The 72,089-nt window shown below is 39.5% G+C and overlaps 1 protein-coding gene and 1 pseudogene across 1 annotated transcript; both read left to right on the top strand.

Moving 5' to 3' along the window:
• Nucleotides 1-12,877: 12,877 nt before the first annotated feature.
• Nucleotides 12,878-16,225, top strand: LOC143856110 (disease resistance protein RPS2-like; annotated as a pseudogene).
• A 12,282-nt stretch (nucleotides 16,226-28,507) lies between these two features.
• LOC143855830 (uncharacterized) lies at nucleotides 28,508-31,174 on the top strand. The gene is made up of 2 exons (XM_077365886.1): nucleotides 28,508-30,851; nucleotides 30,929-31,174. Exon 1 carries the CDS (start codon nucleotides 28,508-28,510, stop codon nucleotides 30,401-30,403), a length of 1,896 nt encoding a protein of 631 aa, XP_077222001.1. The 3' UTR covers nucleotides 30,404-30,851; nucleotides 30,929-31,174.
• The last annotated feature ends 40,915 nt before the right edge of the window (nucleotides 31,175-72,089 follow it).

The raw sequence follows: 72,089 nt of genomic DNA, 5'->3' as shown, positions 1-72,089 counted from the left end.
TTATAAGAAGTGAGCATGTTTGGAACTGCAAGTCTGTGTCTGTGACATTGAAGTTGTTGGTATCTTAGTGTCTTTTATAGATACCGATTATATTGAGTACTTTAGTGGGTCAGAAACCTTAGCAAGTGATGGAATAGATCTGCATAATTCAAGACTACAAAAGGCTAGACTATGTATCATTGAATGACAGGCTCACTAAACCCACATCTAAAAGATGCTTATGAATAGTGGGAGTTCAATGTTAGTATCACTCTAGTAGTAATGGTAGACCTCTATTTTTATGCAATTCGAGATATTTTTAAGACTCGAAAATGCAAAGGAGTTCTTGAATGTAGTTAGTGAATATTTTAGAGGATCATTGGAAGCACTTGTAAATACCCTTATGATGTGTTTTGATAACCTTAAAGTATATTCACCAAAGTTGTAGTTTTGAGCACACTTTGAAAGGCTTTAGATTTAGAACCTTGGTTGTGCTCACTTTTGACACACCTCTTGGTTATTTTAAATGGCAGCATTAGAGTCATGAAGATATAGACTAGTCTTAGCATTATCAATTAAAGAGAGTGAACTTTGTATCAAGTGCCATTATCTTGAATAATAAATGACACATACTTAAAGTATGGATCCCTTAAGTTTGATATGGCCTGGAATTAATACCATATCTTTGTATATTCTATTTCGTAAGTACTCCGGAAAAAGATTTGTACATTTAGAATTCTATGTGAGGTCTTGGTGCGAGTTAGGTGCTTAGTAGAGGAGAGTATATCATTATATCGGGAAATAGAATAAAGGTGGCTGTTGAATCCATTATTACTCGCCACTCTTTTCTGAAATTTTGGTTTCATATGAACTAGAAATCTTATTCTAGAAAAACTTGATTCCTTTGGCTATGAATCAAGGTTTGGAAGTATAATGGATTCTCTCTAGTTTTCCATTTCCCATTTAGTGATTTTGGTTCTCTTCAGGTCAATCCTTATTGACTTGGATTGCACTTCTCTCAAGGTCAGACTTGGCCTACCTTGCATTAGAATAAGATAATCAGTATTGTTATAAATAAATGAAATCGCGTGAACAAGAATTTATCCAATCAGTAGGTTAAGTTTTTTAACCACATATCTGAGGATAGTTGGGTAAAAGAAGAATTCTAGATTCACTTGATTTTATCGATTTAAACAATTATACGGGGTACATTGAAGGAGAAATATACAAAGATTAATCGGTTTAGGGTGTTACCAAGAGTATTGATCTACTAAAGGTCATTCACAATGACATCTTGGATCTTTGGACTCTGACAGTTGGTGGCGGAAGGTGTTACCCTTTTGGTTAAATTTTCTAGCCATATTTAAATGTGTCTCTCTAATCAGAAGTAGAGGCCCTATCTTTGTTTGTGATCTATAAGGTAAGAGTCGAGAATTAACTTGACATAAACGATCAAAACAATAAGGGTCATTTATGCAACTCTCTGTTGCCTAAGATTGTGGGTTAAAACTCTTAAAACACCCATGTATTTTGTGATCCATGTAAGGCTGTGCCTAAGACCCTTTAAGATTTATAGGTCATAAGGAAGCTGAAATTGGGAAACATGCAACTTTGGGTTGTTTACATGAGGCAAAAGTTTATAACCCACGAATATAGTGATTAAGCTCTATGACCATAAGTTGCAATTTCATAGATTATCTTAAAGTATTTAAGGGTTTTAGGTTCTGTTGATTGACCCATAGTACGTATATTGTCGGGATTAAATGTGCCAAGACTTCTAAAGGATGGTGACCTTAGTGGGAGTGTAGTGTCTTTAGTAAAATCACCTTTAAGGAGAACCAGATTGTAGTACCGGTACTGGTGATCCAAGATAAGGTTGTACCAATGCTCATTGGAACATTAAAAGACACATATAAGTTAACAACCCACATTATAGATGTTTTGGTGGTGACAACTACCGAACAATCCTTGAGGCTAAGGAAAGAGGCACATAGTCTGTAGACTTAGAGATTCTGCTTAAGGTTTAGAGCAGATTTCTCGACAATTGTACATAAAGTTTCATCAAGTATTCTCTATGTTAAGTTTTAAGGAATTGTCACAGGATAATGGATATATCTTAAGGTCGGAGGAGTAATATTATTTTCCTCGTGTTATGTATTGATGGTATACTACTTGCTAGTAGTACTTAGCCATGTTCAATAATATTCATACAAAAGAATTCAGGTGAAGCATCCTACATAATAGGAGTTTAGATTCACCTAGTTGGGACTCGAGGATTGCTGAGATTGCAGAAAGTCTATCTTGGTAAAGTCCTAAGTATTGAACATGGATAAATTACTCAATTTGTAGTGTTCCTATAGTTAAGGGTGATATATTCAGTCAGTTCCAAGGTCCCAGGATCGATTTATTATAGGAGTAGATAAAGAGGTTCCCTAATAGTTTCGCAATTGGGGTCTATTGAATATTTAAATCTGCACCTATCTGTGTATAACCTATATGGTGGGCAAATTTAGAAAGTACCAATGTTATTTATGTATGGATCATTGGAAATTTGCCAAAAGGTTATATATTGTCTGTAAGGGACTAAAGGTTTAATGCTCACATAAAGTAAATGAGATAACCCTAGTGTAATTGGTTAATCTAATTCCGACTGTTGTCGGAACACCTAGACTTCTGCTCTAATATATTTTGCAGAAAGTCCTAAATCGTGGAAGAATGTCAAATTGACACTCAGTTGCTTCCACCTTGGGTACGGAGTTTATTGTGTACTTCAAGGCCTTGTACTATGCCTTGAAGTCGCGGAATTTTAATTTAGGGTTTTATCTTGTTGATAGTCGACAAGTAACTGGGAATGTATTGTGATAATTCCGCTGCGGTTTTATAATTCCAAGAACGACAAATCAAGTAATGTGGTCAATGTATTGACATATTGTCGTGAGGAAGTTCAGAATCAGTGTGTATCTGAAGATTACATAAGCACCGCACTTATGTTGGCAGATCCTTTGAGTGAGGGCTTGTCACCAAAGCTCTTCAAAGAGCATGTAGCGCGCATAAAGTTGGTTGACACTTTTGATAGCCTATGACAGTGGGAGTCTGCATTAGGTACTGAGATACACTGTTGTGATCACATTTTATTTTATGATTCTGATATATATTATTTTCTACCGCTCCATTTTGTGCACATTACGTAAATGGATTGTGAGTAAGAGGTAGAATGTTTGTAGACTATTTTGGACCATGTTTACATCTTATGCATGTATGCTTTTACATTCATGTTAGTAAGAATTACTAATAATATAATCATGGGGTAGGCTATTGGGTAGAGTTGGTGACCCAATGGTTACATGGTTTATTGTTGGTAGTTTTTGCTAAATGGAATGTTGGGTTTATTATCTAACTAATTTAAAGTTATGATCCTTATGTTTGGCTCAAAGATCTTGCTAGCCAAGTGGGAAAATGTTAGGAAATAATCCTAACGGTGGATGTGGCTTTTGCAAGATCGACGGTCAAGATCATTTGGTTAGTTAATTACTTTTGTGAAAAGTCATTAATGAAAAGACTTTATGTGAAAAGGTATAAACGTAAAGAGACGTTTGGGGAGAGGGATCGGCGCGATGAGGAGTCGCATCTCTTCCCACAAACGCTTATAAAAAGTACTCTTGGGTCCTATTTGCAAACAACGAATTTGTTTCCAAACTTTGAGAATCCACGCTTGAAGAGAAAGGAAACCGGTCCCCATCACCGACTATTGTGTAGCAAAGAGAAACCTTAAGAGAAAGAAAAATAAGATTCATGGCTTCCGGTATGTCTTTTTCTCATTTCAATTTATTCCATATTGTTACATGTGATTTTCTCAATGTTGAATCGCTAAGATCCGTTGCCGGTGTTCATATTGTATCGAACACTTACATAGCATCCACCCTCTGTGTTTGTGTCCTCATCTACAACACCCCTAAAGTTCCTTTGCATTGGATTTTAATCCAACACAAAGTCGTTGTTACTATTTTTTCACCTCAACAGCCCTATATAACTCTAGTTTTCATTTCATCCACCTACTTTGTTTCACATCTCTCTACGTTAAAGAGGATCTTCTTGTTAATGCTAAGAATTTGCTTCAAAAATATGTAAACTGTCTTGAAGATAAGTGAATCCCTAGCCAAAGTGATTCAACCTTAATTTAAATGTCTCTTTTGGACGTTACGAAATGAATTGTAAAGGGTCACTCAAATTTTCATGTACGGAAGCCAAAGTGAATTAATTTCACTCCATAAGGCATTCGGCTAACCTTTGCGGAGTCATGGGATTCTGTCCAACCCCCGCAAAGTATAGATTCTGTCCAACCTTTGCGGGATATTAGAAGTTTGTCCTACCCTTATGATGATAGGAATCTGTCATCTTGAGTCAAAAACACCAAAAACACTTGAAAAACAACTGAAAATCCAAAAATATTTCTGAAAAGTCATAAGTCATTAGGAGTAGTTAAGAAAATCTGTTCCGAACTACGTTGGTTTAATCCCTTTCCACAGGGTACGTAGGCAGCTTGAGATTCTTATCCCAAGTTTAGTCAAACCTTAAAAAATAAACATTTCAAACCTTCAAAAAATACAAAAAATTCTTCAAACGAATCTTTTACAACTGTTTTTGAAAAGATCTTCCCCTAGAGTTAGGAGTCTGTCCTAGATTTTTGGGGTGTCTTAGAGTTAGGAATCTGTCCTGGTTATGTTGGTGCTTTGTGTGTCTTGTCGTGTGAGTGTCCCTAGAGTTAAGAGGCCTCGAATCGTGGTCGGTTAGACATTTATTTGAGTCGATGGCTAGACTAAGAAGCACTTAGTTAGCCCAGTGTTTTTCTTAGGACATACAGTCGAGTTACACATAGGATGTAGGGACCACCTGCATCAGACTAGGTTGATTTGCATTAGTTTAGAGCATATAGGCGTGTCTAAAATACTTAAACAATTTAAACACGACTCGAGTCATTTCGTGTTGAGTCTAGTGTGGTCTAGACACAGTTAGGCATCGTAGCTTAGAATAGGTTACCGAACTACGTCGACTCTGATTCTTCCCGATGCCGGGATACGTTAAGCAGCCGGGATGGATGGCCATCTTGGTCCGAATCAAATTTCACATTAGAGTCTAGGGTTTGTCATGTCGAGTCGTGTGTGGAGTCGAGTTGTGTTATGTGTTGTGTTGTGTTTTCTCACTTTCATGTACATGCCTTATTCCTTTAGCTGTAGCATGCATGTGTTTGCCCACCAGAACTTAGACACCAATTAGGCATGACACTCATAACCTAGCTACTCTTAGGTGACACTTCTTTCATTTATTTTACGTGTGCTTATTATTCATCTCCGAGACATGCATGATTAGGTAGACGTCTTCTCGGAGATATATGTTCCCATTTCACATGATTTTCGCCCAAAACTCTTCAAAATTAATAAATGAAGGGCATAAGAGAGGTTACAGCCTAGTAGGTTGTTCCACACTGTCAAAATTGAGCCCGTATTGCTTAAAAGAGAATACGAAGTTGGCAAAGAAGATAAATCATTAAATTGGTGGGGTTACTAAAACTACCTCGTTTAGCTTTGTCCGATTAGAAGTGAAGTGTGACAAAAGATTATAGAATGAAAAGAGGAAGTTTAATCAATTAATGGTCATTGGTAGGTATGGTTTTACCTCACATGTTAAGAGAAGAGGCCAAGGGCTTGAGAGAGGTATTAGCACCCAGAAAGATAAACTTATTAAATTTGTCGGGTTTCTAGGAAAAAAAAACCAGGCTCTGCCTGATAAGAAAAGATTAGAGAATGAAGAGGAAAATTAATCAATTAATGGTAATTGGTAGGTAGGGTTTTACCTCACATATTAAGAGAAGAGGCCAAGGGCTTGGGGGATGTTATAGCATGGTGGGCGTACTGATTAAAAGAGAATAGGAAGTTGGTAAAGAAGATAAATCATTAAATTTGTGGGGTTACTAAAAATACCCTGTTCAGCTTTGTCCGATTAGAAGTGAAGTGTGGGAGAAGATTATAGAATGAAAAGAAGAAGTTTAATCAATTAATGGTCGTTGGTAGGTATGGTTTTACCTCACATGTTAAGAGAAGAGGCCAAGGGCTGGAGGGAGGTATTAGCACCCAGTTCGGAGGGTTAGATCATACCACGAGGATGATTTATGAGGGACAGTCTATATACCCTCTGGCCCAACGAATGAAGAGTTTGGATCATCTTAACGAAGTGGGCTCTAGGATGTTTTGATCATACCATGAAGTCTATAAGCTGTGGCACCATAACTTCCATAAAGCTAACCGGTGCATATAGTCTAATAACTTGATGCGCCAAAATAAATCCTCGATCTGAAATAGATGGTTTTGGACGCAGGTGGTGTAGCCATAATGGTATTGCTGGCAGGCTGAAGTAGAATATCATCAAGAAAGAGTGTGAAAGAGTGTCAATTCAAAACTGCTGGTAGTGGTTGGATTATGGAGAGAAAACCCCCATTCATATGAAAATGCAAAGAAACATAATCACAATCAATGACCTTCGGGAAAACCTAATTAGCTTGTGCACTACATTTATTTATAAGATTATTATACTTATCTAGAATCCTCTCAAAATTTTCATATTTACCAATGGTACTGTTTTGTGCGTAAAATTGCTCTTTATTTTTTCTTTTAACCATTATACCCTTCATTATATTACCCTTAGAAACCCCTAAAATCTCTCCATCACTAACAATAAATCCTTTGAAAATCTCTCTCTCTCTCACACACACACACAAATAAAGGCAAGATGGTGTAAGTTCGAACTGACCATTATTATTCAAAAGGTACTGTACCGACCACATCTTTGGATGATCCAAACCCTTCATTCCATGGGCACACCATAGTATCATGCAACTGTCCAATTGATGGGCACACCGTTGTATGATCCAAACCATCCATTTGATGAGCCACAACGTAAATAGATTGCGGTGCAAAACTCACTTTAATAGGATGATCCCAACCGTCAGATCTATAGCAGTTTCCAAAATATGCAATACCTCTATAGATCAAAGGGTTGGGATTATATTATGGAAATGGTTTTTGGGCCTGTGCCCATCAAATGGATGGTTGGATCATACAACGGTGTGCCCATCAAATGGATGGTTCGTATCATCCTACAGCGTGGTACGTACAATACTTTTTGAAAAATAATGGACTATACCGGCTTACACCATATAAAATCTTACGGGACATGTTGTTTTCGTAAGAGAGAGATTTTAGTGAAGTGAGATTTAATGGATTTCTAAGTTATCTAGAACCATGGTTTTAAATTTCGACCGAAATTCAAAATTTCGGATTTCGGTGGAGACCGACACAGAAATCAATTAAAACCGAAACGGTATTTTATTTCGGCCGAAATTTCGGTTTTTTCGAAATTTGACCCAGAAAATCTGTTTTTTTAAATTAATTTAATATTTCACTGAAATTTCGTATTGAATAAAATAGTGGTTTCGGTTTTGTACCGAAATTTTGGAATTTCATGGGTCCGAAACCGGTATCGAAACCGAAATTTTAAACCTTGTCTAGAACTAAGAGGTAAAATGGATAAAAGAAAAAATATTAAAAGCAATTGATGTGCTATTGGTAATTAAGAAAATTTTGATGGGATTCTTGTAGATATGTTTTTATCTAGGGGATTTCTAGTAGTTTTCACACCTCGGGATTCCTTGTTTAGGCCCCACCACTCCATGTGAAGTACTACACCATGCCTTGCTATTGAATGTCTGTCCAAAGTAGGCCTCCAGTATTTTTGTAATTTGTGATGGCCTGCATCACGTCTTCAGCTCATTGCCTACTGTTGGTGTTTCAGCAGAGACTACCTGTTCTAAAAGATCATAACAAGTTTTTAAGGCCAACTTCGGGTCGAATCTGTGATATCAATGTTGCTATCCTACTGCCTGCTGGGGCATTATTGGGCCCAAAACACTATGTTTGCACAATTTAGATTGTTCATATGTGGCGCCACCATAAGGATGTCTGTATTTTGATCCAGAAGAACCCAACCATTCAAATAGTGATCGGGTGGTTAGGATTGTCTGATTTGGGTAACTTCTGGCCGGTATTACTACCATCAAGGTAGGATCCACGAGATGAACAGATTTAATTATATTCATTTCATGTGAACACTTTCTAAACTGCCTCTGCCACCTCCAGAATTTGTAACCATGTTTTGATATATGCACGATTTCATCTTGTCTTTTATTGTTTAAAGAGGTGTCAAAGGTTATTAAAGTTCCCAAAAACCTCTCACGAGCCAATAATAATAAGGGATTTGCTAGGGTCCCATCGCAAAAGGCATTTTGCGGCTGGTCTATCCATGTCAGACCAGCCACCTCGTGAATGGAGAACACAGCTTTTGTCCCATTCACGAGGTGGTTGGTCTGACATGCAACACACCAGCCGTGAAATGCCTTTTCCGATGGATGCTAGCAATTCCCTAATAATAAAAGAAAAGATTAGCCGGGTTTGTGCAATTATTAAAACATGGTTATGTGTTTTGATAAAAGTCGAAACAAGCATAAACCAAACACACACATGTATCGATTAAAAAGGACTTTTATCGAAACATTATGCTGATATCATTTCCCTTTTTTTTTAATAAAATCCATACTTCTTACTCCCAAGAAAAGAAAATGAACTATTATGGGGGCCTTGATCTGAGGAAAAATTCAAAGGGAAAAAAAAGTGCTGATATCATTTCAATTTTTTTAAATAAAATCCATACTTCTTACCCCCAAGAAAAAAAAAGAACTATTATGGTCCTTGATCCGAGGAAAAATTCAAGGGAAAAAACAAGTCATGATATCATTTCCTTTTTTTTTTTTTAAATCCGCACTTCTTATCCCAAAGAAAGAAAATAAACTATTATGGGCCTTGATTTGAGGAAAAAATCAAGGGAAAAAACAAGTCTGGGTCTAGTAGGGATGAAATTTTCTTAAAAAAAGGTAAGAAATTTTTGATTTTGAACAAAAGAAAATACATATAAAATGATTTAGCTGTAAACTGGAGAACTCATATTCTAGGAAACATTTTTCCTAAGAAACTTTTTTCCGCCATATAGATGGCAGCCAAGACTCCATCTGGAAAGTGACCGCCCTCAGATAAATCAGGGAGAACAGAAGGATTTCCCCATGCCACGTCCGACCCCCATAAACGGTGAGGGCAGTAGGGATAGTGACCACTGGGTGAGGAGTGTAAAAAAAAAAAGTTTCCCCTAGTCAAAATACAATTTATTTTGGGAAAAATTACCAATGGGTGACACAAAAATGAAGAAATTGTAAACATGACCCATGCTTTTCTAAAATTATCAACGAGGGACAAAAGAGGTGTTGTCAGTAAAAGCTGGACGAAAATGTCATTTTCTTAAGCAACACGTTTTACTTTTCCCTCTTTTCTCTTCTTCCCTCTTTTTTTTACTATTCCATTTTCAACTTTGTTTTTTTACCGTATCAGTCACCTTCCTTGTCATTCAGCCATCATTCTCGCGGGGAAGTCTCGAAAACTTGAAACATGAGTTCATTCCCATCTATCTCTATGTATCTAGGTTTTGATTTTAATTTGTTTTTGGGTTTTGCATTTCTCCTTCTCCCTTTCAATGGCGGATGAGGAAGATGAATCGTAGGGTAGAAAGAAAAAAACAGTGAAAATGAACGAGTGAAAAAACATGAAGTAAAAACGTGATCGTAAGGGACTAAATAAGCCCATTCAGAGATTGGTAACCCCATTTTGATACTAGATAACCCCAATCCCAAGTGCTTGACAACCCCCTTCTGAAACTCCAGTACCCTCGGCCAATTTTCAGGGACTTGATAAGCCCATTTAGAAATTGGTAACCCCATTTTTATACTAGATAACCCTAATCCCAGAGACTTGAAAACCCCCTTCCAAAACTCCAGTACCCTCGGCCAATTTTCAGGGACTTGATAAGCCCATTCGAAAATTGGTAATCCCATTTTTTATACTAGATAACCCCAATCCCAGATGCTTGAAAACCTGGCCCCTTTCAAAACTTTAGTACCATTGGCCAATTTTCAGGGACTTGATAAGCCCATTCGGAAATTGGTAACCCCATTTTTTTACTACTAGAAAACCCCAATCCCATAGACTTGAAAACCCCCTTCCAAAACTCTAGTACCCTCGGCCAATTTTTAGAGACTTGATAAGCCCATTCGAAAATTGGTAACCCCATTTTTTATACTAGATACTTGAAAACCTCCTTCCAAAACTTCAGTATCCTCAGCCAATTTTCAGGGACTTGATAAGCCCATTCGGAAATTGGTAACCCCATTTTTTATACTAGACAACCCCAATTACAAAGATTGGAAAACCTCCTTCCAAAACTCCAGTAACCTCGGCCAATTTTCAGGGACTTGATAAGCCCATTCGGAAATTGGTAACCCTACTTTTAAGAGTTGCTAACCCCCTTCCAGAGAGTTTATAAACCCCTTCTGCTACATAACCCTCTCCCTATAGCAACTCCTCTAATTGCATTACAATTCTGCTCATGATAGAAATAACAAAAGATATAGATGGTGTATTCATTAAATTTGTTTCATGTATTACATCCCAATTCGTGTATTACAAAAAAAACTAAGTACATCAAAAAATATGTAACCATCCATTCATGTATTACCTTAGATTTTTCTTATACAACCAATTGTCTTACAAAAAGTGAATGAAGCCATCCATGCATTATCTCCAGAACACAACCTAATATACAAACCGCTTAAACCGTAAACAAGATAAATAAAAAAACAGAGGAATGAAAAATAGTGGAAAACCCTAAAAAAAGAAAAGAAAAAAAAAAACCTAGATACAGAGAGATAGATGGTAAGAATTCAAATTTCAAGTTTTCAAGACTTGCCAGCAACAATGGTGGTGACGGAGGAGGAGGATGACTAGTAGGGTACAAAAGAAAAAGGTGAAATTGGAAAAGTAAAAGAAGAGGGAAGAAGGAAAAATACAAGGTGAAAACGTGTTGTAAATGCCAAAGGGCATTTTCGTCCAGCTAATACTGACAAGACCTCTCTCATCCCTCGTTGATAATTTCATAAAAGCATGGGTCCTGTTGACAATTATGTCATTTTTTTGTCCCTCATGGGTAATTGTTCCTTTATTTTGGCTACAGACATTGGCACTAACTTGTTTGAATAATTGCACAAAATCAACCTGTCTTTTCTTTTTACAGGGCTTCAAGAGCTTTTTGGGAACGGTAATATTTCTAGATGCAAGATTTGCGACCAATTAAAGCGGGAGATTCAAGATAGAGGCCTGTAGAGGCTTGCCTTTGACAGCTGTTTAAATAATAAAGACAAAGCGAGCTACTGCTGTATCAAAACATGGTAGTGCTGGACTCTATTTTCCCCTTTTTTTAGCCACTTCTCACCCTCTCCTCCTCTCATCACTCATACCCTCTCAACTCTCGCCACTTGATAAACTAATTTTTCCTTGAAAAGAAATTCATGGTTGCCAAAGAAATTCAACACTCCACATGAGATTCCTTTTCTTTTCCACTCTATTGACTTCTATTCTGTCTTGTTGTATCTAAAAAACTACCTCTCTTTTTTGGGTTGCGGGTGCATATGAATTTTTAATAGAAAGGAGTTGTTGGAGATAACACCTTCCTTGGAAGGCCGTGGAAGATAACACCAACGAGATAACTCCACTTGTTTGTCGTGTAGTATTTAAAGGGATGTCATAGGATATTACTGTTCTCAAAAAGCTCTTAAAATCCTTTAAATACTACACGACAAAAAGTAGAGTTCATGTTTATCAAAACACTTGAGCGATGAAATCATTTCCCTAAAAAACTTTCTTGGAAGATGAGGTACAAAAATAGAGGGCGCCAACCTTTGCATGGGTTTTGCAGAAGATGGTGGGACGGTGGGACCCGCCCATCAGCACACGAGGTTTGAAATGGTGGCCTAACTGCCAAAAAAAAGAATAAGGTGTGAACTAGTGGACCCTACCCTATAAATGATTTGAGTGGAGATGGTGGGCTCCACTGCATCAAAACATTTTTGCAAAATGGTTGACCCCACCCTAATGCATGGGTTAGGATGGAAATGGTGGGCCCCATCCATCAAATTATGAGGTGTAAATTGGGGGCCATCCCATAAAATGAGTTACACATCAAAGTATGAGGTTTAAAGTGAGGGTCACATCCACAAAATGATTTAAAACTAGTGGGCCCTACCCTATGCATGGTTTGGGTGACGATGGTGGTGGCATCCATAAAACGTGGGTCGTAAAAGCAAAAAGTAATTTATGCAAGAGAGAGAGAGAGAGAGAGAGAGAGAGATGAGAAATTGAGAATTGAGAAACATGAAACATCAAAACGGAAAAGATATTCTAATAAAAATATATAATAAGAAAAAAATGAATGACAATGAAAAGAAATGCTTAGTGTATATTATGCTACTTATATTAGCACCATCATATTTTTATAATTGCACAAACTCAACTTGTCTTTTTATTGGCCTTTGAGAGCTTTTGGGAACTGAAATAACATTTGAGAGTTGTTTAAATCATAAAAGACAAGCTGAGTTGGTGCAAATATTAATTAAAACATGGTAGTGCAAATATCAGTACAAATTATAAAAGACAAGCTGAGTTGGTACAATTATTAAAACATGGTACTTCCAATATCACTACCCTGTATAATAGATAGATAAATAGATAAATGGGATTTGCTAGGCATTTTGCCGGCTGAAAGAATGGTTCACTGCTTGAGGATAAATAATTAAAATGGAAGAGAAAGTAAAGAATTCTGTCATTTTCTGGATTTGCTTATTGTAACCTACGTTTCAATTTATAGAGAAAATAAAATCACAGCTTGAGATTCCTTGTTTGGGCCCCACCACTCCATGTGAAGTGCTGCACCAAAAGCGTGAGATGCTTTTTCTTTTTGACTCAATTCATACTTTCTGGAAAATTCAAGTTCCAAACCCGTTTGTTGGAGATCACAGCTTCTTCCTTGATCTCTGAATCTCTCTGGTTTCCCCATTTCATTTATAAGCTTGTTTTACGTTCAAAGAGGAGCTGCCCATTTCATCCACTCTACAATCCACAATGGAGGCTGTGGTTCAAGCTGCTGGCGAGACTGTAGCACAACTAGTCCGTACGTTCAGGGACCTCTCGGACCACGTTGAGAATCTCATTAGAGAAATGAAAGATTTAAAGACCAAGTGCCTTGACACCAAAGCACGGATACGGGAAGCTGAAAGACAAGTGTTGAGACCCAAGAATCAAGTATTGAATTGGGTCACAGAGTTCCATAAACTCAGAGTTCGACCAGATGTCGCACTTCAAGTTGAAGTCTCGCTACCAATTGGGTAAGAAGGTCATTAGAATGACCGAAATTGTTGTACACCTCAAAGGCAGGGGTGATTTCCATGAGGTTGCTGTGTGCCCTTCACCCCCGAGGGTGTTCGAGATGCCCACTACATTAACACATGGTCAGGAGTCATATGAAGAAACTTTATGGCATTGCTTACATGATGAGAACTACTCAATGGTTTGTGTGCACGGCATGGGGGGAGTTGGGAAAACGACTCTAATGAAAACCATCAACAATAAACTCCTTGGAACCCGAGACTTTGATGTGGTGATTTGGGTAACAGTATCCAAGGATCTGAATATAGAAAGGACCCAACTAGCCATTGGAAGCAAATTGGGTTTGCATTTTGGTGATGATAAAGGTCAAGAGTCGAGAGGAAGGAAAATCTTTTCAAGGTTGAAGAACTCGAGGTATGTGCTGATGTTGGACGATCTTTGGGAGGAAATTATCTTGGATGATGTCGGAATTCCAACGCCAGATAAGGAAAATAAATGCAAAATCGTGCTGAGTACTCGTTTCCTTCGAGTATCTAATGCCATGGACGCTGATATGCAGTTTAAAGTTAAAACACTTGGGGGCGAGGAAGCTTGGAATTTCTTCATGAAAAAAAAAAGAAAATGTGCTTTTGCCGGACATCCAAGCCTTGGCGGTCGAGGTTGTGAAAGAGTGTGGTGGTTTACCTCTACCAATTATCACTGTAGGGAGAGCTATACGAGGAAAGGAATGGGAAATGGTGTGGCGGGATGCTTTAAGGGCATTGAAGGAATCGGCGGTCCTAGAAATTGAAGGTATGGAGCCTAAAGTTTTTCGATCTTTGAAACTCAGTTATGACTGCTTAGAGGAAGATAAAATCAAACTCTGCTTCTTGTATTGTGCACTATTTCCAGAAGATACTGAGATAAATGTATCTAAGCTGGTAAAATATTGGACAATGGAAGGATTTGCAAATAATGTTGATAACTTGGAGGATGCATCAAATAAAGGGCACCGCATCATTGAAAGATTAAAGGACGCTTGTCTCTTGGAGGTGTTGCGTGAAAATTATGTCAAGATACACGACTTGATCCGTGACTTGGCAATATGGATCACATCATCGTCGATGAAAGAAGGCCCAAAATTCCTGGTAAAAGCTGGGATGGGACTAAAGGAGGCACCCAAAGAAAATATGTGGGAAGGGGTTGAGAGGGTTTCATTGATGAACAACCAAATAAAAAGGCTTCCAACTGGGCCAAATTGCCCTACTTTGCTGTCCTTATTCCTCGAACAAAACTATGCCTTAACGACCATCCCTAGTAGCTTCTTTGAACTTATGCCACAGCTTAGGGTTCTTGATCTTAGTCAATCCAGTATTACATCGCTTCCAATGTCCTTATCTTCATTAGTGAATCTACGTGCACTCATTTTAAAATTTTGTCGCAATTTGAGAGAGGTACCACCATTGGGACATCTAAAACAACTACAATTTCTAAATGTCAGAGCATGTGAAAGAATTAGAGGACTACCTCAAGGCATTGGAGAATTGGTTAACCTTAAGAGTTTGGTGTTATCATATTTGTTTCGTGTGACAACAATTCCATGCACAACGATATGTAGCTTATCTAGTCTAGAGAAGCTAAGCATGATCGGGACACCTATAAAATGGGCAAAGGAAGGAGGGCTAGAAGATGTGAATGAAGGCACTGGTTATAGCTTAGCAGAGCTAGCAACATTAACACACATGTACAAACTTTATATCACAATAAAGGATATTGATTGTCTTTCTCAAGATTCTTTCCATCGGCGACAACTGTCGAGTTTGAGGAAATTCAATTTTGAATTTGGCAACTTTTTTTCTGAAATTGTGCGTCTATGGATGTGAGTATTTCCCTCCTTGCTGTAAGATAATACAAGAGTATGCAGAAGGCATAGGTATTTATGCATGCAACGGTCTAAAACGAGGAATTTCTGAAATAGCAGGCCATTCTCTGACCTTAAGAAACCTTGTGATTGCCAATTGTCCTCAAGTGGATTGCATTATAGACAACGGAGACGTAGGACACAATATTGAGTGGATGAGACTCTCTGGGTTACCAAATTTTTTTAAATAGGTATCCTTATCAAATTGAACTTATGGCAACTTTTTTTCTTCTAATTAGTGTCATTATCAAAATTTATCTTATAACTAACTGCTTGGAATGGGTGTCGTTACCAACATTAGACTTACGATTAATTGCTTGGAATGGGTGTCGTTACCAACATTAGACTTAAGATTAATTGCTTGGAATGGGTGTCGTTACCAAAATCGAGTTTTGGGAATGGGTGTCCTTATCAAAATCGAGTTTAGGATTAATTGCTTGGAATGGGTGTCATTCCTAAAGTCGAGTTTAGGATTAATTGCTTGGAATGGGTGCCTTTGCCAAAACCCATGCTTTTAGAATAGGGTAGTTTTAAAAGTGTTATTTTCTGAGTTGGGTGCCATTATCAAAATCTTATATATATGATGTTTTGTTATTAGTAACTAAGTCTTCTAAGCAAAGGTCCTAAATAAAGTATTAATGAGATTTATGCTCTTTAGGGATTTCAATTTAGGTAACTAGTATTGTATTAGAAGTGTTTTAATTTGAAAAGGCCATGATAGCTCTTGGATTAGTAAGGCACTGTAGGTTTCTAATAGGAAATTCCTAAATGGTAGTGTAAAGAGAGATATTTCCCTATTAATCTTATTTAAAGGGGGAAAGTAGGAGAGATGGGCATAATTCGTTAGTGTCTCTTGTTTTGAATTTTTGGATTAGCATGATCTGTTGCCATAATTAAGGATGACCCAATCAATTGCTTAACTAAATAAAGTATGGTGGGAGAATTTCTACATAGTTTCCACAATTTTTTTCTTCTATCAGCTATTAGCTCTTTTATTTTGTTTAATTCCAATAGAATAGCTTACTAATTCCTATATATGTGTTTTTTTCTTGAATATGGCTTGCAGGGTGAAGTGAAATATAGAGGAGCCTTTCTTAGCTGGTTTTTATTTAGGTGAGAATAAGAAGGGAATTACCAATCAAAAAAAAAGAAGGGAATTAGATGATGTGGGTGCTCTTGTTTGAAGGGAATTAGCTTGTTTTTATTTAGATGATGTGGGTGCTCTTGTTTCTTAGCTTATATGTATGTCTTTATAAATAAAATGAATGGAGCTTTCTTCTCTCTCATAAAATGAATGGAGTTTTGCTCTCTCTCTCTCTCTCAAACAGTGGGTGTGAGAGCGGTTGGAACCCACAATCTTTTTAAGGATATGTTTATCATTTTTCAAATGAGGAATACTAAACTGAAGCGCGCCTTTTACATTTAGCACTGAAAAATGTAAAAGTAAATGCTCTTTGGTGATTTTTGCTAGGGTACCTTCCCCTTATCAAATACACAAGGGTATTTAAGTAGCTTATTAGGGATGGCTTTTTGGAAGCTCCCTGCTACTCTCACCACTTAATAAACTAATATTTTCCTTGAAAAGAAATTCATGGGAGCCAAACATGGCCTTGCTTGCAAATCACTCTCAACACTTGATAAACTAATATTCCTTGAAAAGAAAATCATGGTTGTCAAAGAAATTGACCACTACACATGGGATTCCTTTTCTTTTCCACTCTATTGACTTCTTTTTTGGGTATTTCATGTGAACACTTTATAAACTGCCTGTCACCTCTAGAATTTGTATGGTGCAGGATTTCTAACCATACAAAGTTACAAACCATGCCCTAAGTATTTGAAATTTGCATTCAGTCCCTGTTCCACGATAAGCGAGATCCATATTCCCACTATTCTAGTCACAAACCAAGCAACCCCTGAAGGAACAAGGAATACGTCCAGCCAACCTCAACGGTAATAGTACGATGAGGCAGGCCACTATTACATAGTGATTCCAACTTATGATCAATCAAAATCGTTCACCTAGCTGTTGGACCCCATACTTGATCTACAGTTGAAACATGAAAAACCAAAGAGATAAAATATAGATTAGGTGTAGAAATTAAGGAGAATATACCGCACATATCCTTTTGTGTACATGTACAAACCTGGGAAGTCTCAGATTTTCCATTCCCATATTGAATTTGCCCAGGGGTTGCATCTCCACTAACCCAGGTTAATCTCATCTGCAGTAATTCTATTAAACTGTGAAAAATTTTTGAAGTGAAGAAACTACAAGCTATAGCGTATGTCCTGTTGGAGCTGTTTGGCAGATAACTCCAGAATGAACCTAATTCATGTCTTCCACACTCATATGTTGGGTGGAGATGGTGGGGCCACCGCATCAAAACATTGGTGCAAAATGGTGGGCCCTACACTAATGCATTGGTTTGGATGGAGATGGTGGGCCCCACCCACCAAAGAATGAGGTGTAAAATGGGGGGCCATCCCGTAAAATGAGTTACACATTAAAGTATGAGGTTTAAAGTTGTTGGGGGGCCTCCCAATTATAATTGCTCCCGAACACAGGACTCTTCAACTTGTTTTTCTGTTGGAAGCAAAAAGGGAAAAGGGAAATGTTATCAGCACTACTGTATTTTGATGATCGCCCTCCTCAAGTTATTAAAAGTACGGTATGAGCCGCACCATAGGATGATCCAAACCGTCCATTAGATGGGCCAAAGTCTAAATAGGCTGTGCCCTAAAAATCATTTCCATAAGTTGATCTTAACCTTCCGATCTGAAAGTTAGTGGTTGGTCCTAACCCTCCATAGATCGGAGGGTTAGTATCAACCTATGCGAATGATTTTTGGGGCACAACCTATTTAGGCTGTGGCTCATCTAATGGACGGTTTGGATCATCCTGTGGTGCAGGCCATACCGTACTTTTAATAAAGGGAGAAGTGCGATCATCAAAATACAGTAGTGCTGATAACATTTCCCAAATAATGCTGATGATTTTCCATAAAATGGAAGAGAGATCTCAACTCAACTCAACTCAACTCAGCAAAGCCTTCCATAGTAGGGCTGCAACAGGGTCGGGTTGGGTCGGATTTGTCAAAACTCTAGCCCAACCCTGGATCCCATCTCTCGGCCCTAACCCGCCCTGACCCTGAGTCAGGGCCGAAAAACCTCAACCCATTGCCCGCCCTACAGGGCTCAGTGCTGGCCCTGGCCCACCCTGATTGGCGAGGGCCGAAAAACCTCAACCCATTGCCTACCCTACAGAGCTTAGTGCTGGCCCTGGCCTGCCCTGATTGGCCCTGATTGGGCAGGGCCGGCCCTAATTGACCCTAGTGCAAATACCTGTTAAGAGTGCCAAAAATAAAGCAACCACTTATCATATAGAACAAAATGATCAATAAACAGAGAAAGCGAACAAAATAAGACAATATGAATTCAACAACATGACGGGCAACAGAGACAATTAATAATAATAATCTAAAGAAACATCAATCAAAGATAATAGAAAACATTAGCAAAAGAAAGATGCACAGATGGTTCAATTCTATAATAGAAAACTTAGGGTCGGGCCGGGTCAGGGTACTCGAGGCATTAACCCTGAACCCGACCCGACCTGAGTTAGGGTCTAAAAAAATGAACCCTGACCCACCCTCAGGGTTGGAAAATCCAGCCCTGCCCCTATTCGGGCTCAGGGCGGGTTGGGGCTGACAGGACCAAACTTGCACCCCTATTCCATAGGATAGTGGGGAAATGATGGAAGAGAGAGTGGAGAAATAATGTTTGTGACTTGGTGAGATGTCACTTTCTGGATTTGCTTTCGTAACCATAGTTTTAAATTTCGGTTTCGCTACCAGTTTCGGACCCCACGGGTCGAACTTTCAAAATTTCGGCCCAAATCCGGAGAAACAAAGAAAACACTATTTTATTTTATACAAAATTTTTGTAATTTCGGTCGAAATTTCGGTAAAATATTACAAGTTTAAAACCCACTTTCTCTTCTATAATTGGGATTTTTACTGATTAGTCCCTACATGGCAAAATAATTGCTTATTAGTCCCTGAGAAAAGCATATTAGCTGAACAATCCTACTTTTAGAAAATATTTGCTAAAAGGTCCCTAAAACTCACGAATTTAAATTTTTTCGGTTAAAAATTTTAAAATGGCAAATTTACCCCCAAACCCATTTAATCAGTTTTAGCGTTTTTTTTATTTCCCTTCCAATATTTTTGAAAAAAAAACTAGGAGATAAGCAACAATATTATGTCTTCTAATATTCTCGTCAAAAAACCGTCAACAAAAAAATCATTTTAGGAATTAAATAAATTGAAAATCCCTCTATAATAAATTAAATAGGGTCGGTTTGAGTTATCTTTTCTTCATAGATAAATAAAGTAAGAAAATTTAGGAATATTTTTCGTTTCCAACTTTTCTAAGAAATTCCTATCTTGGTTGGATTGCAAGAAAATATCTCTAATGGAAAATTATTTCTATGGAAATTTTTTTCATTGAGGAATTATGTTTGATTAATTTAGAGGGATAACAACATAAATCAGAGGTCCCTAACAATAAATTTAATAGGGTTGGTTTACCTTATCGTTTTTTTTATGTGTAAGAAATAAGAAATTTTAGATTTTTTCCTTTCCGAACTTTTGTTGTGGGAATAAGAACTAGGGTATGGCTTCTAATCTTAGGGGAAGAAGGGAGAATGTCAAAGGGAAAGTCAACAATTGGAAGAGATAATATTGTTGCTTTTCTCCTAGTTTTTTCCCGAAAATATTGGAAGGGAAATAAAAAAATGCTAAAACCGATTAAATGGGTTGGGGGGTAAATTTGCCATTTTAAAATTTTTAACAGAGAAAAAAGAAGTTCGTTAGTTTTAGGGACCTTTTAGCAAATATTTTTTAAAAGTAGGACTGTTAAGCTAATATGCTTTTCTTAAGGACTAATTAGCAATTATTTTGCCATGTAGGGATTAATCAGCAAAAATTCCTTTATAATTTGATTGATTGTGACACCTCAAGACTTACGTGTACAACACTGAACCAACTCTCTCTTTTATAAATTATTATAATTATAATTTGATTGTGACACCTCAAGAGTCGAGACTTACGTGTACAACACTCAACCAACTCTGTCTTTTATAACTTGATTGTGGCACCTCAAGAGTAAAGACTTACGTGTACAATACAAAATGCCTCTTTCTCAAGCTTCATGGGCAACGACACTGGATAAGCATAGAAAACAGCGGAATCCAAGATAAGATTGGATTTGCCGGAAAAAATGGAGGAAGCAACCGGCGAGGATAATATGCCATGGGGTTCAACCAATAGTCTATTAAAAAAAACAGGTTTTTTGGGTGAAATTTGGAAAAAACAAAATTTCAGACAAAATAAAATACCATTTCAGGGGTTTATGTAATTTCGGTGTCGGTCTCCACCGAAATTTCTGACAAATCAAATCTGTATGTTCCCATTTATTGAGAGAATAAAATCACAGCCTAGGATTCCTTGTTTGGGCCCCACCACTACATGTGAAGTGTTGCACCAAAAATGAGAGATGTGGATCAAAACTCCCAACATTCTGAGTGGGCAGATGCTTTTCTTTTCCACACTTCTTTTTTGTTTTGTTATATTTGTCGAACTACCAGTTACTTCACAAACTTTAGCTGTTAGAGTTTGTGTTATTTGATCATTGATACTTCAACACTCCCCCTCACGTGTGGGGCCTCTTTTTTTGGATCGGCCATACACATGGATTTTTAATATAAGGAGTAGACGCCCCATTTTGACCGGACCATTTTTTCCAAAATCGAATAAATTTATGAAATCGAGTAAATTTTCGAATGAAGTTCCGAGATCCCAACCCCGAAATTCCTGAAGAGGTGGGCCCCAAGTGCAGAGAAAACTCAAAATGGTACCCACCCACTGCAGTGCAAAATCCCTAAGAGGTTGCTAATATCTTTAGAAGTGCATTTATCAAAGCGTGCATGTGTTAAATCACTTTCCCATGTTAAGCAGGAGGGGAGTGAATTAGCCAGCTTGGGGTTGCTTGGAGAAGAGAGAGGGAATAATATACGATTCCCTTTAAGAGAAGAAAAGCCAAATAGGGTATAGTGGCAAGAGGGTAAAATTGCCTTCTCGTTGGGATATTTAGTAAAATGGACATTACTTTCTTTGCAAGCAACAGGCATGGGCCATTGGATTAAAGAGATGAGGTGTAGAGCTTAGATCAACTAGACACTCTAGGTTTTAGGGTTTCTAAGATAGAATTAGGGCAAGAGGGATAAGGAATCAAGGGCTGACAGCAACCAAGAAAATGAATCTGATAAATGGATGGCTGAGATTAGTATGAGGGCTTCAACCCTAGCTATAAAATCTCAAGGAGTCTCGTGGGTATAGGAGGGAGCCCCATTTTTCTTAGAAAAAGAAAAAGAAAACAGAGAAGAGAGAGGAGAGAAGGAGAGAACGAGAGTGCAAGGAGGGAGAGGAAGGAGAAGGAGGACCGACCAACACCTCCATCGATCTCCGGCCAAGCTACCACCTTCGACCATCTTCTTCTACCTCCATCCACCATCTCCGGCCAACCCCTTCACCGACCCCATTCCACTAGTTCCTACCACCCAACCCTTCCACCACCAAACCCTCTTCCCTCAGCCACCGTACTCCAACTTCGGCCAGTCATTCCACCTTCACTTCCAACACCAAAACCCACCATCATCTCCAACAGCAACGCCCAACCCCCATCTCTTCTCCTCCATCCAACCACCATCAAGCCGATTTTTTTTGTTTTATTTTTTTCCCATTTGCAGCCACCTCCTATCTCCACCACCGACCACCATCCTCCACCATCACCATCACTCTCTCCACCTCCTACCTCCCCTCATGGCCACCATCAACTATCCCATCAAACCCCTCTTCCAACCTCAGCCACCGGAGTCCGACCACCGGAATCTGGCACCGCCACCACTAAACCCTCTTCTATCTCACCATCTCTACCCTCATTCCCGTCGGCCGGCCGGCCATCTTCTTCTACCATTACCACAGCCACCCCCTACCTCCTCCATTTTCAGCACCAAAACCCATTTCAAATTCACCCCCAACCTCCATTGATTCCGGTGGCCTTGCCAGAATCCGATCGCCTCCTATTGCTACCACCGCCGAGCCACCCTCCGACCACATTCGCGGAGCCCCGATTCTGGCCCCGACCTTCTTCTACCTCCAAACCCTTGTTCTTTTAACCTCCATTGAAACCCCCACCTTCTTTTATCACCCACCTCCATCGCCTCAATCAGAGAGAAGGTTTGAAAGAGAGTTCGACCCCCTTATCCCTCTTCCCCGACATCATTTCCGGCTGGAATCCGACCGGATCTATCGTCTCCACCTTCCTTCTACCCCATTCTTCACAGCCACATTTCCCATTTCTCCACTTCAAAACCCATACCTAACCCACCTAAATCTAAACCCTATTCCATTTAAACCCTCTCTAATCTTGGAAACCTCCTTCCCCGGCCACCCTTTTTCGTTGTCCGACCACCTCCTTGCTTTCATCTGTGTTTTAGAGCTTGGTGGCATGCAAATGGTAGGAGAAGAGGGTTCGGGTGCCTAGCTCACAGCCGTAATTTCTGCCATCGGGTCTATGACCACCGCCAATTTCACTGATATGGGTGAAAATTGAGACTGAAGAGATCAATTGGGTTTAACTTACAGTAGAGAAAAGGAAGGATTCGCGAACCTCAGCACGATTTCCGAGCCCCATTTGCTAGCGCCCCAGATTTTTGGGAGGAATTTGCGGTGTTTTCGTGGATCTCAGGAGGTGCGGAAGCGACCCCCGCTCAGCTCTTGATCCATGCAATTAGGTAACATATCTCACTTCTATTCATTCTATGTGATTGCAAATTGTCTTTCTTGGTTTTGTGTTTTCCATCTAATGCCTTGATCCTCTGTTCTTCCTGTTTGATTGCTTCATGGATGCCAATATTTGCCAGTGGTGTATGTTCTTTCTTACCCCAAGATAGTCCCTACTTTATCAAAAATTTTATGATGCTCGTTTAGTCTGTCGAATTTTGAGGCTAGGCACAATTGTCTTGGCTATGTAATTTTGAGCATGTGAAATGATTGTATATTCACTCCGTCATGTCAAATTTGGGCCCGTATGCACCATTTCCTTGGCTCTGTGAGCTTGAAGATGGGTTGGGGAAATATCTAAAAATGGGTGTACTGATATTAATTTCCAAAGATGATTATCGGGGCGGATGTATGCACTCTTCCATTTTAATGAAGGCCTTCCTACCATGACTATTATTTACTCTCTTCAATCGGTTTGGGAAGCCTCTACCCTATTTAAACAATGTTTAAATGAAAGTGTATGAGGACAAAGGGAGAGGCAAATAGAGTGGTCAGATCTTGTTGATTTATATGTGTAGTTCCATTTCCTTTGCCTTACGAAGACCATCTTAGTGGTTCTCTGTGTGGTTCTGGAAGGTTAAATGAAAAATTCCATGTTAGTAGCTCACTGCTTGTTCCCTCATTTAATTCTTATCAGCGTAGAGGAAATGGATGGGCATGGTTGATTACCCTCCAGATTCATTGTATGATAGATACCTTTGCTTGTCATTCTATAAACCACATTCTGTAAACCATTTTTTTAGACTCAGGACTGGAATTGAGTAATTAGAGAATGGTGTTGACATTCGGTTTTGAATGCATGAAAAGATGGTAGTGCCTTTATAAGGATGCTAGAGTGTAAATGTCAGCCTTTATTTGTTGATATGGGCAATATTCGATTTCGATGTTTGCAAGAAGTTGTCTTGTCCCTCCGTCCTATGATCCTAATGTGATCATCGAAATGGGGCAGTACTCATATCATCATCTCCTTGAGCGTCTTCTCGTCATCGGGATCTTCATTGGAATTCAGGGTTTTCACCGCATTTGACCTACTCATTGATTCTCGGGAACTTCTCTTGGGTTAGGAAAGAATGTTTCTTGAGCCCCCCTTTTGCTCTTCTTGTCTTCTTTCTTGTCTTGTCACTTCTCATAGGGCTTAGGGATTCCCTCTTCTCCGCAATCATTATTGCTTACAGGGTTTGGGGTTTCTTCTTCTTCGGGTTCACTCTCCTCTCGTTTCTAGGGATCCTACTCGAGCTTCGGGATTCCATCGATTATAGGGACGTTCCCTCGAGTTTCTTCTTCATTCAGAGTCATTCTCCTTATGTTCCTCGGGATTCTTTTCGAGTTTCAGGATTCCCTCGATTACAGGAACACTCGTCGGGTTTAGGCGATGACGGACGACAACCTCTTGAGCTAAAACCCCCTTTTTTCAATCAGAGGGATACAAATACATAAAAATCAAATAACAAAAATCCAAAAAATATCATAAAAAAAACAACAAAAGCATTTTTCGAAAAGCTGTTTCGAACTACGTTGGCTTGATCCCTTTCCACAGGGTACGTAGGCAGCTTGGGATTCTCGTCCCAAGTTCAGTCAAACTTTTCAATAAAATCATTTAAACCCTAAAAAAAAAATCATTCAAACATCCAAAAAAATCTTTCAAACCTTTCACAATAAAAATCAAAATGGGCAAGGATGATGATTGCCAGGTCACTCGGAGCCTTCCTTTCATTTCATTTCCGATTTTGATCGTTGTTTGCCGGTTTTATCGGTTTTCCGACGTTTTATCGGGCTTTGGGACAGGCGATGACGTAGCGTGGCCCCTTCACAGGGATTGTCCTCGCTGAGCCCAATGATAGGCTATGACGATCGTGAGACTTATCCGATTTTTAGCGGATCAGGATCGCTGAGCTTAATTCATTAGAATCGCTCCTTGAGCCTATCGTACGCTCCCTTTTCTTTTCCCTGGCATTCTCGGTCCTCATGTACCGTTGATTTTCCGATTCATTTATTTTCCCGTATCTTTTAGCTCATTGTGTGTTTATCTTTGACTTCTTATGTGCTACTGTTAGCTTGCTTACTTTCCTAGCATGAGATTGATTATTATTTTCTTAGCATTATCTCTTACATAGGCTCGCATGATAGTGTGTTTATTCTATTGCTTTGGTAGTTTACTGCTGTGCTTATCTGTCCTCTCACCTGCTTAGTTGTAGCATTTATTCATCTTATCTTGATTATCTGCTTAGCTGTAGCTGTGCGTGTGGATGTTACTGCTTTTCTAGATGTGATGGGTTAGGATCAGATGCGGTGAGTTAGGATTTGGATGTTTATTTTTTTTTGCCCATCCCCGGATCATGCATGCTTAGATAGACATTTTCTCGGGGATACTCATTCCCATTTCACATGATTTTAGCCCAAAACTCTTCAAAATTAATTAAATATGGCATAAGAGACCAGGTGCTTGCACTTGGGCGAATTGGGGGCACTTAACCCTTCCCCATTCGTCATCAGGCACGGACTTTTGTATCTCTGGTTATCCATTGCAACAGAGTATTTCATGGGATCCAGGGCCTACTTCCTTGGATGGCGACTCTTCTTTGTCATAGGTACATCTTGGTTCCAGGCTAGTCCTTGAATCGAGAGGTATCTCATTTATATCGCCACCCATGCTTTGAGTGGCACCATTTCGAGAGTTCCTTGGTAGAGCTCTCCTTCACATTGTGGAGATCTTAGAGGACAGACGTGGGATCTCGTATCCCTCGCTCACCGTCCTCGGGATCGGGGTCCACAGGCTGGCGACTCTGCTGGGGAGTTCTTGGAACATTGCCTAACTCTGTAAAGATGCAATTTTTACTAATTTTGAAGAAATTTTGGGGTAAAATCATTATAAATGGGAACCTTTTTCGCTAGAAGCCAGGGGCACCAAATAGGTGTGTAAATTAAAACAAGGGATTCACACATTGCACAACATGCATTATCATATTCTTTATTTCTTTCATTATATTTTATTTCTTTCATTGTTTTTTATTGTTGGCTCCCCGGGATAGATTTGGCGCGTACCAGACGGGATGTCATTACCATATGGGCAGTTGAATCTATTTCCAAGCTATACGCCAGTGCTGCAGCCGTAAACACTAGGCGTACTTGTGTTTACAGCAGTCGATGAGCAATGAAGCATGCTATGTATAACATTGGGCGTACTTTTGTTATACATATTAAGTATGGTTCATACGCATAGTGCCCGATAGATTGAGTCCGGAGCCCTACTTTGTTTTATATATTATGTATATACTTACTGACTTAGTGAAACCCAACTAGGAAGTGCCCGTGTTTATATATATATATATATATATATATATATATATATTGCATTCATATGGGGATGAACATGTGTTGCTTACACATGTGGAGCCTAGAGTTAGGAGCCTTGACACATTTATGGACTAGGGTAGTTCTCCTCGTGTAGCTACAAATGCGGTCCTAGTACACTCATCAGTCTGTCGTGAGTTAAGACTTCCTTGACTCTGCTAGATTAGACTAGGGTTGGTGCCCCTGGTTAGGATATGTATATATATTTATTATTAGATTAGGGCCTGCTTCATAGTTAGGTTTTCTTTCCTAATCTAATCCATTTTTCCCATCCATCCGTTTTTTGAAATATGATCAGATCATTGTTTTCACATCATTATCTTTATAGCCATGATTTATCTTTCCTGAGCTTGATCCTTCGATCGATCTTGATCAGATCGCTCTGCATGCCAATTATGAGTCTACTTTGCCATTATCACTACCAGAGTGTGTGTTCTTGCTGAGAGCCCTGTTTCATCTTGACCTTGTCGGCGTATTCTTTATGCTTGGTTGCCGAGACCCTCCTTGTACAGTCGTTATGCTGCCGAATTTTCTCTAAAAACCTTAAGCGTAACCATTATCCTTTAGGGTTATTGATAAACCGTGTGCTTGTCGTACCATATCTCCTAGTACAGCTGTCATGCTGCCGGATTTTCTCTAAATGTCCTGAGTGTGGTCATCATCTTTTTAGGCTTGTTGCTAAACCATGTGCTTACCTTACCACATCTCTTTGTACAGTCGTTATGCTGCCGGATTTTACCCAGAATATATTGAGTGTGACCGCTACTTTAGGGTTATTGATGAACCATGAGCTTACCTTACCATGATCCTTCTATGGGGCCGTCATGCTGCCAGATTTTATTTAAAACCTTCTGAGTATGGCCCTATTCTTTAGTGTTAGTGATAAACCAGGAGTTTACCATGCCATGATCCTTTTGTAAGGCCGTTATGCTGCCGGATTTTTATCTGAAACACCCTAAGTGTGATGGTTATTCGTTTAGGTTTGATGGGCCGTCATGACCCTTCTTACAATTGTTGTATTGCTGGTTCTTACCCAAGGGAGAGATGTGTTTGTATTATCTCTTGTTTCAATTTGTATATAGCATTCTTTCTGATTATCTTAATTTAAATTAGTGTTTTTACTTCCATTTCAGGAGTCTGAGTTAAGCAAAAGTCATTGCTCCGAAAAAAGATACCATTTCGCAGCCTACTTGGTCCCACGATCTTCTGCGTCGAGACTAAGTTGTAGATCTTCTTCACCTATCTCACCAGCTGTATTTCCACTTGTCTCCCCTCGTCTTAACCAAATGGCCGAGTCAAATGAGATGTTAGCTGAAATGAGGGATATGATGAGGAACCTTACAAAAGAGGTATCTACCCTAAAGGAAGAGGTTACTCAGTTGAAAAGTGAGAAAACCGCTACCTCAAAAGCACCTGTCGTCCAAAATCCTACTAATGTGATTCCAGGCTTTAATCGGTCTGTCATCTCCCCTGAAGATGATTTCTATGACGAGCAATATGTAGAGGAGAATTGTCTTCCGCAATCAGCTAAGCCAGGCAAAGAGAAGGAATTGGTCGATAAAGTTGAAAAATTGACCCAGCAAGTTGAAAGCATGCAAGTTAAGGGCCCAAAGAAGATCAATATGTTTGACTTTTCCCTTTTCCCTGGTGTCACCCTTCCTCTAAAATTCAGAATGCCAGATTTTGATAAATATGATGGGACGGGGTGCCCGTGGAGTCATCTGAGGTCGTTCATTTCAAATCTAGAAGGGCATGGGCTGTCTCCAGAGCAGATCGCTAAAGTATTTCCGATGTCTCTGACAGGAGTAGCTAAGAAGTGGTTCCTTCATATGAAACCCGAAGAACTCGAAACTTTAGACGAAATTGCTAACAAGTTTGTTGAGCAATTTTCGATGGAAGAAGGAATAGAGGTTACGAAGAGGGATCTGAAAGCGATCAAGCAAGGACCCTAGGAAACATTTACGTCTTTTGTAAGAAGATGGAGGAGAAAAGCGGCCCAGATGACTAACCGCCCTTCTGAAGAAGATCAGATCAAAATTGTGGTCAAGAATTTGTCTCCGCAGTACTACCACTTCATGGCGACGCAGCATTACTCTGATTTCAATCACTTGATCAAGACAGGAACCATAACTGAAGATGCGTTGTTGAAGGGTTCTCTGGCGAAGTCATCTTTTGATCTAAGGAATGGAAAGAAACCAATGGTAGCTTCAAAGCTAGAAGTTAACAATGTGATTGTTGCATGCCCTATAAGAAGAGTTGTAACAGAGACAGAGCAGCCAGCGAGGAAAGCGCCAAGGCAGTTTGATCCGCTACCTTACCCTTTATCTCTCGCTCTCAAGAAGTTACCAAGAGACAAAAAGATCACTCTCTTAGAACCGAGACTTCCACCACCTATTCTCCCCAGATATTGCCTTGAAGATCAGCATTGTGCATATCATCAAGGAACAGGGCACCTAACAGATAACTGTATGGCCTTGAGGCATAAAATTCAGGATATGATAGAAGCGAAAAAAATTACTGTATTTATGCCAAATACTACCCGGATTCCATTACCAGCTCATGCTGCGCGACCTCCACCTACAATTGGGGCGGTTTTTACTGAAGAGCCTATTCTTGATCCTGCTTCCTTGATCTGTGCTATCGCTTCCGATTCACCAACTGTCTTGGCATTTGGCGAGGAAGTTGAAGGAGTAGAGGAAGAGAAACCTTATGTGCTGGGCGGAGATGAAGATGACTATGCCGAGTCTTCTGTTGGTCCCTATATTCTTCAATGTGATGAAGAGGAAGTCCCAGATGTCGCTCCGTATGTTCTAAGCTTTGATGATGATGAATTTGATTTCTTGAACGATCAATGTGATGAAGTCCGCCATGTTACTCGGGGTGGGCGAATTTTCAAACCCGCCGAGTTAAGAGCTGAGAACCCAGCTGAAGTTGTAAGGGTTGCAGAAGCGCAGAAGCAGAACAAGCCGAGTTGCGAAGAAGAGGATGAGAATCTTTTACGTCAACTTAAAAAGACCCAGGCTAATATTTCAATTTGGGGTTTGCTTATGGCTTCCCCAAAGCACCATCAAATTGTACTAAGAGAGTTGAATGCTGCACAGGTATCTGTAGATATTACATCTGATGAGCTGGTTGGTTTAGTAGCGATGGCTAGGGTGTCCAAGACTCTTTCTTTCACTGATGAAGATCAGACATCTGAGGGTCACAATCATACACGTCCACTGAAGATCACTGTTATCTGTAACGGTAAGAAGGTTCCAGATGTATTAGTTGACAACGGGTCCGCACTGAACGTATGTCCGTTAGCCACTGCTATTGTCTTAAGATTTGGGCCGAATGACTTCATCCCTTCTGAACAAGGAATTTTGGCGTATGACGGTACCAGACGCGATGTTATTGGAACACTAGCAACCAAAATTCTGATAGGAGGAGAAGTCTTTGAAGTAGAGTTCCAAGTGCTCGATATCAAAGCGTCTTTCCTCCTCTTGCTTGGCCGACCTTGGCTCTATAAGGTTGGAGTTATCCCTTCTTCACTGCACCAGAAACTGAAGTTCATCAGAAACAACAGGGTGATAACAGTCAAGGGTGATCCTGATTTAGAGGTAGGCCAAATTTCCCAAGAGAGTACCTCAGAAAAGAAGGGTGATGTTAGTCTGACCGGGTTCTCTGTAGAAGTCACAGCCATATCATTTGAAAAAGCAAAGAATGAAGAGATTTTGTTCCTCACCAGCATTAATCCCCAGGTTGTAAAGATGATGCGTAGACAAGGGTACCTTCCCGGCACAGGTCTGGGTCGCAATCATCAGGGGATAGTCGAATGGCCTGTAATGAGAAAGAATGAAGGGTGTTGTTCGGACTCGGATATGAACCTTCTCGTGATGAGATTGGAGAAATGAGAAATTACATGCGGAAATTGTCCGAGCTCCGTCGCCAGGGTCTAGAGCTGCCGATGAAATCATTTAGTCTAATCGAAATGGTAAGTACCGCAGAGAGGGAGATGACTTTGCATTCTGTGGGTTCGCAGAGCCGTGGGTTGATGAGTTAACAGGGTGAGAGTTGCCAGGGTTGGTTTGAGATATTTTTTGATATGGAGCTGCTAGATGAGTACTCGAGTTTGCAGATTCATGAGATCGAACCAGAGGTTGATTGGGCTGATATCCTTGAGCCGTGTCTTCTGAATTCCCTGTTCCAGGTTGAGTTACCGATTGTAGCCATGATCGGAGGAGATGCGCTGATCCTTGATCCTGAAAGCCTTATCACCCCAGCCGAGGGACCTCTCACGAACTGGAGCTCCCAGGTCATACCCCAAGTCGTCATCCAATACAGTCCTGTTTCTATCAAAGAGTATGTTGTCTCTAGGTATATGTCCATTTCTGAGTCAAAAATAGAGTTTGCTATATCTGATGTTTCTTTTGATGCAGGTACAGTTGTGATCGAGCCCGTCGATGAGATCGATGAGGAGTCTTCCGATGCCGCTGTTCAGTCCGATGCAGAGTCCGTTGCATGTCCGTTGCATCTTCCGTTGAGTCTACCGAGTTTGTCAAGTCCGTTCATACGATAGTCCAGTCTGATGATGAGTCTGTAAAGATTTCTAAAGATTTCAATACTGAGCCCATTGAGGGCGCGTCAACAGATGTAACTTCAATTTCTTTGAATGAAATAAAAGACTCTCCTTTTTATTCGCCTGTCTCTACTTCAATTTCTGCTTCTTTATCTGATCAAATTGATAATAATAATAATCAAAACTCCCCCTCTAATGAGGATGCTGACGAAACTCCCCCTGAAATCAAACACATAATTAGGCAGGAGGAGCAGCGTCGAGCAAAATCATTCGAAGAGAAAAACGAGACCATCAATATTGGTGATGAAACCCTAATTCAGGAAATTCGAATTAGCAAAACATTAACTCCCGAAGAGCGTGCTGAATTAATTGCCCTATTAAAGGAATTCAAAAAAGTTTTCGCTTGGTCCTATGATGACATTCCAGGATTAAGTGAAGACATTGTTCAACATAGACTTCCCCTAATCCCGGGTGCCAGGTCGAAAAAGCAAAAACTCCAAAAAATGAAACCAGAGTGGGACTTGCTAGTCAGAGATGAAGTTCAGAAACAATTGGATGTTGGCTTCAAACAAGTTGTTGAATACCCTGAATGGCTAGCCAACATAGTTCCGGTGCCCAAAAAGGACGAAAAAATCAGAATGTGTATAGATTTCAGAGATCTGACAAAGCAAGTCCGAAAGATGATTTCCCTTTGCCACACATTGACATCTTGGTGGACAACACAGCAGGCCATTGTAGACACCCCATTTTGACCGGACCCAAGTTCGTTATGTTTGAGCGAAATTCCATCCAATCACCAAGTTAGGATCCCAAATTACACCCTAAGGTAGCTTAAGGTCCCCCGTAGGTCTCCGTAAAATTTCTTCTAGATTCGAGCGCGTTTGCTCAGTGAACGAGCCGAGAGAATGTGCGCAATACAGACCAAAAGGGGGGTGAGTCATCTGAAAAGGGGGTTGTCCATGGGAGAAAAGGGAGGTAAATAATCATTTGTGTATAAAGGAGGGTGCATAATCCCGTTTGGGCCGCTCTTGATTCGCGCGCCCATCAAATTCGTGCGCCTATCAATCATGGGAGTGCCGATATCAGCAGTTTTTTTTTTTAGTATATATCTAAAAAATCAAAGAAAAAAAGAAAAGGGGAATTTCTCATTTTTCGTTTCAGAGAGAAGAAGAGCGAGAGATTTTTGTTTTATTTTCTTCCTCTGATCGTCTTCTCCGATCAAGATCTGTCGAATTCCGGTCGGTTTCCAGCGGTAAATTGCTTTTCCCTTTTCTTTGTTAGATCTTGATCACTTCCCCTCTTTTCCAATCGAGATCTCTTTTTCCGATCAAGATCTCATTTCCCGATTACATTTCTCGTTTGATTTTTGCCGGATTCCGGCAAGTTCTGGTTGATTTCTTTCATCTGACTACTTGATTTTCCTTTTTTCGTTCTCCCTTTCTCTTGATTCTATCCACAATCTTCTATTAGAAGTTTAGGTAGGCTCTCATAAAAATCAGAGAAAATCTCAGATCTGAGATCGAGAGAGAGAAAAGCGAGCAGAGAGAGAGAGAGGGAAAGAGAGAGATTTGGGGTTTTTCTGTTTTCCTCCGATCTTCTTCACTGATCTAACTCCGGCAAGCCTCCGGCCAAACTCCGATTTCTTTCTTCTTCTTCTTTTTCTTCTTTTAGCTTCCTCCACTCCCACCACTATCTCTCCCACCTCCAAGCCCTAGCCGTGAAATAGAGATCTCAGATATGAAAAGAGAGGGTATTTTCATTTGTTTTGACAGAGAGATTCTACTCTGCTTCTTCTCTCCGATTGTCTCCTCCGATCAAATCTGATCAGATTCCGATCATTTTCCGGTCATTTTTTTAATTAGATCTGAAACTTTAAATTCTGTCAATACATCAGGTTTCTTCTTCTTCATTTTCTTCAAATAGAAACCCTAGTAGATCTATTTATTTTTATTTTTTTGAACCAGAATCTTTCTTTTTTTGTTTCTCTGATTTATTCACGTCAAGTTGAAATCTAAAGAGATTCAAGAGAAAATTCCAGATCTGTACTCAGAAATCTCATATCTGAGTTTTTCTAGGGAATTCCTTCATACTTTGTTGAAGAAAATTTGAGATTCAAGCCTCTGAGTTTTGAATTTGTTCGTTGTGAATTGCGAATTTTAAATCAAAGCTTTCAGATCTGGAAGATTAGAAGCTAAAAGAAAAAGGAAGCAAAGAGGTATTTATTTTTGTTGAATTAATTTTATGTTTGAGATCTTGCTACTTTGTTCTCTAATGGTAATCGTGAAAGTGTTTTTTATCATTTTTGTGTTGGTAATTCCATAGATAAGAAGTTTATGTGTGATTGCCAAATCTCTTGTGAAAAATTAAGATAATATGAGAGTACAGATAATTTTGTACAGCATATATTTGTTTATATAATTGAGTTAAAACCTGAAAATAGTTAGCGTGTGAAATCAGCTCATCCATTTTATTGTTCAATTCATTATCTGTATACTTTTTATAATTTTTTTTTCTTTCCTGTGTGATTTCTTTGCCTTTCAATTTATTTTCCCTTTAAGCTAATTTTCACATAATAAATTAGAATTTGTTTGAGTGATCCTGTTTCAATGGAGTAAATTTCATAGAATAGGTTCTATGTTCATGAGTTCTCTTACTAATTTGATCGTAGCACCCTGTACATTTTATTTATCTTGTTTTCTTTTGGCCATTTATTGAACTGCTGGTTTCCAATATAATATTCCTGAAGTAAAATATTTGGCAATGTGATCCCTTACTGCTGCTTTTTGCAACTATTAAATCTCAGGTCATATTTGTCATTATGCATTCTCATATGCTATATGTATGTGATGGTAGATATGTATCGGTGTAGATACATGGCTGTGAGTGATTATATGTGGGGATGTGCATATGTTAATACGCATGAATGTGAATTACCTGGAACTGAGGCAGTCATCTTATGGTCCTATTATAATGTCATTTGAACATTTGAGCTAGGTATAAAATGGGGAAAAATAAAGGATCGCATGTATATTTTGAGTTAAATAAATATTTTGAAATGGATATTTTGAGCTGGCGATTAGTTTATATATTGGAAATTGGGTTTATAGCCGTTGGAATAGTGCCTGATGAAGTAAGTAGTATCTCTACAGAGCATCACTTGGCTTATTATTATTTGGCCTTGTAATACATTACATGTATTTATAGTTCATTTGACCCTGTTTGTAATGGTCATTGATTAAAACTGGGCAGTTATGAGACAGTGGAATTCTGTATCAGTTTGTGAGACCCTGAGTTTACACTCAGGCGTCAAGATGATGGGTTTCCTCCTGCATTTTGGCACTTCTAATTGGGTGGGAATTTAAAATTTGGATTTATGTTTAGGAGCCTGTCATTTTGAAAAGATACCCTTATGCCCTGCTTGAATTGCAAGAAAAGCATTTCTTATGAAAACAATTTTTTTTTTGCTATGGTTAATTTAGAGGATGCTTTTGTATATTGAGATGCTGTTGTAATTACTTTCAAATGCTTCGAAAGATTTTACCAAATACTAATAGGAGTGCCAGTATTAATATTCGGGTGTGCCATTATTCAGTTTCCATTTTGTTTTGGGTTTTAAATCTGATTGGTTGAACCTGGGTACAGCTGATCCATTAAAGAAGGCAACTATTTTAGCTTCATTTGCCTTGGCTTCTATGTTTGCTTCTATTGCTGGTATAATATTAGCTTTTGGACTAGTTCAGTTTGGTTGCAGGTTGCTTCGTAAGGTAGTGGTGAATTAGTGCAGGTAGTTGCTTTGTAAGGTAGTGCTGAATTAGAACTGAAGTATTCTCTTATAAGATAAGCGATAGTTGATGTTTGGTTGTTAAATGAAGTAGTTGCTTGATGTAAGTGTCACCAAAATAAGGGGCAAGAGGGGTACCGAATATAAAGGAGAGTGAATAGTGCTAAATTTAACCTCTTTTGGCAAAAGTACCTTTTTTTTCAAAATTCAAATAGTTTGGTGGTGGGCTAAAGTCAAGTAGTCTGCTAGTAGTTTAAATTACACTACTTTTCCTTAAATTGGAATTGCTCTTGTTTTACTTGGGTTTCACAGATAATGAAAAGGTCATAGGTTTAATCCCACCTCGTATTTGAAAAAGAAAAAAAATGGTGTAGTTTACACAACCTTGGCTGTGCATGTAGCATTAATTGATAGGCTGAAATAATTGGCATAATTTGTCTGTATGTTCCCTAGTTTAATATTCCAGTCAAAAAGTAAATTTATCATTATGTTTTAAAGTAATACAGGATTTGTAGCATCGTATATTATAGCCAAGTTCTGTTGAAATAGCATGTCTTTGGGAATTAAAAATTAATTGCATGTCTCGCAAATTTGTCTTGCTTTGTATGATTGTAACTGAACTAGAAAGTAGATGAGTTTGATTGATCATTTGATTTAGTTATGTAGCTGCTGACCATCTTTGTATATAGCTACTGTCCATTGTGATTTACCCACTTCAGCCCGCTGTTTGAGCACAAGAATTTTACACATTTCATGCCCAATTTTGCACAAGAATTTCACACATTTCATGCCCAGTTTTACACAAAATTTCAGTTCATGTTTCAACCTGTTTTAGCACTACGTGATCCATGATGTGGCCCATAATTCACAGTATTTCAGTTCAAGAATTGGGCACCTGCTGTGGCACTATACAATTTTTGATTTGGCTCTTATTTTGGTAATAAATAGTCCATAGCTGTTGTTCTACGCATAACTGCTGTCCAACAAGGGTATATACTTAATAGTTGGGACCTTTGATCGATTCAGTTACTGTTCCATAGATTTATGCACTGGTCCAGTGTTCACCGATTTATATAGTTTTTCACTGTTTCAGTTTTCATTGATTTATATGGCCCTTCACTGGTGCAAGTTTTTACTGATTCATATACTTGTACACTAGTTCGATTCTTTGTTGATTTGGAGTTGTATTGTGTTGAATGGATGGATCAAATGGAATACTTGGCATTTTACAGGTTTTACAATATCAATTTTTTTCACTGTTTGCATTACAAAGCTACATTAGCTTAATTCTCCTTTTGTTATCAGTACTATTTTGTATTTTTATTTTTAAAATATGAAGAGAAATGATATAGTTATGAGGCATGGTGTTGTTGCAAGTATTTCTTCACCCAACCTGGATAATATCTCATTTAAATTTAGATCTTGTTTGGCACTCAACTATTATCTTGAGAATCCTTGACATTATTACTGCTGGAATATTACGATTGTGTTAAATATCATGATAAAAAAAAAACCATAGAACAAACAGGTAAGCTTCTATATATGCAAAGCAGTTTCTCTCCTGGATTTTGTAAAAGTGGCAGTTTAAAGTGATTGGGAAGTTTTGTATGTATTCAGCAGGAGAGGGGGCAAAGGCCCGTATCTCTTATAGAGCTTTGTATTCATAAAGTCTGCGAAGGCATTAATGGTTATGGTACTTTTTCTTTGTTTCCAAGAGATTTGAGTCAGCAGATCTTTAGTGAATTCGTGCATTCTCACTGCCTGACTGGCCTCTCTTGAAGTTTTTCAGGATTGTGCCCTCCAAGACATTGATTCGGGGGGTTTTTCTTGAGGTGATAAATAACTGGAATGATATCATATTTTTGCAGGGGGCCATCTTTGCAATCTGTTGACATTTCTGGTTCGATTGTAGCAGAGTCTGAACTTATTGTCCCCCCATAGATTGCCCGAGCCTTCAAGCTTTGAGCCTCAATCGCTATGATCTGATTTCAGATTGTGGTCCTGAGCACATCTGTAGCCTCTTGTGCTTGGCATCCTTGAGTTTCAAAAAGGATATTACAATCATTCGCTGAAGGAGGAGATGATTCATGTAGGGCTATGATGGCGGTAGTCGGAGCCTCCCCTTTAGAGAGACAATTTGTATCTCTATAAAGCTAGCTTAGCCTCGTAGGACTTGCTTAGTCCAAGTAGTGTTCCCCTCTCTATCTAGTAGACTTTCCAAGTTATTTTAACACCGTTAGATAGATCTTTTCCCTCATTTAGAAGACCATAGCGGTCTCATTAGTGATTTCCTTTTTAGGAGACACGCTTTGTCTCGTTAGGCAGCTCTCCTCTGAGAGCAGGCCTCGTTGCTTAGAGCCCGCCTTTTCCCATTGGAGGCATTACAGTGCCTCATTTATAGAAACCCCTCTGGTTTGTCTCTCTTTTGAGCTGAGACATGTTATGTCTCATTTGTCACCTTTTATAGAGTATTAGAGAGTATTTGACTCATTTACTTTCTTTTTTAGTAGTTTTATTAGGGAATCTTAGATTCATTTGTTCTTGTTAGAGAATCTTCGACTCATCTGGTCTTTATTAGAGAGTCTTCGACTCATTCGTCCTTTGCTAGCGGTATTAGAGAGTCTTTGACTCACTCTTTAGTTTTAAGTAGGAGTTTTTCTTTAGTTTTGGTGTCTTTTCTCTTTTATCAGAGACTAACTCAGTCTTATTAGAGCTTTGCTCGCTTGTGATCTTAGATCATTCCCTCGTCTTTGGCGTTAGTTTACCTGATTTAGGGGTTTCCCCTGTTTGCCCTAGGATTTGGCCCTAGGGTTTCGCTTCGAATATTCCCTTAGGTCTTTGACCAAAAGGGTGAAAACTCTTTAAAACTTCAAAAACATTGGAAAAAGTTTTAAAATCCAAAAAAATTAAATATTTTAAAACTAAAAAACATTAGAAATTAAATATAAAAAAGCATTTGAAAAACCTTAAAAAGCCTGAAGTGTTGAGTGTTTTATAAATAGTCATTAAGAGAGTTCGTTTCGAACTACGTTGGCTTGATCCTCTTGCGAGGTACGTAGTGCAGCTTGGGATTTAGATCCCAAGTCCAGCCAAACTTTTTGTAAATAATATTTTAAACTTTCTTCAAAAACCTTTAAAACCTTATTTTTCAAAAGATCTCCCTCTAGAGTTAGGAGTTTCTCCTAGATAGAGAGTTTTAGAGTTAGGTGTTTCTTTTGATAGGTTGTTTGTTTGTTTGTTTGTTGTGTGCTTGTTTTAGAGTTAAGGGTCTGTCCTAGAGTTATAGGAGCGCCTTCGTCCGGTCAGTCGGCGATCCACATCGTCGAGTGATGACTAGAATAGGATACGCTAGTACACCCTTTGTTTTCCTTAGGAAGCACAGCCTAATTACACATAGGTTGTAGGAACCACCTGCATTAGCCTAGGGCTAATCTGCATTTAGTTAGGGCATATAAGGTGTCCTAAAATTCACAATTCACTAGAATTTAAATAATCGTACAATAAACTTTAATAATTGGTCCGGTCTTTTAGATCGAGTCTAGGATAGAGGGCTATGTGTCTTAGGCATCCTAGCTTAGAATAGGCGCGAAGAACTACGTTGCCTTGATTCTCGTGGAGGCGGGGATACGTAGGCTTCTTTGGATGAATACTAGACCATCCGAGGACTCGGGCTAATAATTTAGAGTCTTAGGATTTGTTGTGTAGTCATCGTATGTTTTGATGTGTTTTCTTACTTTCTTGTACTGATCCTATACCTTTAGCTATAGCTTGCATGTGTTTGCACATCAGAACTTAGACACCTATTAGGCATGTCACTCATAACCTAGTTATGCTTAGGTGTCACAACTTTTATTTTATTTTATATGTGTTTATTATTTTTATCCTCAGGAAATGCATGCTTAGGTAGACGACTCCTGAGGATTGTTCCCATTTCATATGATTTTTACCCAAACTTCTTTGGAGTTAATAATAAATGGCATAAGAGACCAAGTGCTTGCACTCGGACGAATCAGGGGTGCTCTCAGACCTTCCCCATTCGTAACCAGGCACGAACCCATATATATTTCTGGTTATCCATTGCACAGAGGATTTGATTTTAGGGTTCCATGGCATATCCATGGATGGCGACTCTGAGTTTATTTTAGGTATGTCTCGGTTTCGAGCCCTGGCTCCTGATCAAGACATATCTCTTTCTTTTTATATCGCCACTCGTGCTATGCTATGAGGGTGGCATCCGTTTTGAGAGTTCCTTGGTAGAGCTCTCCACACACGTGGATGATCCAGAGGGTGCTAGGGACCCGTTCCCTCGCCGCCTATCTCGGATCGGGGTCCACAGGCTGGCGACTCTGCTGGGGAATTTTTTAAAACATTGCCTAATTCTATAAAAATGCCATTTTTACTAACTTTAGAGAAATTTGGGTTAAAATCATCTTAAATGGGAACCTTTTCGCTTAAAATCCAGGGGCACCAGACCGGTGCGTAATTAAAACGAGGGATTCACACACTGCACATCATATGTTATCATATTGTTTGTTCTTTAATTTTTCATTGTTTTTTATTATTATTGGCTCCACGGGATAGATTTAATGCGTGCCCGACTGGGATATCATTACCCTGATGGTACTGTTGAATCTATTTCCAAGCTATGCGCCGGTGCTGCAGCCGTAGACATTGGGCGTACTTTTGTCTACAGCAGCCGATGAGCAATGAAGCATACTATGTATAACACGGGGCGTACTTGTGTTATACATGTTAAGTATGTTTCATACGCATAGTACCCTTTAGATTGAGTCAGGAGCCCTACTTTGTTTTTATATATTATGTATATACTTACTGACCTAGTGAAATCCACCTAGGAAGTATCCGTGTTTATATAAGTATATTGCATTCATATAGGATCGAACATGTGTTGCTCACACATGTAGAGCCTAGAGTTAGGAGCTTTGCCCCATTTGTAGACTAGGGTAGTTCATTTTATATGGCTACGACACGGTCCTAGTACACTTATCAGTCTGTCTTGAGTCGAGATTTTCTTGACTTAGCTAGATTAGAATTAGGGCTGGTGCCCCTGGTTAGGATTTGTGTGTATGTGTATATACCTATATATACTGATCATGTATGTTATGGTTCTACTCTTAGTTAGAGTTCCTTATTCCTTTCAATTGGTTATATCCATTCCTCATTCAGATCTAGATCTAGTCAGTGACTTTTGACCGCCATTACCTTGGCCAGGTTTAGTCCTTGATCTGTTGATTTTAGGATTTGACCCGTTGTCATATATGTTCTCACCTTTGGTCAGTCCTTTAGTTGATTACGTTACTCTGGTAACCATTATTCATATACCTTTCGATTGAGCTAGGGTGATCCCTTGTATAGCCGTTATGCTGCCGGATTTTATCCAGATCATTTAGCATAACCGCTATTTCTTAGAGTTAGGAAAACCATGAGTTTACCTTTCCTTGACTTTCTTGTTTAGCCGTTATGCTGCTGAATTTTTCGCAACACATTTTGAGCATGACGGCTACTCTTTAGAGTCAGTTTACTTAGTCGGGATCTTGACCTCCTCGTATAGCCATTGTGCTACCGAATTTTTCGCAACACATGTTGAGCATGATTGCTATCCTTTGGAGACAGGTTGCCTTGTCTTGATTTCCATGTACAGCTTTGATTAGTTTGGAATCCACTTTTAGTGAGAACTTCTGATTTGATCAGTTGTATTTATATCCTTTTAGTTTCATTTGGTCAGTGGCCTGTACATATTGTTCTTGTGGTCACAATTTATTTGTTACCCTTTGATTATGTATCCACTCTTTTGTTATGTCATAAATTCATCATGTGTATTCATTGCTCAATAGGATTAGATCCTCGCCTGTTTTGTCTTGAGATCTGGCCGATAGCTCATTTGCTATCCCTATGACCATGGTCTATCACTTTGATCCTCTTGATCGCATAGTTGATGATATTCATCGCCAGATTTGGATCCGGTTTGTGACCTACTTTTGTCATTTTATGGCCGCGGTCTATTGTATGATCTCTTGGTGATCTCTCATCTTTGATAAAAAATTCCATGTTCCAGATTGTATCCTTCCAATGTATTTGATTGTCAAGTTTATTCTTTTTGTTTACTTAAAGGTTATCTTCCCTTCCTTATCATCTTGTTCTATCTGAGTGTCAGGTTTGATCATGGCGAATAATCTGCTAGACAAGTGGATAGCCGAGACTATTAAATCTTTTCTGCTGAGGTGTGAAGAATGGAGTATCACTGAGTGTTTCATCGGTTCATTTGCTCATCTGAATAGTCGAGGTATAAATTAGAAGTTTCTTCAAGCAGCTGCTGGATGTTGGGATCCTGTTTTCCATGTCTTCCGATTCGGGTCTTTTCAACTCTGTCCTATATTCGAAGATTGGTGTGCCTTGTTAGAGCTTCCTCCCGAGGGACTCTGGATCCGACCTTCAAGCACAGACTTCCCTCATGATCTTTTTTGCAAACTTTTTGAAAATAAGATCGTGAAAACTCTGCCCTGCTTAACTGAGAAAAATGTGCAATTTCAAGCCCTCATTGAACTGTTTTCTAAAAACGTCGATCCTACTGACTCCCGTTTTCAGGAGTGTCGACGTAACGCCTTAGTATTTGCTGTCTTTGCACGTCATGTCCTTCGCAGAGACTCTAGTGCCGCTCCTTTCACCTTGTTGACAATAATAGATCAGATAAATGAGGGGAGAAATCATGTCCCTACAATGCTGGCTGAAACCTTTTATGGCTTAGACTTTATTGCTAGTAAAAAGGTGCAGGATAACTTTTTCGGCTGTGCCAAGCTGTTATATGTATGGCTATGTGAGAAACTCACTATCCTTCAGCCACAGAACCGCATTGAGTACACCCTTAAGAGTTTTCATTCCTAGAAGATAAAGATTAAGCAACCTCAGCTTAATGAATGGCACCACTGGTTGCAGACCATAGGAGAAAATCAAATTCGTTGGGTGAGTCAATCATGTCCACAAATTGTTACCAGTACTTGCCCATACTCATTTGTCCATCTTATGGGTTTAGAAAAATCATCTTTCTATGCACCTTTGTGTTTTCCTTCCCAGATTATTGGAATCTTGTGTCCCCCTAAGGTTATCACACCACCTTGTTGTGAAGACCTTACTCCTGACCTCATTGCATCCATAGTAGCTGCTTGGAGAAACAAAATCACGGAGAGGAGATCCGCTTTCATGTTTAAGCTTTGAAAGGGAGGAGTATTTGGAGAGCCTGCATTCCGAAGAGCTCGAATTGGTGAACCATGAGGATCTTTGGATCAAGTTTCTCATTTCTTTTATTGTTTTCATTTGTTTTACTTGAATATAATCGGAGTCAAAAATTGTAAATCTGATTTCGTTATAGATGAAAATTCAAAGAAAGAAATTTTACTTGATACATGTTATAGACAGTCAGTAATTCAGAGTTTCATCATTTTTTTATGTAACCAATTGCTGGCGTTGTAACCTGTCAATATAATCAATACAAAGGATGTTTGTTTTTCTTTTGTCTCTATTGGTACAAACTATCTTATTTCATTTGTCAATCATTTAATCTAGTTTGTTAACTTCCAACCAGGATTCTGAAAGATAGCAACCATCGCTCCAAAAAAGGACTCCCAAGCTAAACCTACCTAGTCTAGACCTACTTCAGTGTCTAGACTTGTTCGTCACTTTGATTCCCCTGTGTCATCCACAGTACATTTACCTCCTTCACCAGAGTCTTCCGGTTCCTTTGAAGTGAACCAAATGGCTGACCCAACTGACCTTTTGCTCAGTATGCAAGAAATGATGAAAAACCTTAGTCGAGACATGGCCGGAATGAAAGAAGAGATGGCAAACATGAAGACCCAGATAAGTGATAAGACTTCCACCTCTAGACCTGTACTTCAGCCTACTCGTGCTACATCTCCGGAAGCGCGTAGACCTGCTATCTCACCCTTTGAGGTTGATATAGATGATGCCCAATATGCTGCAGAGTATTGTGCTCCGGGGGTTGATAGAGAAAAAGAAAAGTTCAAAAAATTTGAGAAGGAAATGTGTGAAAAATTTAGCAAGATGGCTCATGAGATGGAGCAGATGAAGGTACAGGGGCCAAAGAAATTTGATGTCTCCGAATTAATACTGTCTTCAACAGTATCTCTGCCACCCAACTTCAAAGCTCCTGATTATGATAAATATGACGGAACCGGGTGCCCGCGTAACCACATGAGGTGGTTTATCATTTTATCCCAGCAGTACGGTTTGAGCCGTGAGCAGATGGCCCAGTTATTCCCGATCTCTCTGACTGGAATTGCGAAGAAGTGGTTCCTAAGGCTGAAACCGAAAGAGGTGAGAACTCTGGAAGACATTTCTGAGAAACTGATAGAGCAGTTCTCGATGGAAGAAGGCATAGAGGTCATGAAGAGAGACCTGAAACAGTTGAAGCAAGATCCTCAGGAGACCTTTACTTTCTTTATCAGGCGTTGGAGACGCAAATCTGCTCAGCTGAGCAAGAGAATGTCTGAAGCAGAACAGATAAAGCTGGTTTTGAAAAGTTTGTCTCCTCAATACTTTCATTTTCTTGCTCCTCAGCATTATCCGAGCTTTGACCACTTAATCAAGACGGGTACTCAGACGGAAGATGCCATAGCAAAGGGTCTGAGAGCAAAAGTTTCTACAGAGATCCGAGAAGGGAAAAGACCTATGGTCCAGCCCAAAGAAATTCATGCTGTCAGTTACACCAGGCCTGTGGCCAGGGTTGTTACAGAAGCTGCCAGAGCACCCAGGAGAGGTACATTTGACAGAAAGTTTGATCCTCTTCCATATCCTATAATAATGATATTCAAGAGGCTTATGAAAGACAGGAAGATCCGGCTGCCGGATATCAAACCTCCACCCAATCCCTTACCCACATTCTGGAAGATGGACCAATATTGTGAATATCATAGAGGTCCAGGGCATTTGACTAAGAATTGTTTGGCCTTGAAGCATGCCATTCAAAACATGATTGACAAAAATGAGTTGGCAGTGGAGAAACCAAACGTCACTCAGAACCCACTTCCTAACCATCATGCCATGCCTCCTTCTACTACCAATGCAATTTTTGCTAATGAGCCTCTGCTTGATCCATCAACCCTTATTTGTGCCATTACCGCAGAAAAAACCTATGTTATGAAGTTTGATGATAGGGAGCTGGAAGCCGCAGAAAGGAGAGAACGTTATGTGATTTCCTTCGATGACGACGAAGTTGCTGAGTCGTCATTATCTCAGTCTCGTGTATTTCAGACTGACAGTGTCCGAAATACCAGGAAAATTCCATACGTCCTAAGGGCTGAAGATTTCGAAGAAGATGAACTGCTATTGCTAGATGACCATTGTGATGAGATGCGTCATATGACCCGAGGTGGGCGTGTATTCAAGCCTCAGGAATTATGTGTAGAAAATCCGGCAGAATTTGCAAGGAATGCAGAGAATCCGAGGTAGAATAAGGTCAGTGTAGATGAAGAAGAAGAGAGCTTGTTAAAGCAGTTGAAAAAGACTCAGGCTAATATCTCAGTATGGGGTTTACTCATGGCCTCATCCAAGCACAGAAAGTTAGTCCTTCGAGAGCTTAACTCAGCACAAGTCTCTGTAGACACTACTCCTGATGAGCTGGTGAGCTTAGTTGCCATGACAAGAGTGTCTAAGACCTTGTCATTTACTGATGATGATTTGCCTTCTGAGGGCCGAGACCACACGAAATCTCTGAAGATCACAGTAGTTTGCAACAAAAAGAGGGTACCAGAGGTGTTGGTTGACAACGGCTCTGCTTTGAATGTCTGCCCGCTGAGTACTGCTACAACCCTCGGATTTGGTCCTGCGGACTTCATCCCATCTGAACAGGGTATTCTGGCGTATGATGGCACTCGCCGAGATGTGATCGGAACTCTGGTCACTGAAATACAGATCGGAGGAGAAGACTTTGAAATAGAGTTCCAGGTTCTGGACATTAAAGCTTCGTTTCTGCTATTGCTTGGCCGCCCTTGGTTGCACAAGTTCAGGGTTGTTTCATCTTCTCTCCATCAAAAGCTGAAGTTTCTTCACAAAAACGGAGTGATAACAGTAAAGGGAGACCCAGACCTAGAAATAGGACTGATTACTCAGGACTTGACTGTGGAGAAGGCTGAGGATATTAGTTTGACTGGGTTCTCACTAGAGGTGACTGCCATTACCTTCAAGGAAGCTATGAAGGAGGAAATTTGTTTCCTGACCAGCACAAATTCAAATGTCGTCAGGATGATTCGCTGACAAGGGTACATGCCAGGTGCAGGGCTGGGTAAATACCATCAGGGTTTGACTGAGTTCCCTAAGTTCGAATCCTTCAATGGCTTATTTGGTCTAGGGTACAAACCCTCGAAAAAAGAGGTTAAAGAGATGAAACAGTTGATGCGGAAATGGGCTGAATGTCGCCGCAGGGGGTTGGAATTACCGATGGCGCCGATTAATTTGACAATGAACGGCCGGTTCCGACAAGAGGGTGCAGATTTCCCTTTCTGTGGCTTTGCCGAGACTTGGCTGAATGAGAGTACAGGGCAAAGGTTGCCGGGCTTTGAGATTTTCTTCGATATGCAGTTAGAAGACAGGCAGACCGGTGTGCAGATAGAAGTTGAGTTAGAAGCTGATTGGGCAGAGCATATAGAGCCAAGCCTGCTGAATTCAATGTTTCTTGAAGATTCACAGACTGTTGCCGTGATTAATCGGAGAGCCGTGATTCTGAATCCTACTCACTTAATCACCCCGGCAGAGGAGCCATTGACTAACTGGACCTTTCAGGTCATACCTCAGGTTACTTTCCTAAACAGTCGTACCCCTCCAAAAGAGTCGGTTGTCCGTAAGTCCATGTCAGTCTTTGAGTTTGATTCAGAGTCTGTTTATTCTAACGATTCTTTTGATGCAGGTACTATAAAGGTCGAGTCTCTTGAAGTCGATGATGATTCTTCTTTTTCTAACAAGGTTGAATCAGATGCTGAGTCAGATATTCTTTCAGTGCATAGTTCAGAGTCAATTGACACAGATGTCAATATATCTGTTGAGTCTGTAAATTTGTTTCAAGAGTCTATTGTAAAGCCCGATGTGGGTAATTCATCATTTGATGTACTTGATTCAGCATTCAATGAAATAAAAGATTCTTCTATGTACATTCCTATCTCTACTTTTATTTCTAATGTTTCTGCTCTGATAATCTTAATAATAATAATCAAGACTCCCCCTCTGATGAAGATGTCGACGACACTCCCCCTGAAATCAAATACATGATTCAACAGGAGGAGAGTAGCCGAGCAAAACCACTCGAAGAGGAAATTGAAACTGTGAATATAGGTGATGAAACCTTGATTCGGGAGATTCGAATTGGCAAAATTTTATCTCCTGAAGAACGCGAAGAATTAATCACCTTACTCAAAGAGTTCAAGGAAGTTTTTGCTTGGTCATATGATGACATGCTGGGATTAAGTGAGGAAATTGTTCAGCATCATTTACCCTTAATCCCTGGTATTAAGCCAAAGAAGCAAAAGCTCCGAAAACTCAAAATTGAATGGGAGTTGAAAGTTTATGAAGAAGTAAAGAAGCTGTTAGAAGTAAAATTTATTCAAGTGGTTGAATACCAAGAGTGGCTTGCAAACATTGTACCGGTGCCCAAAAAGGACGGGAAAGTTCGAATGTGTGTCGATTTTCGAGACCTGAACAAGGCAAGTCCTAAGGAAGACTTTCCTCTTCCCAATATTGATCTCCTGGTTGATAATACAGCTGGTCATGCTCTTCTATCCTTTATGGATGGGTTTTCAGGTTACAATCAGATTAAGATGGCGCCCGAGGACATGATGAAGACAGCGTTCATTACTCAGTGGGGTACCTACTGCTACAGGGTGATGCCATTTGGTCTGAAAAATGCTGGTGCTACGTATCAGATGGCTGCTACAACTCTTTTACATGATATGATCCATAAAGAGGTCGAAGTATATGTCGATGACATGATTGTAAAAGGCAAGACTCGACCTGAGCACATTGTCGCCCTGAGAAAGTTCTTTGAGCGAATCAGGAAATATCAGCTTCGCCTAAACCCGAGTAAATGCGTCTTTGGTGTTACATCAGGAAAGCTCTTGGGATTTATGGTCAGCGAAAGAGGGATCGAAGTGGACCCGCAAAAGATTAAGGCGATTCAAGAAATGCAGCCGCCAAAGACAGAAAGGCAGATCCGAGGTTTCCTTGGCAAGTTCAATATTTGAGACGGTTCATAGCACATCTGACGATGACGTGTGAACCCATTTTCAAGCTTCTGAAGAAGAATTCCTTGAAGAAGTGGAATGAAGAATGTCAGGAGGCCTTCGAAAAGGTTAAGCAATGCTTATCTTTACCTCCTGTTCTATCGCTTGTCATCCCAGGCCGGCTGTTATTGTTGTACTTGTCTATCACAGATACAGCGATAGGTTGCATGCTTGCTCAACAAGATTCAGAGTCTAAAAGGGAGAAGCCAATTTACTATATCAGTAAGAAGATGCTAGAGTACGAGTTAAAATACACAGTTTTGGAAAAGACTTGTCTAGCATTAGTTTGGGCTACCCAGAGGCTTAGACATTATTTACTTTCGAGCAAGATCTTTTTGCTTTCACGAATGGATCCGCTAAAATACTTGTTTGAGAAGCCCGCCCTTATAGGGAGAACCGCAAGGTGGTTATTGTTATTATCTGAATTTGACATCACCTATGTCACTCAGAAATCAATTAAAGGGCGTGTCGTTGCTGAACAGCTGGCTGATGCACCTGTTGAAGAGAATGCTTTTCTGAAGGCAGAATTCCCTGACGAAGAGATCATGGATATTAAAGAAGAGACTTCAAGTACTAAGTGGCTTATGTATTTTGATGGAGCTGCAAACAGTCGAGGACAAGGAGTAGGAGCTGTGCTTATATCCCCTCGGAAAGAGTATATTCCTGTTTCTATCAAGCTACAGTTTGAATGTACGAACAATATGACAGAGTATGAAGCTTGCATCGCCGGGTTAGAGGCAGCCTTAGCTTTGGAGATTCAGGATATTGATGTGTTTGGGGATTCTATCTTGATCATTTGCCAGATTAATGGGCAATGGAAAACCCGAGAAGATAAATTGATCCCTTATAACACTTATTTGGAATCTTTGGTCAGAAAGTTCAAGAACATCACGTTCACTCACTTGTCAAGGACTAGAAATCATTTTGCTGACGCTTTGGCTACTTTGGCGTCGATGTTAGACATTTCTATATCAATGGAGGTTCAGCCGCTAGTTGTCAGACTTCAGTGGGCCCCTTCGCATGTGAATGCAATAGAGATTTTGGCCAGGTGTCCAGATGGGAAGCCTTGGTACACAGATATCAAAAACCTTATTGCTGGTAGAGGACATCCTCCAGAAGCTTCAAGCAAAGAGAGGAAGACGCTTCAGAAGTTGGCTGCCAACTTTATTATTTGTGGTGAAGGGCTGTACAGAAGGTCATTTGATGGCATACAGCTTCTCTGTGTTGATGAAGACAAAGCTGCAGAGCTTATTGAGCAGACCCATGAGGGAGTTTGTGGACCTCATATGAATGGGAAAATGTTGTCAAGAAAGATTTTGAGACTTGGATTCTATTGGCCCACAATGGAAGCAGACTGCTTCGCATTTGTGAAGAAATGCCATAAGTGTCAAGTCTATGCAAATCTTATTCATGTACCTCCTTCGGAGTTGCACTCTATGACTTCTCCATGGCCGTTTTCAGTATGGGGAATTGACATAATTGGGAAGGTTCATCCGAGGTCTTCGAGCGGGCATGAATACATTCTGGTCGCAATTGATTACTTTACGAAATGGATTGAAGCCGCTTCGTACGCTTCCATAACTTCGAACACAGTTGCGAAGTTCATCCGTGCCAACATTATTTGCAGATATGGAGTGCCTCACGAGCTGATTTCAGATAATGGGTCGCATTTCAAGAAAGAGGTGTTACACCTGTGTGAAGAATTTAAAATAAGACATCACAAGTCATCTCCTTACAGACCTCAAACAAACGGGGCTGTAGAGGCGGCAAATAAGAATGTTAAAGTCATTATTAGCAAGATGACTGAAACTTATAAGGACTGGTCGAATAAGCTTCCATATGCCTTATGGGCTTATCGGACATCGATCAGATCTTCAACAGGTGTAACTCCATATTCTTTGGTGTACGGAATGGAAGCAGTCCTCCCCGTTGAGGTAAGGATTCCCTCTTTGAGAGTGATGATGGAAGCTGACTTGCCAGAGTCTGATTGGGCTAGATCCAGACATGATGATCTGCATATGATAGACGAGAAGAGGTTGAGAGCCTTGTACCATATCCAGGGATATCAGAGGCGAATCGAAAGAGCTTTCAATAAGAAAGTTCGTGTCCGAGATCTGAAGCCTGGAGATCTTGTTTTGAAGTCCTACAGGGCACCGGTATTTGATCCAAGAGGTAAATTCAGGCCAAACTGGTCTGGTCCTTATATAGTTGATGAAGTCTTGCCTGGAAAAGCCGTAAGACTCCTCAATGAAAATGGAGAAAAATTAAATGAACCTACAAACCTGGATCAGTTAAAAAAGTATTATGCTTAAATACACCAAGAGGCCATCTTTGACCAACTTGAGCTTTGAGCCAACAACCTAAATATTTTAAACCATTTTGCAAACCCTTTGGGCCTATAAACAATTTGTTTCTTTGATAAACCCAAACTAGGGGCATTTTTTTTTATATAGATATATATAAAAAAAAAAGAGAAATAGTTTGAACTACGTTATGACCTGATCCCTTTTTAAGGGTGCGTAGGTAGCCTCTTCAATTCAGGTTCGGTCACATCTCTTGCATCTTTTGCAAGTCCAAATGGGCAAACTACGCAGACCTGATTCCCATTTTCTTCAGGGATACGTAGGCAGTCTGGAGGGTCCAGATTCGGTTTAAATACACTCAAAAACACTAAGGTTTACCCTTTTTTGAACCTAAGCCTACCTGAAAGTCCTTCTGGTGTATCTAGGCCCAGGTTTGTAGAGAAACAAAAAAAAATGATGATGGAGTCTTAGACCCGCTGAACTGAAAATCCGAAAGGGCAGTTTAGGCAAAAATCAGGGCATTGAGCCTGCTGGATGGAAAATCTGCAAGGGAGACAGTCCAGGCAAAAATTAAGGCATGCGGTCCGCTAAATCAAAAACCCAAAAAGGTGATTTAGTCGTGGTAGGACTTCGTGAAGGACAGAGCTTTCTGAAAGCAGGTTGAATTTTCATTTTCTCTTTGGCTCCGCTTTAATGTCTGAGTCAGTGCCATCAAAGCTTCTTTTGTTACTCTTTGAGTCAGGAGATTAAAACTAAACAATCTGAAGGGATAATAACCATGACGGAGATCTTGAAAAGAGGTTAAAACGTCTTTAAACATGGTATTTAAAAGATTCTAAGAGTGGTAGACCTTTAACCATTTTAAAATGTTTATGAGTTCAAGAAGCAGATTCGGTCTCTTTTGGAGTCTTGTTTAAAATTCGTCAAAGTCTTTGGTCATTGTTTATCAAAGTTAGTCTGTTGTCGAGTCAAAGTCAATTTTAAGAGTCCTGTTTAGTCAGTATTCCTCCCAAAGCCGGGGTGATAAAGACTCAGAGGCTCAGAGAAGCAGAGAATTTGTGATTTCTGTGAATGATGTAAAGCAGAGCAGTTTTCAGATGTCGACAAGCTTTCAGCTCAGTTTCGATATCAACAGATGGCAGAGATGAGAAAATTTTGAGCGTAGCAAGTTTCTTGTACCTATGAAAAACCTTGTAAACCCAAGTGTTTATCAGAAAAAATTGTTGTAATCTCAAATGTTCAGTAATAAAAGCCTTTGGCCCATTCCCTTTTTGTTGCTCTCTAATGAATTTTGTCATGGAAGTAATCATACTAGGGGCATCTTTTATGACTTATGTCATAAAAGATGTCAAGTAATCATTGATACTTGAGATAAATATCTTTATAAAATAGAGACTAGAGAAGTTCGAACACTCTTTTTATTGAGCTTTGTAGTCAAGTTGTTCTCCTTTGGAGTTAAATTTCCTGGAAAAATCTTTATCCCAGAAGAGTTTAGAATTTACTACAGCGATTTTAAACCTTCAGTAGAATGCTTTGCGTCTTTGAAAAAGGTTTGACCTCTAAAAATTCTTTCAAGTTACTTGAGTCCGGTCTTTGATCAAAATCATGCATCTTAGTTACTCTTTGCGGAGAGATGACTGGTTCATCAATGAAATCATAAAGAGTTGATCTTTTCTTTCAGTCATTTTGAGTTTCTCAACTTCCTGCTGTCTTGAAGATTTTCTTAATAAAGATAGAAATTACCAGAATATGTGTTACACGATCTGGTCTTTTCTTCAAGTGTTTTGAAGAGTGTTTTAAAAGAATAAGAAATTATCGGATTTAGTGTTGCACTATCTGATTGTTCCTTCAATCTGTTTTTGAAAAAGTTTTACAAGGAGAAATTACTGAACTTGTGTTACACGGTTTGGTCCTTTTGAGAGGTTTTTAGATAATGGAGGTTATCGAACCTGTGTTACACGGTTTAGTCTTTTTGAAAGAGGTTTTTAATAGAAATGGAAATTACCGAACCTGTGTTACACGGTTTGGTCTTTTTGAAAGGTTCTCACCAGAAATGAAAATTACCAAACCTGTGTTACACGGTTTGATCACTTTGAAAGATTTTAACAGAAATAAAATTACCGAACCTGTGTTACACGGTGTGGTCTTTTTGAAAGATTTTAACAGAATTGGAAATTACCGAACTTGTGTAACACGGTTTGGTCTTTTTTGAAAGATTTTAACAGAATTGGAAATTACTGAACTTGTGTAACATGGTTTGGTCTTTTTGAAAGATTTTTTATGGAGGAACTCGTTGAACCTGTGTTACACGGTTTGGATTTTTCTTCGATCATTTTGAGGGTTACAATAAGGAAAATATTTCTGATCCAGCATTACGCAGATTGGTCTTTCCTTCATTCGCCCAGGTATTTAGTACCCTGATGATTAGTAGTGCAGTGTCAAGTATTGACTTGCCTAATCATCGTTCCGCAATGTGCAACTTCTTAACGTGTTAGGAGTCATGTGTATCTGCGAAGAGGTTTGTATGGGACTGTTTAGCAGGACATACGAATTTGGGTTTATGTGGAACTGTTTAGCAGAACCGCGTGATCCGGAGTGATTCGCTACCTTGAAAGAGAGGAGTCAGAGTTATTCGGATAGTTAAACAGATTTATTTTCAGCAATGATCTGTATATCTATCGCCAGGCTTGAGACTTAGTTTCGCCTTGGTATTAGAAGTTTGAGTTTAGCTCAAATATTCGAATACCCTAATAATTGATCAAGTTTTAGACTGATCGGCATGTTATAAAAAAAAAACTCTATGAGTGTTTGGTTTTGAACTCATTTTGGATAGTTTTTAGTGCAGAGGTCTTTGGCCTATTTTTTGCAGGTTTCTAAAAAGGAAAAACTCTTTGAGTGTTTCGAGTTATACTTGTCTTAGACAAATCTCAACATGGTTTCTAAAAAAATTAAAAAAAATGAAAACTCTTTGAGTGATTGAAATGATTTGTTTGTTTGTTTGGTTGGTGCTCTTTGAGCAATTGTTATGTTTACTTTGGCTTAGCCTGATAAAAAAAAATTGTTTGTTGTTTTTTATAATTGCTCGTTCATCTTTGATAGCTAGTTTAGATAGTTGAGTCATGAGTATTAGGGAGAGACTATCTCTTTACTATGTCTTAGTTGCCGAGTTAAGAGTCGGTGAGAGGCTATCTCCTTATTGTTGATAGAGTCTTTCCCTTGTGAATGCTGTTCTTAAAAAAAAAAAAAAAAATTCTTTGCTTTCGGGTCAGTCAAAATGTGTCGTCTGTTCAGCTTTGCCATTCGCGTGACAAGCACGCTCTGCCAAAGAAGGGCATCTGTAGACACCCCATTTTGACCGGACCCAAGTTCGTTATGTTTGAGCGAAATTCCATCCAATCACCAAGCTAGGATCCCAAATTACACCCTAAGCTAGCTTAAGGTCCCCCGTAGGTCTCCGTAAAATTTCTTCTAGATTCGAGCGCGTTTGCTCAGTGAACGAGCCGAGAGAATGTGCGCAATACAGACCAAAAGGGGGGTGAGTCATCTGAAAAGGGGGTTGTCCATGGGAGAAAAGGGAGGTAAATAATCATTTGTGTATAAAGGAGGGTGCATAATCCCGTCTGGGCCGCGCTTGATTCGCGCGCCCATCAAATTCGTGCGCCTATCAATCATGGGAGTGCCGATATCAGCAGTTTTTTTTTTAGTATATATCTGAAAAATCAAAGAAAAAAAGAAAAGGGGAATTTCTCATTTTTCGTTTCAGAGAGAAGAAGAGCGATAGATTTTTGTTTTATTTTCTCCCTCTGATCGTCTTCTCCGATCAAGATCTGTCGAATTCCGGTCGGTTTCCAGCGGTAAGTTGCTTTTCCCTTTTCTTTGTTAGATCTTGATCACTTCCCCTCTTTTCCAATCGAGATCTCTTTTTCCGATCAAGATCTCATTTCCCGATTACATTTCTCGTTTGATTTTTGCCGGATTCCGGCAAGTTCTGGTTGATTTCTTTCATCTGACTACTTGATTTCCATTTTTCCATTCTCCCTTTCTCTTGATTCTAATTACAATCTTCTATTAGAAGTTTAGGTAGGCTCTCATACAAATCAGAGAAAATCTCAGATCTGAAATCTCAGATCTGAGATCGAGAGAGAGAAAAGCGAGTAGAGAGAGAGAGAGAGGGAAAGAGAGAGATTTGGGGTTTTTCTGTTTTCCTCCGATCTTCTTCACTGATCTAACTCCGGCAAGCCTCCGGCCAAACTCCGATTTCTTTCTTCTTCTTCTTTTTCTTCTTTTAGCTTCCTCCACTCCCACCACTATCTCTCCCACCTCCAAGCCCTAGCCTCAGATCTGAAAAGAGAGGGGTATTTTCATTTGTTTCGACAGAGAGATTCTACTCTGCTTCTTCTCTCCGATTGTCTCCTCCGATCAAATCTGATCAGATTCCGATCATTTTCCGGTCATTTTTTTTTATTAGATCTGAAACTTTAAATTCTGTCAATAGATCAGGTTTTCTTCTTCTTCATTTTCTTCAAATAGAAACCCTAGTAGAGCTTCTTTTTTTTTTTTTTTTGAACCAGAATCTTTCTTTTTTTGTTTCTCTGATTTATTCACGTCAAGTTGAAATCTAAAGAGATTCAAGAGAAAATTCCAGATCTGTACTCAGAAATCTCATATCTGAGTTTTTCTAGGGAATTCCTTCATACTTTGTTGAAGAAAATTTGAGATTCAAGCCTCTGAGTTTTGAATTTGTTCGTTGTGAATTGCGAATTTTAAATCAAAGCTTTCAGATCTGGAAGATTAGAAGCTAAAAGAAAAAGGAAGCAAAGAGGTATTTATTTTTGTTGAATTAATTTTATGTTTGAGATCTTGCTACTTTGTTCTCTAATGGTAATCGTGAAAGTGTTTTTTATCATTTTTGTGTTGGTAATTCCATAGATAAGAAGTTGATGTGTGATTGCCAAATCTCTTGTGAAAAATTAAGATAATATGAGAGTACAGATAATTTTGTACAGCATATATTTGTTTATATAATTGAGTTAAAACCTGAAAATAGTTAGCGTGTGAAATCAGCTCATCCATTTTATTGTTCAATTCATTATCTGTATATTTTTTATAATTTTTTTTTTCTTTCCTGTGTGATTTCTTTGCCTTTCAATTTATTTTCCCTTTAAGCTAATTTTCACATAATAAATTAGAAGTTGTTTGAGTGATCCTGTTTCAATGGAGTAAATTTCATAGAATAGGTTCTATGTTCATGAGTTCTCTTACTAATTTGATCGTAGCACCCTGTACATTTTATTTATCTTGTTTTCTTTTGGCCATTTATTGAACTGCTGGTTTCCAATATAATATTCCTGAAGTAAAATATTTGGCAATGTGATCCCTTACTGCTGCTTTTTGCAACTATTAAATCTCAGGTCATATTTGTCATTATGCATTCTCATATGCTATATGTATGTGATGGTAGATATGTATCGGTGTAGATACATGGCTGTGAGTGATTATATGTGGGGATGTGCATATGTTAATACGCATGAATGTGAATTACCTGGAACTGGGGCAGTCATCTTATGGTCCTATTATAATGTCATTTGAACATTTGAGCTGGGTATAAAATGGGGAAAAATAAAGGATCGCATGTATATTTTGAGTTAAATAAATATTTTGAAATGGATATTTTGAGCTGGCGATTAGTTTATATATTGGAAATTGGGTTTATAGCCGTTGGAATAGTGCCTGATGAAGTAAGTAGTATCTCTACAGAGCATCACTTGGCTTATTATTATTTGGCCTTGTAATACATTACATGTATTTATAGTTCATTTGACCCTGTTTGTAATGGTCATTGATTAAAACTGGGCAATTATGAGACAGTGGAATTCTGTATCAGTTTGTGAGACCCTGAGTTTACACTCAGGCGTCAAGATGATGGGTTTCCTCCTGCATTTTGGCACTTCTAATTGGGTGGGAATTTAAAATTTGGATTTATGTTTAGGAGCCTGTCATTTTGAAAAGATACCCTTATGCCCTGCTTGAATTGCAAGAAAAGCATTTCTTATGAAAACAATTTTTTTTTTGCTATGGTTAATTTAGAGGATGCTTTTGTATATTGAGATGCTGTTGTAATTACTTTCAAATGCTTCGAAAGATTTTACCAAATACTAATAGGAGTGCCAGTATTAATATTCGGGTGTGCCATTATTCAGTTTCCATTTTGTTTTGGGTTTTAAATCTGATTGGTTGAACCTGGGTACAGCTGATCCATTAAAGAAGGCAACTATTTTTAGCTTCATTTGCCTTGGCTTCTATGTTTGCTTCTATTGCTGGTATAATATTAGCTTTTGGACTAGTTCAGTTTGGTTGCAGGTTGCTTCGTAAGGTAGTGGTGAATTAGTGCAGGTAGTTGCTTTGTAAGGTAGTGCTGAATTAGAACTGAAGTATTCTCTTATAAGATAAGCGATAGTTGATGTTTGGTTGTTAAATGAAGTAGTTGCTTGATGTAAGTGTCACCAAAATAAGGGGCAAGAGGGGTACCGAATATAAAGGAGAGTGAATAGTGCTAAATTTAACCTCTTTTGGCAAAAGTACCTTTTTTTTCAAAATTCAAATAGTTTGGTGGTGGGCTAAAGTCAAGTAGTCTGCTAGTAGTTTAAATTACACTACTTTTCCTTAAATTGGAATTGCTCTTGTTTTACTTGGGTTTCACAGATAATGAAAAGGTCATAGGTTTAATCCCACCTCGTATTTGAAAGAGAAAAAAATGGTGTAGTTTACACAACCTTGGCTGTGCATGTAGCATTAATTGATAGGCTGAAATAATTGGCATAATTTGTCTTTATGTTCCCTAGTTTAATATTCCAGTCAAAAAGTAAATTTATCATTATGTTTTAAAGTAATACAGGATTTGTAGCATTGTATATTATAGCCAAGTTCTGTTGAAATAGCATGTCTTTGGGAATTAAAAATTAATTGCATGTCTCGCAAATTTGTCTTGCTTTGTATGATTGTAACTGAACTAGAAAGTAGATGAGTTTGATTGATCATTTGATTTAGTTATGTAGCTGCTGACCATCTTTGTATATAGCTACTGTCCATTGTGATTTACCCACTTCAGCCCGCTGTTTGAGCACAAGAATTTTACACATTTCATGCCCAATTTTGCACAAGAATTTCACACATTTCATGCCCAGTTTTACACAAAATTTCAGTTCATGTTTCAACCTGTTTTAGCACTAGGTGATCCATGATGTGGCCCATAATTCACAGTATTTCAGTTCAAGAATTGGGCACCTGCTGTGGCACTATACAGTTTTTGATTTGGCTCTTATTTTGGTAATAAATAGTCCATAGCTGGTGTTCTACGCATAACTGCTGTCCAACAAGGGTATATACTTAATAGTTGGGACCTTTGATCGATTCAGTTACTGTTCCATAGATTTATGCACTGGTCCAGTGTTCACCGATTTATATAGTTTTTCACTGTTTCAGTTTTCATTGATTTATATGGCCCTTCACTGGTGCAAGTTTTTACTGATTCATATACTTGTACACTAGTTCGATTCTTTGTTGATTTGGAGTTGTATTGTGTTGAATGGATGGATCAAATGGAATACTTGGCATTTTACAGGTTTTACAATATCAATTTTTTTCACTGTTTGCATTACAAAGCTACATTAGCTTAATTCTCCTTTTGCTATCAGTACTATTTTGTATTTTTATTTTTAAAATATGAAGAGAATTGATATAGTTATGAGGCATGGTGTTGTTGCAAGTATTTCTTCACCCAAGCTGGATAATATCTCATTTAAATTTAGATCTTGTTTGGCACTCAACTATTATCTTGAGAATCCTTGACATTATTACTGCTGGAATATTACGATTGTGTTAAATATCATGATAAAAAAAAAACCATAGAACAAACAGGTAAGCTTCTATATATGCAAAGCAGTTTCTCTCCTGGATTTTGTAAAAGTGGCAGTTCAAAGTGATTGGGAAGTTTTGTATGTATTCAGCAGGAGAGGGGGCAAAGGCCCGTATCTCTTATAGAGCTTTGTATTCATAAAGTCTGCGAAGGCATTAATGGTTATGGTACTTTTTCTTTGTTTCCAAGAGATTTGAGTCAGCAGATCTTTAGTGAATTCGTGCATTCTCAATGCCTGACTGGCCTCTCTTGAAGTTTTTCAGGATTGTGCCCTCCAAGACATTGATTCGGGGGGTTTTTCTTGAGGTGATAAATAACTGGAATGATATCATATTTTTGCAGGGGGCCATCTTTGCAATCTGTTGACATTTCTGGTTCGATTGTAGCAGAGTCTGAACTTATTGTCCCCCCATAGATTGCCCGAGCCTTCAAGCTTTGAGCCTCAATCGCTATGATCTGATTTCAGATTGTGGTCCTGAGCACATCTGTAGCCTCTTGTGCTTGGCATCCTTGAGTTTCAAAAAGGATATTACAATCATTCGCTGAAGGAGGAGATGATTCCTGTAGGGCTATGATGCCGGTAGTCGGAGCCTCCCCTTTAGAGAGACAATTTGTATCTCTATAAAGCTAGCTTAGCCTCGTAGGACTTGCTTAGTCCAAGTAGTGTTCCCCTCTCTATCTAGTAGACTTTCCAAGTTATTTTAACACCGTTAGATAGATCTTTTCCCTCATTTAGAAGACCATAGCGGTCTCATTAGTGATTTCCTTTTTAGGAGACACGCTTTGTCTCGTTAGGCAGCTCTCCTCTGAGAGCAGGCCTCGTTGCTTAGAGCCCTCCTTTTCCCATTGGAGGCATTACAGTGCCTCATTTATAGAAACCCCTCTGGTTTGTCTCTCTTTTGAGCTGAGACATGTTATGTCTCATTTGTCACCCTTTATAGAGTATTAGAGAGTATTTGACTCATTTACTTTCTTTTTTAGTAGTTTTATTAGGGAATCTTAGATTCATTTGTTCTTGTTAGAGAATCTTCGACTCATCTGGTCTTTATTAGAGAGTCTTCGACTCATTCGTCCTTTGCTAGCAGTATTAGAGAGTCTTTGACTCACTCTTTAGTTTTAAGTAGGAGTTTTTCTTTAGTTTTGGTGTCTTTTCTCTTTTATCAGAGACTAACTCAGTCTTATTAGAGCTTTGCTCGCTTGTGATCTTAGATCATTCCCTCGTCTTTGGCGTTAGTTTACCTGATTTAGGGGTTTCCCCTGTTTGCCCTAGGATTTGGCCCTAGGGTTTCGCTTCGAATATCCCCTTAGGTCTTTGACCAAAAGGGTGAAAACTCTTTAAAACTTCAAAAACATTGGAAAAAGTTTTAAAATCCAAAAACATTAAATATTTTAAAACTCAAAAACATTAGAAATTAAATATAAAAAAAGCATTTGAAAAACCTTAAAAAGCCTGAAGTGTTGAGTGTTTTATAAATAGTCATTAAGAGAGTTCGTTTCGAACTACGTTGGCTTGATCCTCTTGCGAGGTACGTAGTGCAGCTTGGGATTTACATCCCAAGTCCAGCCAAACTTTTTGTAAATAATATTTTAAACTTTCTTCAAAAACCTTTAAAACCTTGTTTTTCAAAAGATCTCCCTCTAGAGTTAGGAGTTTCTCCTAGATAGAGAGTTTTAGAGTTAGGTGTTTCTTTTGATAGGTTGTTTGTTTGTTTGTTTGTTGTGTGCTTGTTTTAGAGTTAGGGGTCTGTCCTAGAGTTATAGGAGCGCCTCCGTCCGGTCAGTCGGCGATCCACATCGCCGAGTGATGACTAGAATAGGATACGCTAGTACACCCTTTGTTTTCCTTAGGAAGCACAGCCTAGTTACACATAGGTTGTAGGAACCACCTGCATTAGCCTAGGGCTAATCTGCATTTAGTTAGGGCATATAAGGTGTCCTAAAATCCACAATTCACTAGAATTTAAATAATCGTACAATAAACTTTAATAATTGGTCCGGTCTTTTAGATCGAGTCTAGGATAGAGGGCTAGGTGTCTTAGGCATCCTAGCTTAGAATAGGCGCGAAGAACTACGTTGCCTTGATTCTCGTGGAGGCGGGGATACGTAGGCTTCTTTGGATGAATACTAGACCATCCGAGGACTCGGGCTAATAATTTAGAGTCTTAGGATTTGTTGTGTAGTCATCGTATGTTTTGATGTGTTTTCTTACTTTCTTGTACTGATCCTATACCTTTAGCTATAGCTTGCATGTGTTTGCACATCAGAACTTAGACACCTATTAGGCATGTCACTCATAACCTAGCTATGCTTAGGTGTCACAACTTTTATTTTATTTTATATGTGTTTATTATTTTTATCCTCAGGAAATGCATGCTTAGGTAGACGACTCCTGAGGATTGTTCCCATTTCATATGATTTTTACCCAAACTTCTTTGGAGTTAATAATAAATGGCATAAGAGACCAAGTGCTTGCACTCGGACGAATCAGGGGTGCTCTCAGACCTTCCCCATTCGTAACCAGGCACGAACCCATATATATTTCTGGTTATCCATTGCACAGAGGATTGGATTTTAGGGTTCCATGGCATATCCATGGATGGCGACTCTGAGTTTATTTTAGGTATGTCTCGGTTTCGAGCCCTGGCTCCTGATCAAGACATATCTCTTTCTTTTTATATCGCCACTCGTGCTATGCTATGAGGGCGGCATCCGTTTTGAGAGTTCCTTGGTAGAGCTCTCCACACACGTGGATGATCCAGAGGGTGCTAGGGACCCGTTCCCTCGCCGCCTATCTCGGATCGGGGTCCACAGGCTGGCGACTCTGCTGGGGAATTTTTTAAAACATTGCCTAATTCTATAAAAATGCCATTTTTACTAACTTTAGAGAAATTTGGGTTAAAATCATCTTAAATGGGAACCTTTTCGCTTAAAATCCAGGGGCACCAGACCGGTGCGTAATTAAAACGAGGGATTCACACACTGCACATCATATGTTATCATATTGTTTGTTCTTTAATTTTTCATTGTTTTTTATTATTATTGGCTCCACGGGATAGATTTAATGCGTGCCCGACTGGGATATCTTTACCCTGATGGTACTGTTGAATCTATTTCCAAGCTATGCGCCGGTGCTGCAGCCGTAGACATTGGGCGTACTTTTGTCTACAGCAGCCGATGAGCAATGAAGCATACTATGTATAACACGGGGCGTACTTGTGTTATACATGTTAAGTATGTTTCATACGCATAGTACCCTTTAGATTGAGTCAGGAGCCCTACTTTGTTTTTATATATTATGTATATACTTACTGACCTAGTGAAATCCACCTAGGAAGTATCCGTGTTTATATAAGTATATTGCATTCATATAGGATCGAACATGTGTTGCTCACACATGTAGAGCCTAGAGTTAGGAGCTTTGCCCCATTTGTAGACTAGGGTAGTTCATTTTATATGGCTACGACACGGTCCTAGTACACTTATCAGTCTGTCTTGAGTCGAGATTTTCTTGACTTAGCTAGATTAGAATTAGGGCTGGTGCCCCTGGTTAGGATTTGTGTGTATGTGTATATACCTATATATACTGATCATGTATGTTATGGTTCTACTCTTAGTTAGAGTTCCTTATTCCTTTCAATTGGTTATATCCATTCCTCATTCAGATCTAGATCTAGTCAGTGACTTTTGACCGCCATTACCTTGGCCAGGTTTAGTCCTTGATCTGTTGATTTTAGGATTTGACCCGTTGTCATATATGTTCTCACCTTTGGTCAGTCCTTTAGTTGATTACGTTACTCTGGTAACCATTATTCATATACCTTTCGATTGAGCTAGGGTGATCCCTTGTATAGCCGTTATGCTGCCGGATTTTATCCAGATCATTTAGCATAACCGCTATTTCTTAGAGTTAGGAAAACCATGAGTTTACCTTTCCTTGACTTTCTTGTTTAGCCGTTATGCTGCTGAATTTTTCGCAACACATTTTGAGCATGACGGCTACTCTTTAGAGTCAGTTTACTTAGTCGGGATCTTGACCTCCTCGTATAGCCATTGTGCTACCGAATTTTTCGCAACACATGTTGAGCATGATTGCTATCCTTTGGAGACAGGTTGCCTTGTCTTGATTTCCATGTACAGCTTTGATTAGTTTGGAATCCACTTTTAGTGAGAACTTCTGATTTGATCAGTTGTATTTATATCCTTTTAGTTTCATTTGGTCAGTGGCCTGTACATATTGTTCTTGTGGTCACAATTTATTTGTTACCCTTTGATTATGTATCCACTCTTTTGTTATGTCATAAATTCATCCTGTGTATTCATTGCTCAATAGGATTAGATCCTCGCCTGTTTTGTCTTGAGATCTGGCCGATAGCTCATTTGCTATCCCTATGACCATGGTCTATCACTTTGATCCTCTTGATCGCATAGTTGATGATATTCATCGCCAGATTTGGATCCGGTTTGTGACCTACTTTTGTCATTTTATGGCCGCGGTCTATTGTATGATCTCTTGGTGATCTCTCATCTTTGATAAAAAATTCCATGTTCCAGATTGTATCCTTCCAATGTATTTGATTGTCAAGTTTATTCTTTTTGTTTACTTAAAGGTTATCTTCCCTTCCTTATCATCTTGTTCTATCTGAGTGTCAGGTTTGATCATGGCGAATAATCTGCTAGACAAGTGGATAGCCGAGACTATTAAATCTTTTCTGCTGAGGTGTGAAGAATGGAGTATCACTGAGTGTTTCATCGGTTCATTTGCTCATCTGAATAGTCGAGGTATAAATTAGAAGTTTCTTCAAGCAGCTGCTGGATGTTGGGATCCTGTTTTCCATGTCTTCCGATTCGGGTCTTTTCAACTCTGTCCTATATTCGAAGATTGGTGTGCCTTGTTAGAGCTTCCTCCCGAGGGACTCTGGATCCGACCTTCAAGCACAGACTTCCCTCATGATCTTTTTTGCAAACTTTTTGAAAATAAGATCGTGAAAACTCTGCCCTGCTTAACTGAGAAAAATGTGCAATTTCAAGCCCTCATTGAACTGTTTTCTAAAAACGTCGATCCTACTGACTCCCGTTTTCAGGAGTGTCGACGTAACGCCTTAGTATTTGCTGTCTTTGCACGTCATGTCCTTCGCAGAGACTCTAGTGCCGCTCCTTTCACCTTGTTGACAATAATAGATCAGATAAATGAGGGGAGAAATCATGTCCCTACAATGCTGGCTGAAACCTTTTATGGCTTAGACTTTATTGCTAGTAAAAAGGTGCAGGATAACTTTTTCGGCTGTGCCAAGCTGTTATATGTATGGCTATGTGAGAAACTCACTATCCTTCAGCCACAGAACCGCATTGAGTACACCCTTAAGAGTTTTCATTCCTAGAAGATAAAGATTAAGCAACCTCAGCTTAATGAATGGCACCACTGGTTGCAGACCATAGGAGAAAATCAAATTCGTTGGGTGAGTCAATCATGTCCACAAATTGTTACCAGTACTTGCCCATACTCATTTGTCCATCTTATGGGTTTAGAAAAATCATCTTTCTATGCACCTTTGTGTTTTCCTTCCCAGATTATTGGAATCTTGTGTCCCCCTAAGGTTATCACACCACCTTGTTGTGAAGACCTTACTCCTGACCTCATTGCATCCATAGTAGCTGCTTGGAGAAACAAAATCACGGAGAGGAGATCCGCTTTCATGTTTAAGCTTTGAAAGGGAGGAGTATTTGGAGAGCCTGCATTCCGAAGAGCTCGAATTGGTGAACCATGAGGATCTTTGGATCAAGTTTCTCATTTCTTTTATTGTTTTCATTTGTTTTACTTGAATATAATCGGAGTCAAAAATTGTAAATCTGATTTCGTTATAGATGAAAATTCAAAGAAAGAAATTTTACTTGATACATGTTATAGACAGTCAGTAATTCAGAGTTTCATCATTTTTTTATGTAACCAATTGCTGGCGTTGTAACCTGTCAATATAATCAATACAAAGGATGTTTGTTTTTCTTTTGTCTCTATTGGTACAAACTATCTTATTTCATTTGTCAATCATTTAATCTAGTTTGTTAACTTCCAACCAGGATTCTGAAAGATAGCAACCATCGCTCCAAAAAAGGACTCCCAAGCTAAACCTACCTAGTCTAGACCTACTTCAGTGTCTAGACTTGTTCGTCACTTTGATTCCCCTGTGTCATCCACAGTACATTTACCTCCTTCACCAGAGTCTTCCGGTTCCTTTGAAGTGAACCAAATGGCTGACCCAACTGACCTTTTGCTCAGTATGCAAGAAATGATGAAAAACCTTAGTCGAGACATGGCCGGAATGAAAGAAGAGATGGCAAACATGAAGACCCAGATAAGTGATAAGACTTCCACCTCTAGACCTGTACTTCAGCCTACTCGTGCTACATCTCCGGAAGCGCGTAGACCTGCTATCTCACCCTTTGAGGTTGATATAGATGATGCCCAATATGCTGCAGAGTATTGTGCTCCGGGGGTTGATAGAGAAAAAGAAAAGTTCAAAAAATTTGAGAAGGAAATGTGTGAAAAATTTAGCAAGATGGCTCATGAGATGGAGCAGATGAAGGTACAGGGGCCAAAGAAATTTGATGTCTCCGAATTAATACTGTCTTCAACAGTATCTCTGCCACCCAACTTCAAAGCTCCTGATTATGATAAATATGACGGAACCGGGTGCCCGCGTAACCACATGAGGTGGTTTATCATTTTATCCCAGCAGTACGGTTTGAGCCGTGAGCAGATGGCCCAGTTATTCCCGATCTCTCTGACTGGAATTGCGAAGAAGTGGTTCCTAAGGCTGAAACCGAAAGAGGTGAGAACTCTGGAAGACATTTCTGAGAAACTGATAGAGCAGTTCTCGATGGAAGAAGGCATAGAGGTCATGAAGAGAGACCTGAAACAGTTGAAGCAAGATCCTCAGGAGACCTTTACTTTCTTTATCAGGCGTTGGAGACGCAAATCTGCTCAGCTGAGCAAGAGAATGTCTGAAGCAGAACAGATAAAGCTGGTTTTGAAAAGTTTGTCTCCTCAATACTTTCATTTTCTTGCTCCTCAGCATTATCCGAGCTTTGACCACTTAATCAAGACGGGTACTCAGACGGAAGATGCCATAGCAAAGGGTCTGAGAGCAAAAGTTTCTACAGAGATCCGAGAAGGGAAAAGACCTATGGTCCAGCCCAAAGAAATTCATGCTGTCAGTTACACCAGGCCTGTGGCCAGGGTTGTTACAGAAGCTGCCAGAGCACCCAGGAGAGGTACATTTGACAGAAAGTTTGATCCTCTTCCATATCCTATAATAATGATATTCAAGAGGCTTATGAAAGACAGGAAGATCCGGCTGCCGGATATCAAACCTCCACCCAATCCCTTACCCACATTCTGGAAGATGGACCAATATTGTGAATATCATAGAGGTCCAGGGCATTTGACTAAGAATTGTTTGGCCTTGAAGCATGCCATTCAAAACATGATTGACAAAAATGAGTTGGCAGTGGAGAAACCAAACGTCACTCAGAACCCACTTCCTAACCATCATGCCATGCCTCCTTCTACTACCAATGCAATTTTTGCTAATGAGCCTCTGCTTGATCCATCAACCCTTATTTGTGCCATTACCGCAGAAAAAACCTATGTTATGAAGTTTGATGATAGGGAGCTGGAAGCCGCAGAAAGGAGAGAACGTTATGTGATTTCCTTCGATGACGACGAAGTTGCTGAGTCGTCATTATCTCAGTCTCGTGTATTTCAGACTGACAGTGTCCGAAATACCAGGAAAATTCCATACGTCCTAAGGGCTGAAGATTTCGAAGAAGATGAACTGCTATTGCTAGATGACCATTGTGATGAGATGCGTCATATGACCCGAGGTGGGCGTGTATTCAAGCCTCAGGAATTATGTGTAGAAAATCCGGCAGAATTTGCAAGGAATGCAGAGAATCCGAGGTAGAATAAGGTCAGTGTAGATGAAGAAGAAGAGAGCTTGTTAAAGCAGTTGAAAAAGACTCAGGCTAATATCTCAGTATGGGGTTTACTCATGGCCTCATCCAAGCACAGAAAGTTAGTCCTTCGAGAGCTTAACTCAGCACAAGTCTCTGTAGACACTACTCCTGATGAGCTGGTGAGCTTAGTTGCCATGACAAGAGTGTCTAAGACCTTGTCATTTACTGATGATGATTTGCCTTCTGAGGGCCGAGACCACACGAAATCTCTGAAGATCACAGTAGTTTGCAACAAAAAGAGGGTACCAGAGGTGTTGGTTGACAACGGCTCTGCTTTGAATGTCTGCCCGCTGAGTACTGCTACAACCCTCGGATTTGGTCCTACGGACTTCATCCCATCTGAACAGGGTATTCTGGCGTATGATGGCACTCGCCGAGATGTGATCGGAACTCTGGTCACTGAAATACAGATCGGAGGAGAAGACTTTGAAATAGAGTTCCAGGTTCTGGACATTAAAGCTTCGTTTCTGCTATTGCTTGGCCGCCCTTGGTTGCACAAGTTCAGGGTTGTTTCATCTTCTCTCCATCAAAAGCTGAAGTTTCTTCACAAAAACGGAGTGATAACAGTAAAGGGAGACCCAGACCTAGAAATAGGACTGATTACTCAGGACTTGACTGTGGAGAAGGCTGAGGATATTAGTTTGACTGGGTTCTCACTAGAGGTGACTGCCATTACCTTCAAGGAAGCTATGAAGGAGGAAATTTGTTTCCTGACCATCACAAATTCAAATGTCGTCAGGATGATTCGCTGACAAGGGTACATGCCAGGTGCAGGGCTGGGTAAATACCATCAGGGTTTGACTGAGTTCCCTAAGTTCGAATCCTTCAATGGCTTATTTGGTCTAGGGTACAAACCCTCGAAAAAAGAGGTTAAAGAGATGAAACAGTTGATGCGGAAATGGGCTGAATGTCGCCGCAGGGGGTTGGAATTACCGATGGCGCCGATTAATTTGACAATGAACGGCCGGTTCCGACAAGAGGGTGCAGATTTCCCTTTCTGTGGCTTTGCCGAGACTTGGCTGAATGAGAGTACAGGGCAAAGGTTGCCGGGCTTTGAGATTTTCTTCGATATGCAGTTAGAAGACAGGCAGACCGGTGTGCAGATAGAAGTTGAGTTAGAAGCTGATTGGGCAGAGCATATAGAGCCAAGCCTGCTGAATTCAATGTTTCTTGAAGATTCACAGACTGTTGCCGTGATTAATCGGAGAGCCGTGATTCTGAATCCTACTCACTTAATCACCCCGGCAGAGGAGCCATTGACTAACTGGACCTTTCAGGTCATACCTCAGGTTACTTTCCTAAACAGTCGTACCCCTCCAAAAGAGTCGGTTGTCCGTAAGTCCATGTCAGTCTTTGAGTTTGATTCAGAGTCTGTTTATTCTAACGATTCTTTTGATGCAGGTACTATAAAGGTCGAGTCTCTTGAAGTCGATGATGATTCTTCTTTTTCTAACAAGGTTGAATCAGATGCTGAGTCAGATATTCTTTCAGTGCATAGTTCAGAGTCAATTGACACAGATGTCAATATATCTGTTGAGTCTGTAAATTTGTTTCAAGAGTCTATTGTAAAGCCCGATGTGGGTAATTCATCATTTGATGTACTTGATTCAGCATTCAATGAAATAAAAGATTCTTCTATGTACATTCCTATCTCTACTTTTATTTCTAATGTTTCTGCTTCAGAATCTGATAATCTTAATAATAATAATCAAGACTCCCCCTCTGATGAAGATGTCGACGACACTCCCCCTGAAATCAAATACATGATTCAACAGGAGGAGAGTAGCCGAGCAAAACCACTCGAAGAGGAAATTGAAACTGTGAATATAGGTGATGAAACCTTGATTCGGGAGATTCGAATTGGCAAAATTTTATCTCCTGAAGAACGCGAAGAATTAATCACCTTACTCAAAGAGTTCAAGGAAGTTTTTGCTTGGTCATATGATGACATGCTGGGATTAAGTGAGGAAATTGTTCAGCATCATTTACCCTTAATCCCTGGTATTAAGCCAAAGAAGCAAAAGCTCCGAAAACTCAAAATTGAATGGGAGTTGAAAGTTTATGAAGAAGTAAAGAAGCTGTTAGAAGTAAAATTTATTCAAGTGGTTGAATACCAAGAGTGGCTTGCAAACATTGTACCGGTGCCCACCAAAAAGGACGGGAAAGTTCGAATGTGTGTCGATTTTCGAGACCTGAACAAGGCAAGTCCTAAGGAAGACTTTCCTCTTCCCAATATTGATCTCCTGGTTGATAATACAGCTGGTCATGCTCTTCTATCCTTTATGGATGGGTTTTCAGGTTACAATCAGATTAAGATGGCGCCCGAGGACATGATGAAGACAGCGTTCATTACTCAGTGGGGTACCTACTGCTACAGGGTGATGCCATTTGGTCTGAAAAATGCTGGTGCTACGTATCAGATGGCTGCTACAACTCTTTTACATGATATGATCCATAAAGAGGTCGAAGTATATGTCGATGACATGATTGTAAAAGGCAAGACTCGACCTGAGCACATTGTCGCCCTGAGAAAGTTCTTTGAGCGAATCAGGAAATATCAGCTTCGCCTAAACCCGAGTAAATGCGTCTTTGGTGTTACATCAGGAAAGCTCTTGGGATTTATGGTCAGCGAAAGAGGGATCGAAGTGGACCCGCAAAAGATTAAGGCGATTCAAGAAATGCAGCCGCCAAAGACAGAAAGGCAGATCCGAGGTTTCCTTGGCAAGTTCAATATTTGAGACGGTTCATAGCACATCTGACGATGACGTGTGAACCCATTTTCAAGCTTCTGAAGAAGAATTCCTTGAAGAAGTGGAATGAAGAATGTCAGGAGGCCTTCGAAAAGGTTAAGCAATGCTTATCTTTACCTCCTGTTCTATCGCCTGTCATCCCAGGCCGGCCGTTATTGTTGTACTTATCTATCACAGATACAGCGATGGGTTGCATGCTTGCTCAACAAGATTCAGAGTCTAAAAGGGAGAAGCCAATTTACTATATCAGTAAGAAGATGCTAGAGTACGAGTTAAAATACACAGTTTTGGAAAAGACTTGTCTAGCATTAGTTTGGGCTACCCAGAGGCTTAGACATTATTTACTTTCGAGCAAGATCTTTTTGCTTTCACGAATGGATCCGCTAAAATACTTGTTTGAGAAGCCCGCCCTTATAGGGAGAACCGCAAGGTGGTTATTGTTATTATCTGAATTTGACATCACCTATGTCACTCAGAAATCAATTAAAGGGCGTGTCGTTGCTGAACAGTTGGCTGATGCACCTGTTGAAGAGAATGCTTTTCTGAAGGCAGAATTCCCTGACGAAGAGATCATGGATATTGAAGAAGAGACTTCAAGTACTAAGTGGCTTATGTATTTTGATGGAGCTGCAAACAGTCGAGGACAAGGAGTAGGAGCTGTGCTTATATCCCCTCGGAAAGAGTATATTCCTGTTTCTATCAAGCTACAGTTTGAATGTACGAACAATATGACAGAGTATGAAGCTTGCATCGCCGGGTTAGAGGCAGCCTTAGCTTTGGAGATTCAGGATATTGATGTGTTTGGGGATTCTATCTTGATCATTTGCCAGATTAATGGGCAATGGAAAACCCGAGAAGATAAATTGATCCCTTATAACACTTATTTGGAATCTTTGGTCAGAAAGTTCAAGAACATCACGTTCACTCACTTGTCAAGGACTAGAAATCATTTTGCTGACGCTTTGGCTACTTTGGCGTCGATGTTAGACATTTCTATATCAATGGAGGTTCAGCCGCTAGTTGTCAGACTTCAGTGGGCCCCTTCGCATGTGAATGCAATAGAGATTTTGGCCAGGTGTCCAGATGGGAAGCCTTGGTACACAGATATCAAAAACCTTATTGCTGGTAGAGGACATCCTCCAGAAGCTTCAAGCAAAGAGAGGAAGACGCTTCAGAAGTTGGCTGCCAACTTTATTATTTGTGGTGAAGGGCTGTACAGAAGGTCATTTGATGGCATACAGCTTCTCTGTGTTGATGAAGACAAAGCTGCAGAGCTTATTGAGCAGACCCATGAGGGAGTTTGTGGACCTCATATGAATGGGAAAATGTTGTCAAGAAAGATTTTGAGACTTGGATTCTATTGGCCCACAATGGAAGCAGACTGCTTCGCATTTGTGAAGAAATGCCATAAGTGTCAAGTCTATGCAAATCTTATTCATGTACCTCCTTCGGAGTTGCACTCTATGACTTCTCCATGGCCGTTTTCAGTATGGGGAATTGACATAATTGGGAAGGTTCATCCGAGGTCTTCGAGCGGGCATGAATACATTCTGGTCGCAATTGATTACTTTACGAAATGGATTGAAGCCGCTTCGTACGCTTCCATAACTTCGAACACAGTTGCGAAGTTCATCCGTGCCAACATTATTTGCAGATATGGAGTGCCTCACGAGCTGATTTCAGATAATGGGTCGCATTTCAAGAAAGAGGTGTTACACCTGTGTGAAGAATTTAAAATAAGACATCACAAGTCATCTCCTTACAGACCTCAAACAAACGGGGCTGTAGAGGCGGCAAATAAGAATGTTAAAGTCATTATTAGCAAGATGACTGAAACTTATAAGGACTGGTCGAATAAGCTTCCATATGCCTTATGGGCTTATCGGACATCGATCAGATCTTCAACAGGTGTAACTCCATATTCTTTGGTGTACGGAATGGAAGCAGTCCTCCCCGTTGAGGTAAGGATTCCCTCTTTGAGAGTGATGATGGAAGCTGACTTGCCAGAGTCTGATTGGGCTAGATCCAGACATGATGATCTGCATATGATAGACGAGAAGAGGTTGAGAGCCTTGTACCATATCCAGGGATATCAGAGGCGAATCGAAAGAGCTTTCAATAAGAAAGTTCGTGTCCGAGATCTGAAGCCTGGAGATCTTGTTTTGAAGTCCTACAGGGCACCGGTATTTGATCCAAGAGGTAAATTCAGGCCAAACTGGTCTGGTCCTTATATAGTTGATGAAGTCTTGCCTGGAAAAGCCGTAAGACTCCTCAATGAAAATGGAGAAAAATTAAATGAACCTACAAACCTGGATCAGTTAAAAAAGTATTATGCTTAAATACACCAAGAGGCCATCTTTGACCAACTTGAGCTTTGAGCCAACAACCTAAATATTTTAAACCATTTTGCAAACCCTTTGGGCCTATAAACAATTTGTTTCTTTGATAAACCCAAACTAGGGGCATTTTTTTTTATATAGATATATATAAAAAAAAAAGAGAAATAGTTTGAACTACGTTATGACCTGATCCCTTTTTAAGGGTGCGTAGGTAGCCTCTTCAATTCAGGTTCGGTCACATCTCTTGCATCTTTTGCAAGTCCAAATGGGCAAACTACGCAGACCTGATTCCCATTTTCTTCAGGGATACGTAGGCAGTCTGGAGGGTCCAGATTCGGTTTAAATACACTAAAAAACACTAAGGTTTACCCTTTTTTGAACCTAAGCCTACCTGAAAGTCCTTCTGGTGTATCTAGGCCCAGGTTTGTAGAGAAACAAAAAAAAATGATGATGGAGTCTTAGACCCGCTGAACTGAAAATCCGAAAGGGCAGTTTAGGCAAAAATCAGGGCATTGAGCCTGCTGGATGGAAAATCTGCAAGGGAGACAGTCCAGGCAAAAATTAAGGCATGCGGTCCGCTAAATCAAAAACCCAAAAAGGTGATTTAGTCGTGGTAGGACTTCGTGAAGGACAGAGCTTTCTGAAAGCAGGTTGAATTTTCATTTTCTCTTTGGCTCCGCTTTAATGTCTGAGTCAGTGCCATCAAAGCTTCTTTTGTTACTCTTTGAGTCAGGAGATTAAAACTAAACAATTTGAAGGGATAATAACCATGACGGAGATCTTGAAAAGAGGTTAAAACGTCTTTAAACATGGTATTTAAAAGATTCTAAGAGTGGTAGACCTTTAACCATTTTAAAATGTTTATGAGTTCAAGAAGCAGATTCGGTCTCTTTTGGAGTCTTGTTTAAAATTCGTCAAAGTCTTTGGTCATTGTTTATCAAAGTTAGTCTGTTGTCGAGTCAAAGTCAATTTTAAGAGTCCTGTTTAGTCAGTATTCCTCCCAAAGCCGGGGTGATAAAGACTCAGAGGCTCAGAGAAGCAGAGAATTTGTGATTTCTGTGAATGATGTAAAGCAGAGCAGTTTTCAGATGTCGACAAGCTTTCAGCTCAGTTTCGATATCAACAGATGGCAGAGATGAGAAAATTTTGAGTGTAGCAAGTTTCTTGTACCTATGAAAAACCTTGTAAACCCAAGTGTTTATCAGAAAAAATTGTTGTAATCTCAAATGTTCAGTAATAAAAGCCTTTGGCCCATTCCCTTTTTGTTGCTCTCTAATGAATTTTGTCATGGAAGTAATCATACTAGGGGCATCTTTTATGACTTATGTCAAAAAAGATGTCAAGTAATCATTGATACTTGAGATAAATATCTTTATAAAATAGAGACTAGAGAAGTTCGAACACTCTTTTTATTGAGCTTTGTAGTCAAGTTGTTCTCCTTTGGAGTTAAATTTCCTGGAAAAATCTTTATCCCAGAAGAGTTTAGAATTTACTACAGCGATTTTAAACCTTCAGTAGAATGCTTTGCGTCTTTGAAAAAGGTTTGACCTCTAAAAATTCTTTCAAGTTACTTGAGTCCGGTCTTTGATCAAAATCATGCATCTTAGTTACTCTT

The sequence above is a fragment of the Tasmannia lanceolata genome, unplaced genomic scaffold (genome assembly GCF_043159265.1).
Source record: "Tasmannia lanceolata isolate RefF3 unplaced genomic scaffold, GAP_Taslan_0.1 ptg000023l, whole genome shotgun sequence".
Classification (NCBI taxonomy): domain Eukaryota; kingdom Viridiplantae; phylum Streptophyta; class Magnoliopsida; order Canellales; family Winteraceae; genus Tasmannia; species Tasmannia lanceolata.
This window is presented reverse-complemented; position numbering and strand designations above follow the sequence as displayed.

Excerpts from the sequence above, each read along its gene's own strand:
- LOC143855830 (XM_077365886.1), top strand. The coding sequence starts at position 28,508 with ATGACTAACCGCCCTTCTGAAGAAGATCAGATCAAAATTGTGGTCAAG.